This window comes from Anolis sagrei, chromosome 6 (genome assembly GCF_037176765.1).
Source record: "Anolis sagrei isolate rAnoSag1 chromosome 6, rAnoSag1.mat, whole genome shotgun sequence".
Taxonomy (NCBI): Eukaryota; Metazoa; Chordata; class Lepidosauria; order Squamata; family Dactyloidae; genus Anolis; species Anolis sagrei.
In genome coordinates this window covers 36,324,350-36,385,297 of record NC_090026.1, presented here as the reverse complement: position 1 = coordinate 36,385,297, position 60,948 = coordinate 36,324,350, and the positions used below count along the sequence as shown (strand labels likewise).

The following is a 60,948-nucleotide window of genomic DNA, read 5'->3' as shown; positions in this document are numbered from 1 at the left end:
GGTTGCCAAAGACCACCAGAAAACACAGTACATATTTTCCGTTAGTCGTGGGGGTTCTGTGTGGGAGGTTTGGCCCAATTCTATCGCGGGTGGGGTTCAGAATGCTCTTTGATTGTAGCTGAACTAAAAATCCCAGTAACTACAACTCCTAAATGTCGAGGTCTATTTTCCCCAAACTCCATCTGTGTTCACATTTGGGCATATGGAGTATTCGTGCCAAGTTTGGTCCAGATCCATCATTGTTTGAGTTCACAGTGCTCTCTGGATGGAGGTGAACTACAACTCCCAAACTCAAAGTCAATGCCCGCTTAAGTGGAAAAGGAATGGGCCTGAGGCTGTTAAGGAATTGTGGGAGTTGAAGTTCAAGCCACCTGGAGTACCCAAGTTTGTCCATGAGTGGTTCTCAACCTGTGGGTCCCCAGATGTTTTGGCATACAACTCCCAGAAATCTTAACAGCTGGTAAACAGAGTGAGATTTCTGGGAGTTGTAGGCCAAAACATCTGGGGACTCCAGGTTGAGAACCACTTCCCTGAGCCTCTTTTCCCCGCCTCCTCTTCCCTTGAGTGACATTACGATCATTGGATAGGAAAGGCGGAGCTACGGATTGCGTCACCACGATTGGAGCATAGAACAGCCTATCAGAAACGGGGAGGAAGTAGAGCAAATAGAACAGCGCCCAGAAGGCGGAGATGTCAGAGGAAGCGGAAGAAGCTGGAAAGGAGTGGAGGGCGGAAGTGGCGCTGCTGGAGATTGGGGGGAAGGCGAGCGAAGGGGCCGGAGGCGACGAGGGCTGCGGTCCCGCGGGCGGGAGCGGGTGAGTGGCGCTTGAGGGAGAAGGCCTTGGCCGGGAGGAGGGAGGGGGGCCTGTGGGGGTGGCTTGCAAGCAGAGAGAGAGAGAGCCATTGCCGGGAGGTGGGGCTTCTGAGCAAAATGGAGCCTCCAGGCATAGGGGCAGCATACCTTTCAGGGCCTGTGGCTTCATTCTCTGCTTCTCTGGAGGCATTTGGTGCACCTGCCTTGGAAAGATTAGGATGCTGGGTCAGAGGCACCTCCAACCCTGTGTTAGGTTTTGGGGTTTTATATTTATCACTGCATGCAATATATTTCCACCACTTGAGGCAGTTTGAGGGAAGAGCCTGCCAGGGAATTTTTAAAAACCATTTATACATTCTCATGCTCAAGATCCTGCAAGGAAGACTCCAGCAATACATGAAGAGAGAGTTGCCAGGTGTACAAGCTGGGTTTAGAAAAGGCAGAGGAACCAGAGACCAAATTGCCAATATCTGCTGGATAATGAAGAAAGACGGGGAGTTTCAGGAAAACATCTATTTCTGTTTTATTGACTATTCTAAAGCCTTTGACTGTGTGGACCATAATACATTGTGGCAACTTTGAGATCTTCCGGGGAGGCCCTGCTCTCGATCCCGCCTGCAACACAGGCACGGCTGGCGGGGACGAGAGACAGGGCCTTCTCGGTGGTGGCCCCTCGGCTGTGGAACGCCCTTCCCACGGTCATTAGATCGGCTCCCTCATTGATGGTATTTCGGAGAAAGTGAAAACCTGGTTATTTGAATAGGCAGTGCAATGAATTTTAGGAAATGGAACTACGGACGACGGGTTTGGATCATGATTCTAGTTATGAGACGCCAATGAATGTTTATTGTTGTTTAATTGGGCATACCAAATCACCTTATCTCTCTCCTGAGGAAACTGTATAAGGACCAAGTAGCAACAGTCAGAACTGACCATGGTTCAAGATTGGAAAAGGCGTGCGGCACGGTTGTATACTCTCACCCAACCTATTCAACTTGTATGCAGAACACATCATGCGATGTACGGGGCTTGATGAATGCAAAGCTGGGGTGAAAATTGCTGGAAGAAACATTAAAAACCTTAGATATGCAGATGACACCACTTTGATGACCAAAAGTGAGGAGGAGCTGAGGGGCCTTCTAATCAAGGTGAAAGAAAAAAGCACAAAAGCTGGGTTGCAGTTAAACATAAAAAAAACCAAGATTATGGCAACCAGACTGATTGATAACTGGCAAATAGAGGGAGAAAACGTGAAGGAAGTGCTTTGTATTTCTAGGTGCAAAGATTACTCCAGATGCACACTGCATCCAGGAAATCAGAAGACACTTACTTCTTGGGAGGAGAGCAATGACCAATCTGGATAAAATAGTGAAGAGTAGAGACATCACACTGGCAATGAAGATCCGCATAGTAAAAGCAATGGTATTCACCGTAATAACCTATGGATGTGAGAGCTGGATCATAGGGAAGACTGACTGAAAGCAGATAGATGTTTTTGAACCGTGGTGTTGGAGGAAAATTCTGAGAGTGCCTTGGACCACGAGAAGATCCACCCAGTCCATATTTCAGGAAATAAAGCCTGACTGCTCATTGGAGGGAAGGATATTAGAGGCAAAGATGAAATATTTTGGCCACATCATGAAAAGACAGGAAAGTTTAGAGAACACAATGATGCTAGGGAAAATGGAAGGAAAAGGAAGAGGGGCCGACCAAGGGCAAGATGGATGGATGGCATCCTTGAAGTGACTGGCATGACCCTGAAGGAGCTGGGGGTGGTGACGGCCAACAGGGAGCTCTGGCGTGTGATGGTCCATGAGGTCACGAAGAGTCGGAGACGACTGAACAAATGAGCAACAACAAGGGAAGAGCATACCAGGGATTTTTAAATAATCATTAATATATTAATATTGTCACCTTTTCAGTATTGAATCCACCCATGCTGGGAAATAGAAGGCTGCTGGGCCGAAGGCACCTCAGAGGCTGGATCTACACTGCCATATAATCCAGTTTTAAATCCAGATGATATGCTTTAAACTGGATTATATGAGTCTACTCCAGGCATGGGCAGACTTTGGCCCTCTAGGTATTTTGGACCTCAACTCCCACCATTCCTAACAGCCGTGGATGGATTTTGTTAATGTGGTTGTTGAGTATTATTATGCATCCCGCTCCCTCTCCTTTCAGGGAGAGGGAGCGGGATATAAATAAAGATGATTATTATTCTTATATGGAAGTGTAGATGGGTCCTGGGTTGCTCCAGCAGAAATCTCCACATGTTTGGGCTGTGACTATGCTTGCGCTTCTGAATCCAAAACGTGGACCTTCTACAGCCATCACACTCAACTCCTGGAATGATTTCATCAGTGCTTCCTCCGAAAAATCCTGCAAATCTCTTAGGAAGGAAGACAAGCAGACAAATGGCAGCATGCTGCAAGAAGCAGAGATCACCAGCATTGAAGTGATGGCCCTCCACTATCAACTTCACTGGCTACAGTCGGGAAGCCTGATCACCATTTCCCAAAGCAGTTACTCTACTCCAAACTCAAGAACGAAAAATGGAAGGCTAGTGGACAGGAAAAGAAATTTAAAGATGGGCTTAAAAGCAACCTGAAAACTTTGACATAGACACTGAGAACTGGGAAGCACTGGTCCTTGAGCACTCTAACTGGAGGTCAGCTGTGACCAACAGTGCTGTGAAATTCAAAGAGGCACAAATAGAGAGCGAAAGGGAGAAATGTGCTTCAAGCCAACCCTTACCAGGATCGCCTTCCACCTGGAAACCGGTGTCCTCCTTTTGGAAGAACATGCGTGTCAATAATACGTCTCTGTAGTCCTCTACGGACCCACCGCCAAGACCATATATTTGGAAGGCCATCCTACTCAGACACAAGTAATAGCTGATGATGATCCTTCTGAATCAAAATAAAGAGACTATTCTGCAATTTACATAAGTGATAAACAGTTGCACAACAATGCTTAAGTTAACTTAGGGTATTAGAAAGAGTGAAACCAAATCAACATACACTAGCATTTTGGAGAAGATAATAATCCTTAATATTATTATATGTCCTATGGGTGGTGGGTGCACGTAGAGATGACAAATTGTTTAACTGTTTTATTGTATGTTTTGTGCTAATGTTCATTGTGTGTGATTTGTATAATTTATTTATTATTTAAAAATGGTGGGGGGGGAGTGAATGCTCAGCCAATTAAATGTATCTGATTTCTGCTCTGCCCTCTCCCCACAGAGCTCAAATGGATACCACCTCTTGCTTTATTTAAATTTATATTAGTCTTGATACAACAGATAATTGCAAAAACAGAGCTTTAGAAAGGTAGAAAAATCATACTATTTTGAGGAGAGCTGTGCTGATAATCCTGAGCTGGATTTTTCTTGGTTTGGAGAATAAACTTTACAGTTCTGCTTATTAGCTCAATTTTAAAAATCGTGTATGCATTAGTTTCATTTATATTGCCACTTTTCCACCACTTCAGGTGATGTACAGTAGACTCTGGGTAAACTGGCCCCTGTGGGAATTGGTAGATCCTGGAGAAATGTTTCTTGTTGCTTATGAGTTACTATCAAAAATAGGCCTAACTAAGGCCTAACCTTTGCATAGATTTGATATTAATAATGAAACATAATAATTAAAAGGAAATTAAGAGAAACTTAACATGGCACTTTTTTGCTGTATTATAAAAACTAATTTTACTATATTATAAAAATGGATTTTAAAGTATTGTTTCTTCAATTTCTTGCCAGTTGCTTGAGAGTTTCATTGTTTGGGTTAGTTAACTTTTTATATAAGGTATTATACCAAAAAATATTCCACTAAATTGAGAGTTCTTGTTCCTTGAGTTGCAGTTAATGGGAAGTCTGCTGTATGTGGTTCTCCTTTCATTTATCCCTATAACAACAACAACCCTGTGAGGTGGGTCAGGCTGGGTGAGAGTGTCCCAAGAACAAGGAGTGATTTAAAGGAGACTGAATGGAGACTGAATCTCTCAAGTTACAATCTAGCACTCTAATCATTGCATTAAAACATTAATTAAATTAAATTAAATTAATTAAAGTATTAGAGGGAGCAAGCATAATAGAGTGGATGGGTAGGTGGGAGTTTAGACCAGACAGTTCTTTTTCTAAGGCCAGGAGTTGTTGCAACTTCTAATTGGGATTTGCTGTTAGTTCTGTTAAAATGTTTGTTTTGCTTTTAATAGCAGTGTCCATCCAAAAACAACAAGTACAGCATTTGTAAAGTGCAATAGGTTTGGAGATAGGAAGTCCTTTTTTTTAAGGGTCCAAAGGTTGGACTCCATATCTGTCTGGCTCTCAGACTCCAATAAACCCCAGCCTTATCCTAATCTGTTTTGAGCTTTGTGTATATATGGACCATCTTTTCTGGAGATGTTGACCGAGTTTTTTCATGTTTGTTGCAGACTGAAGTGGCATTAAATCATGATTGCCTCACTTTCCCAAATACCACAGAACTATAATAAAGTAGTCATCTTAAGAACCAATAACTGCTTAACTTTAGTGTGCCTTTCTCTTAACTTAGGCAAATGGTAATTTTTTATGACTAGTATCTCATTCTTGGAAGAATGCTGCTTCAGTGGTATAAGAACAAATCCTTAAGTGAAATCTTCTCTCTTTCATGAACCCACTGGGTTTTTTGAGAAGGAACTGTATCTCTGTTTAGTGTCTTCTTTCCCCACACTCTTTAGGAATAGCACTTTATTTTTCTACACTTAAGAATCTAAGTATAATGTGTACAAAGTGAACTAAGCACTGATGAAAACCCTGTATAAATAAGTCTTATGAACTGTTAAAGGGAGCAATCTTTCCTGTATAACAATTGTTCTATTATCTTTCTTGGACATTTTGTTCTTCCTTGAGCATTTGGTTTCTCGTTAACCCATCCCAACCATTTATTGTCATTACTTGGCAGCTGCCACCATCCCTCCTTCCTGAGTTGCTTTTCATATCAGTAGACTGCTCTAAACCTGTGGGGCAAGCTGTTTACTTCACTACCTAAGTTGCTTACACATCAGCGTTCAGTTTTAGAAGATTGTTTTTGCATCTCACAAGAGGAAGATGCTCTTGATTCAACATATCCAGTGCTTATTACACACGGACTCCAACATAGTTACATTAATAGATTTCTCAGAGGGAGATTCATGTTCTGCCTTTAGATTGTCTTTCACTCTTAATTCTGGTGTACTGATCCATATGAATTTAGGACCTACACAGAACATTTAATGTTCTGTCCTACTTTAGCGTAGAAATAGGGAAAGTGTGGTCCTCCAGATGTTGACATGTTGGTGTCTCACAAGTGAAATCATACTGGAGTAGCAAAGCTCAATAGTGGGAAAGTAATATTCCAGCAATATTTAGAGCAGAGCTTTCCAAACTGTGACACAGTTTGGAAAACTCTTCTCTAGGTTTTGTCTCATGAAAATCTTTCATTTATATTTCTAAACAGTGTCACAGTTGGGAAATATAAATGAAAAGTTTTCATGAAATACGTTGTGTCCCCATACATGATGTATGTGTGCAAATCTCTTACAAGAGGTTGGTTTAACGTTTGAGATGCTACTAGAATCAAATGACGATGCCACAAAATGATGCATGTATAAAAATAGTGTATTACCAATATGAAATGGTTGGGAATCTCTGACCTACAGGGCTACAGGTCCCCATCCCTGCTCTATGTAGTGTTCTCCAACCTGATAATCTTCGGATTCATTTGATTGAACATGTGTATCTTTCTCAGTGTGTTTGATGGGTAGTACAGGGTACTACTGCATTCCCAAAATGTCCTTAAAATGGACAAGCTCCTTTTTTCTACATATATGCTTGCTATGTTGTTGTGCACTGTGCTAGCTTTACACAAAAATTTTTTGTTGAAGTACATTGGTTAAAGAAACTGGTAGCATTTTATTATGGAAAATGTCTGGCCAATACTGAAATTAGATGTGATGCGTACTCTCTTCTGCATATACAGAATGGCATATGGTTGTAAGGTAGGATGGGGATTGCAATTCTATTCCATCCTAGCCGTGAAGCCAGTAGGCAAAAATTATAGAAGCTGCAGTGTGGGAAGCTACATTTGTAATAAAATCTACATTAGCAATAATGAGCTACCAACCCACAAGATAGCCTGGGAAAGTAAATTCATGCCCCCAGGCCTTTGATTTAATCATAGCTTCTGAGGTAAAAATGAAACAAGGGAGACTCTTCACTTAGGTCAAGTGGCTCAGTTGATGCTTCATTTTCCTCTTCCCTGATCTAGAAAAGGTTCGAGGTGATCAAGAAATCTGGGGCTCAGGGACAAAGTAAGTCTGCACCACAGTGAACATGGTTTTTCAATCTTGCATCTAAGCCAGTGGTTCGCAACCTTTTTTTTTTGACCAGGGACCACTTGACCAGGGGCCACTCTCCAAAATTAGCACCAAAAGGATTACAAATCAGTTTTTGTTCAACTTTAGATTCAGTTTGGGGTGCTGATTCAGAAAATTGCATTGGATAGACCGCATCAGCTCCAATTTCTGATACAGAACATATCCCATGGTCAGCGACAGGGAAGGAGGGGCAGGCAGCACGAAAGGAGCAGAAATTAAATAGGAAGGAGGCTTGTGGACCAGATTTTCGTCCTTGTGGCCCACTGGTTAAGAACCACTGATCTAAGTTGAGGCATGAACATATAACTCCTTGATTCTTATGACTGTTCTGTAACTATTGGGGGACAAGTTAAAAGGCCATTGTTTCCTTTTTCATTTTTATAGGGTGTGTAGGGTTATTTTTTTTAAAGAACCAAACTGACAGTCAAGATTTAGATTACAATGATATTTACGGTACCTATTTTTTAAAATAACAGCCAAGTCATCACATTACATTACACTTCTTTAGAGTTATTCTTTAAGATTTTGACATTTAGAAATTTAGACATTCCTGCATTATTTTCTGCCAGGAAGTAACATCCTTTAATAGCTGAACTCACAAATGCAGTAACTAAATCAGAGGATTGTTCCCAAATAGTCAAGTTTCTGTTTTGGAGGCGAATGATTAATGTGAAGTGTTTCTCTTTCACTTCTAAGCTGATGTTATGAAAACAAATGCTGTAAATCATCATATTCTCAATGTCTTGTCTAAAGGTCATCTAGTTATAACTGTACTTAGAATTTATATACCATCAAGCAACTTCAGACTTTTGAACAGAACTGTACCTGGTCATGATCTGTATTACAGCCCTGTAAGGTTGTCCAGTACTGTTAAATCTCCTGGAGATGTATGGCAGAAGGAGCCAGGCTTCAAGACTGCCTGGCTTAAAGTCCACCTGCTGAGATCTGAAGTTGAAACTTTCTGACTTATACCAAGGCATCATGAGCACTATCCAAAACCAGCTTTTAACCTGGTTGAACCAGTTGAATACTAAACAACAATCACACTTTTGTTTCTTGAAAAGGACTTCGCTGTATGTTTACCTTACCCAAGAGGATTGTTATAAAGGCAGTTTACTCATTTGAATAATGGGAGAACAACTTGCCTGAGACAAAGCTCGGGGGCAAAATTGTTTAGACTATAAATCCGAGATCCTTAATGGGATCCTAGAAGCTGTTATCTGGGAAGTAACTTTTACAGAATCTGCCCAAGCCTATTCAACAGGTGTTGGAGCCTCAATCCAATTTTTCAAGTGTTCAGTTTGTATCAGAAGTGGCTCCCTTGTACATAAAATGTCTCTTCTCTTTCAGTTGGCGATTAATTTGCCTCGCCTACAGTCCCGCCTTCTTGTCAGAGTCTGCCATCCTTATAAGGGGCCATGGCGGGCCGCGGTGGAGCTGCACGGCCAAATGGACCGGCTGTAGGGAATAAGATCTGTCAGTTTAAACTGGTGCTTCTGGGAGAGTCAGCTGTCGGGAAGTCCAGCCTTGTCTTGCGTTTTGTGAAAGGACAGTTTCATGAGTACCAGGAGAGCACCATTGGAGGTAAGCACTGCAGGGTGGGTGGTACTCCTCACAGTGCCTAGTTGTCTACACAATTCCTACTGCTATTAAACTTTTTTCTACATAAATGTGTGACAAATGATTCTGAAAAACTATTCCATGGTACGTATTTTGTTTCAAAGCACAAAGCTGTTGTGAGCAACTTTGGCCCTTCAGATTTTATTGGATTGTAATTACAATCAGCCTGTCCAGCATACCAAATCATGAATGATTATGGGAATTGAAGTCAAAAGCATCAAGAACAGTGGTTCTCAACCCGTAGGTCCCCAGATGTTTTGGCCTTCAACTCCCAGAATTTCTAACAGCTGGTAAACTGGCTGGGCTTTCTGGGAGTTGTAGGCCAAAACACCTGGGGACGCACAGGTTGAGAACCACTGTTGAGAACCACAGGTTGAGAACCACCACTGTGCTAAAAGACCAGCTGTCTTCTTTATGTAGGGCATTCTGCTTCTTATGTGTCCAGCAAGCTGTTATGATTGTAAATTATTGGAATGAAGTGGAAGAAGAATGCAAATTGTCTTGAATGGGAAGGAACATACCATCTTTCGATACTGTGCTGCAACTCACATCACTTCTAGCATAGCTAATAGTACAAAGTGATGGGAGTTGTGCTCCAGCAATTTCTAGCAGGCAACATGTTCTTCATTCCTACTCTAGAAATGTTTGTATGCTGCTACTGGTTCATATTTAGAAATTGTAAGAATCTTGCAAGTTTGGCCTATTTTGCAGAATATGTTTGAGAAGCCTTCTAATCAAGGTGAAAGAAGAAAGCACAAAAGCTGGGTTGCAGTTTAACATAAAAAAACCAAGATTATGGCAACATGAATGATTGACAACTGGGAAATAGAGGGAGAAAAGGTGGAGGCAGTGACAGACTTTGTATTTCTAGGTGCAAAGATTACTGCAGACGCAGATTTCAGCCAGGAAATCAGGAGACGCTTACTTCTTGAGAGGAGAGCAATGACCAATCTTGATAAAATAGTGAAGAGTAGAGACATCACACTGGCAACAAAGATCCGCATAATTAAAGCAGTGGTATTCCCCGTAACCACCTACGGATGTGAGAGCTGGACCATAGGGAAGGCTGAGCGAAGGAAGATAGATGCTTTTGAACTGTGGTGCTGGAGGAAAGTTCTGAGAGTGCCTTGGACTGCGAGAAGATCCAACCAGTCCATACTTCAAGAAATAAAGCCTGACTGCTCATTGGAGGGAAGAATAGTAGAAGCCAAGATAAAGTACTTTGGCCACATCATGAGAAAAAAGGAAAGCTTAGAGAAGACAATGATGCTGGGGAAAATGGAAGGAAAAAGGAAGCGGGGCCGACCAAGGGCAAAATGGATGGATGGTATCCTTGAAGTGACTGGATTGACCTTGAAGGAGCTGGGGGTGGTGACGGCCGACAGGGAGCTCTGGCGTGGACTGGTCCATGAAGTCACGAAGAGTCGGAAACGACTGAACGAATGAACAACAATAACAATGTTTGCCCTTAACACTGTTTTCTAATACAAATGACTTGTTAGAAAGCAAGGTTGAAGAGCCTATGCCATTCTAGGTGTTGGTTTACAGATCTCAGCATCCGTTATTGTTTGTTCCACTTGTTGGGGGCATTGGCTTAACCTAGAAGGCCACAAGCGCAACTCCTCAAACTAGGGGATGCTGATGCTTACTGGTTTTCAAAATTACCTTCTAGGCTTTTCAAAAACACATTGTCATTAAGATCCCTGACTCCACACTAACAAAAGCAACAAAGGGAAACAAAAATTGTGCGTGTGTGTAGCCACGAAAACATGTCAGTTCGGTGAAATTGTTTCTCTGCCTTGAGCAGACTGGCTGTCCAGATGCCGAAGGCTGCAGTAGTTCTTGCTTCACCACTTACAATTTCCACTCTGTCAAGTGTGAGGGACCAACACCAACCTTGGCAGGTTTTGGCCCATTCTGAGCCAAGTAAGCATATAAAGCGTGAGTTACTGCTCCATAAGCTGAAGTTGGCGTGACAGCAAACAACAACAACTGGTGTCAAATCCTGTTCAGTTTATTACATCTGGAGAATTTCTTGGGAGCAAAGGCTGCTTAAGGACTGACTAGCTCATGGCCTGGTTTATTGCAAAATTGCAGAAGAGGTGTCTGTACATTCAAGAATACGCTTTTTAAAGCCTTGGAAGTCAGACACTTTGAAGAGCAGCTCACATCAGCCCTACCCAGCATAGTAGTAAAATTTTTCCATTTTACTTAAATATCTTTCCTATATCATTTTTGCTTTACCCTTTTTCCAGGCATCTGCCAAAATGTTATCAGAATAAATCTATGGTGGGTTTTTTTTTTTGTCGTGTCAGGAGCGACTTGAGAAACTGCAAGTCGTTTTTGGTGTGATAGAATTGGCCGTCTGCAAGAACGTTGCCCAGGGGACGCCCGGATGATTTGATGGTTGCTCTCTGTGAAAAACAACAACCCCAGATTTCTCTCATCCTTGATGTAACTGTTCCTGACTTTTATTTTCCAGCTGCTTTCCTTACACAGACCATCTGCCTAGATGACACAACAGTCAAGTTTGAGATCTGGGATACAGCTGGTCAGGAACGGTACCACAGTCTGGCACCAATGTATTACCGGGGTGCTCAAGCAGCCATTGTTGTTTATGACATCACAAACATGGTAAGGATTTTTATATTAATATACTTTATTTATATTCTGCTCTATCTTGAGTAAGTCAAGTTGGCTTTTATCTAATTTAGTCTGCAGTACTACTTTTCTGGTTCCGATTCCATAAAAGGCATTCTGCCCCGAGAATTGATGAGTCTGTGCTTTGAATGAAGAATGTCATGCAGGACAACCATTGAGTTGGGTTGTGCCTTGAGTTTGGGCCTAATTCTAGTTCAGCTTAAATGTTTGCCTGAGCTGTGCCATTTCAAAGTGTGATGAAGTATTGCTTACAAAAAGAATCTCTGCACATAAAAAGGAGTATGTCAAGAAATAGATATGTTACACATGTATTACCTAAAATGTTTAGGTGAAATGCTATTTCCATATCTATTTAATTTCCTAGTTATCAGATTGTAAATAGGGCCTGATTCTAAGTTTGCATTTTGGAATATTGGTATTATATTGGATTTTAAGGGACTCTTCCAAAAGTAAAATTCTTGATATTGAGTGGGTTTGTATATGTGATTAGATTATGGTTTAGTGTCAGGAAAATGTGTAGTTTTCCATGCTGTTGGACTGCAATTTCCATCATTCTCTTCCTTGGCTGTTCTCGCCAGGGCTAATGGAACTCACAATCCAGCAACATAAGGATGGCAACCCATTTAATGGCCAGGTATTGCACACTAGACAAGAGAAAAATAAATCAAAATCTTCTATCTTTCTTCTTTCTTCTCTTGTAGAAGATATAAATCAAAATTCAACTTCACTTTAGGTCATTCTTTGTTTGTGATACCACATGAATCCTGGATTTGAATAAATTGGTCATTTGCTAAACCAGAATCAAACTGAATTGTAGAATAAACAGCTTGTAGAATAAACTGCAAATTATATAAGTCTGAAAAAGAAACCAATAAAACAATCTTTAACAACAGCCTTTGAAAAGTTTTGTATATCTTTAAAGCTTGGGTGTCACTGTGAACTTCAGACGTAGTAAGGGAGCAGTTTTTTTTTTTTGTCATGTTAGCTTTTAAAATCCTATTTGTTATACACCTTGCATTTCTGCAAACACACTTGATTTTGAATCACACATTTCAGTTTGTTGCCTTGCTGTCTATCCTGGACATGCAGGATGACCTTCATCCCTCTTTAACCATTAAACACCACAATCATGTAATTCCTATCTGTATCTTCCTATCTGTGGTGTGGGAAGGCCCCACAACTGGACATATGTGGTGCATAAGCTCTCGAGCGCTATGCGACCAGTTGAAATATGGCAGGGAAATATAGTGGTACTACAGCAGGCAAGAACTGGGATTTGTGAAATTGCAGTGGCACAACACTTTTTTTTTTGTTTTGTTTTTTGGTAGGACACCTTTGTGCGAGCCAAGAATTGGGTGAAGGAACTGCAACGTCAAGCCAGCTCAAACATAGTCATTGCCCTGGCAGGAAACAAGGCTGACTTGGGTAGCAAACGAGCAGTGGACTTCCAAGTAAGTGTGTGTGTGTGTTTTAATATTGGGAAGTTTACAAAGCATTCTATAATGGATGGTCCGAAGGTTTAGTCCTTTTTACTCTCACCAAATGAATGGAATTCCTTTCTGAGTTACTTTCTCAACATAAAGAGTGTTCAATAACAGTAGGGATTGCACAGCTCTCCAAATATTACCAAGTTATCTGTACTGGCTAGGACTGATGAAAGTTGCAGTCCCAACATCTGGAGGACCACATGTTTCCCACCCCTGATTTAACCTGATCGTGGAGTATAAGCCAGCAGCTTCCATGCTTCATTATTAGGACTGAACTTTAGATTAGGAAAACAATGGTATGGATTCCCCTCTGGTTTGTGTTTGCTTGGAATGTATTTTCAAAAATTCTTGGCACACTCCCTTTTGAGCACATCTCAAAGAGCACATCTTTAGGCTCGCTGGAATCGGGAAGGCACGATTCCAGCGAGCCTAAAACAGGCTATTATAAAGCCGCTGTTGAAGAAACCATCACTGGACCCCACTAAATTTGACAACTTTCGGCCTGTTTCCAATCTTCCCTTTTTGGGCAAAGTCATGGAAAGCGTGGTGGCCTCACAACTCCAGGTATTCTTGAGAGACACGGATTATCTGGATCCGGCGCAGTCTGGTTTCAGACCGGGACATGGTACCGAGACGGTCTTGGTCGCCTTAGTGGATGATCTCCGCCGGGAGCTAGACAGGGGGAGTGTGTCCCTGTTGGTGCTTCTGGACCTCTCAGCGGCCTTCGATACCGTCAACCACGGTATTCTTCTGGGACGCCTTGCAGAGATGGGCCTTGAGGGCACCGCTTTGCGGTGGCTCCAGTCATTTCTGGAGGGTCGTACCCAGAAGGTGTTATTGGGGGACTCCTGTTCAACACCACAGTCCTTGACCTGTGGTGTTCCTCAGGGCTCCATACTGTCCCCCATGCTGTTTAACATCTACATGAAGCCGCTGGGCGAGATCATCCGGAGTTTCGGGGTGCGGAGTCACCTGTACGCAGATGACGTCCAACTCTGTCACTCCTTCCCACCTGCTACTAAGGAGGCTGTCGAAGTCCTGAACCGGTGCCTGGCCGCTGTGACGGTCTGGATGAGGGCGAACAAACTGAAATTGAATCCAGACAAGACAGAGGTACTCCTGGTCAGTCGCAAGGCCGAACAGGGTATAGGGTTACAGCCTGTGCTGGACGGGGTCGCACTCCCCTTGAAGGCACAGGTTCGCAGCTTGGGTGTGACCCTGGACTCATCGCTGAGCCTGGATCCCCAGGTTTCAGCGGTGACCAGGGGAGCATTTGCACAGCTTCGGCTCGTGCGCCAGCTGCGCCCGTATCTTGGGAAGTCTGACTTGGCCACGGTGGTACACGCTTTGGTCACATCCCGCCTCGACTACTGCAACGCTCTCTACGTGGGGCTGCCCTTGAAGACGGCCCGGAAGCTCCAGCTAGTCCAGCGCGCGGCAGCCATGTTGTTAACCGGAGCGGGACGCAGGGAGCGCACAACGCCCTTGCTGTCCCAGCTCCATTGGCTGCCGATTAGCTACCGGGCCCAATTCAAGGTGCTGGTGCTAACCTACAAAGCCCTAAACGGTTCCGGCCCAAAATACCTTGAGTACCGCATCTCGGCCTACGAGCCCACGAGGACCTTGAGATCATCCGGGGAGGCCCTTCTCTCGGTCCCGCCTGCCTCACAGGCACGCTTGGCGGGGACTAGAGAGCGGGCCTTCTCGGTGGTGGCCCCCCGGCTCTGGAACTCCCTCCCCGCTGAAATTAGACAGGCGCCTTCCCTCCTGGCCTTCCGCAAGGGCCTGAAAACCTGGCTCTTTGAAAAGGCCTTCAATTAAGTGCTATGCTTTGGAACGACCACTGGAATGGACTATGACTACGAGACTGATTGTGACCCAAACAGGACGAAGCGGATTTTTAGCTTAATTAGCTGTGTGTTAGTTAGATGTGTGTTATGACCCTGAATTTATTGTAATTGTTGTCTTTATGTTCTATGTTTTGTACACCGCCACGAGTCGCCTTCGGGCTGAGAGTGGCGGTTAATAAATGCAAATAATAATAATAATAATAATAATAGTAGTAGAAATGGATCATATTGTTTTCATAATGACACTCTTATAAAGAGTTTCGCAAGAAATGAAAATAAACAATCTGAAAAGTGTTATCCTGCTCCTCTAGTTTCTAAGGTGAGAGGTACATGCTTCTTAAACTGCTCAGTTACCTTGGCCCCTTCACAACTCTGCACTATGGGGATAATACCTACCTATTTAACAAGGTTGTTATAATCCTTACAACAAGATTATGTTGCACATTCTTAAAGCTACATAAAACAGTTGGCTCAACTTGATCAATTTCCGTTTTGATTTTTAGCTTTATCTGCCATTCAAAACAGTTGTACAAAGAATACGCTGCACTGGTTCTGTGCAGCTTGGATAGGTGTGAAGTAGCTGCCAGCGGTTTCTTTGCAATATGTGGGTGGCAATACTTCCCTAACTTTGGAGAGTAGTTGTAAATATTATGCGAAATACATTATAAGCTTAGAGTAAGGTTGAGGACTATGTGGGCCTCCCAATGTTTCTGGCATTCAACTCTGATGATCCCTCTTTGGCTTTGCTGTCTAGGACTAATGGGTGCCGATCTCCAACAACATCTGTGTGGGAACAACACATATTTCCCAAACCTGATCTAGAAGGTTATAAATGCTAAGTAATTCTGAAAGAAAGCAAAATGCTTGGAATGGCTAATAAGGTTTTTTGATAAAATGACGATGAGCTTAGTCATTGTTGCTGTAACTTCTGTATTGTGTCTCATTCCCTCTGGATCTATGGTTATTAGATGGTGCAAACAAAATTTAATATTGGTGGGATGGATAGTCTGCCACGTGCCTTGTTTCCATTTTTGGTACATATGAGCTGTGACTATTTGGCCAATCAAGGTAGGCCCAATACTCCGATTATAATATTTGGGGTATGTATGATTTCAGGAAGCCCAGACATACGCAGATGATAACAGCTTGCTGTTCATGGAGACATCCGCAAAGACAGCAATGAATGTGAATGAAACCTTCATGGCAATAGGTAAGTGAAGTGTTTAGGTAAAGGCACATAGAGTGTGTCCTTCCCCCCCGCCCCTCCCCAAACGCACCCATGAGCTGAGAATCTATCATGGTGTATAAGAGTTGTAGGTTCTTGAATACGTCTTGTAGGGCTTGTTATCTTCCTTAAATGTATAAGGAAGCTATATGGTTTTGACAGCAGAGGTAGTAAAAGCTATTTACTGTGGAAGTTGAGAGGGAAAAGAACTTATGGTAGAGAAGTAGAAGAGAGGCACATAGCAACATTGCAGGATCTCAGGCTCTGGGCTTTTCAACTTTCTTCTGTCCAAAGCTGACCCTTTAGTCTTCCCAAGGCAGCCACACACTCCTCCATTATACTCCATGACTTCTCCTTTTACTCATTTTCCCCCTCAAATTCTAAAATAGCCCCTCCCAAGACAGACTTCAATAGCTTTAAGGTCACATATGCTGGTATTCTTGGTCCTGTTTTTTTGCCTTTGGTCCATTCACCCACGGAACTTAGCCCATGAATATCTCTGCTATTGAATTTGGCCCTTGAGTTGAGAAACATTCCCAGTCCTTGAAATGGGAGTAGGCTTGAGGCAGAGATTTTGGCCTACATCTCCCAGAAATCCCAGCCTCTTTACCAGCTGTTAGGATTTCTGGGAGTTGAAGGCCAAAACATCTGGGGACCCACAGGTTGAGAACCACTGAACTATAGGGATGTAATCCCACTTAGAGGTCTGAAGTTTGTCCATCCCCGAAATAAATTGGTTGCAACTGGAAAAGAAGAAAGGAGAGGATAGGAGAAGGCTTGTGTGTGAGGAGAATTAATGGGTCAGCAGCTATCTTTGGGTGTCGTAGAACAGACTGAAAAGGTTCATGAAGGATGGTGTATCTGTGTGTATGCACACATACATACACACACATGTACACATTCACACATACTGTTCAGATTAATCTTGGGTGCATATCAGCAGAAGTATTGGCTGGTCATTGTGAACAATGGAATGAGGTTACACTGAGCAAGTCTTTCTACTAGCGTGTGCATTATTTCCCATATAAAGTGGGTCTTAAGAACCAGTATGCTACGTAGGCTCCTGAATGTGTTGCCTTTTTGCCTTCAGCTAAGAAGCTCCCCAAAAATGAGCCACAGTGCGCAACGGGAGCAGCAGGCAGGAATCGAGGAGTCGACCTCCAGGAGAGTAGCCAACCCAGCAAGGGTCAGTGTTGCAGCAACTGAGAAGTCCCTGCGCGCTCCTCTGGGTGGCCCCAACTGGAACATGCCTGAACTGATCGCACTTACAGGAGAACAGCTGCCAGGATCCCCCTCTTCTTTCCTCTCCACCCCCTTTCTTTGCTGCTGTGATCCCTCCCCCTCTCTTTATTCTTCCAGTTTCTAGAATGGGCTGGGGGCACAAAAACAGCTGCTCCTCTTCTGTACCAATAATGAATTCCTATTTTTAAAAGTCTTAGTCACCTTTTTAAAAACACAAATGAACTGTGGCACTCCTCTACCATTTTTCATGGGTAGATGGTGATGTGATGTATGTTCTCAAAGCTTTGATCTCTCTTTTTTTTTCTCTCTGCCTTTTCCCAATGGGTTTTATGGCCTTGTATTTGCTCATAGCTGCTTGGAAGAAAGAAGCATTTGTCTTGTATGGGATGTGTGACTTATGATACATCTGTTTGATGATCCTAAGCCACTTTAGCTAGTAGAGCTTAATAACTGGTAGATATAGGCCGAAGAAGGTGGCAAGAGAACTATGAGCTTTGGAACACTTGTTCCCAGGGTTTTCTGGGTGGGAACCTGCTTTGATGTGGCATAGATTTGCCTTTTAAGAAAACAAGTCACAGAACATGCAGGCAACCACTAAATGAAATCATAGCATTAATGCTAGATTGAGAGAACCCTCTAGCCTTTAAGCCTTGTTTTGACCAAATCACAATTATGGATATTCTTGGGGGGAGAGGTGGGTACAGCTGATTTTCTTCTGTATTTTGTATTCTAGTTTTCAACATATAACCAATCAGTATCTCTTTAATTACATATACCAACTAGCCTTGCACCCATCTCAGTTTGCATTGGGTTTTGGATATACCAACAGCATTAATTTTCTTATTTACATTTTGGAGATAATGCACTAATTCCACTTGTTAAAGAAAACATGTTTCAAAATTATCTCTTGATGAACAATGCAATGTCATTTTTAACCACATAATACAATGCTGGTGGGTGTCTGGATGCATCAGGTGGGAGATAATGGGCAAGCAAACAGTGGGGAACAGTAATATGTATTCTCATACAGTCAAAATATGGGTAATTCCACTAAATGAAACTGCAGAAGGGAGGTCACAAATTTTGCTTCTCATCTAGTGCCTGAAGCATTTTTGTCTTACTCATATTGGTATTTAAGAAAAGGAGTATATGTCAGTCTCTTCAATGCAAAGCTCCAGTTGTGTATGATTTAAAAAAATAAATTTTTATAAATCAGATTTGACTTATTTTCTATCTGTATTAATCTATTTCATGACTGTCGTCTGTTATTGAACCTACCAAGAAATTAGTAAAATTTTAGTGAACGTTGTGCCAAATGGTGCTAATGAATTCAGAAGGTTAAATGTTCCATTTGAATTCCAAAATCATGGGATTAAATCTCTAAAATAGTTATTATATCCCTAAAAGACTTCCTGCTTTTCTGGAACAGGAAACCGATATTGAGTGGGTAGATGAGAAACAGCTATTGACTGCAGGTTCCTTTGTATTGTGGGCTGAACAGCTGTGATTTTATAGCAGTCTTCAATATCCTTACGGGTCAAGAAAACATACCAATGTTGACAGCGCCACTTCTGTTTGAAGGTAAAACCCACCCTGTCTAGCAGAGACTATGTAATGTGGAAGAACTGTGTGTTCTTGCAGTCAGTATGTGAAAGGAGATTAAAAAGCTGAAGGCGAAAAGGAAAACTGAAAGGAGGTAGAAAGCAGTTAAAAGATAAGTTGGTACAAGCAGAGACTCATGAGGGAGGGCCTTTGTACAAATTACAAAGACATAAACAGATGTTTGCACTGTTAAAGAAGTGAATAAAAGAACATGGGAAATTTGAACTCTTAACGTATTCCAGCTAGAAGTGATTTGGGGCAGAGGAAAACAGTTGGTAATCTTGAGCCAAGACAAATAAAACCTTTTGGATCTCAAAAGTACTTCAGGAGATGACGGCGTAAACATTTGCCTGTTAGTCCACTTGTTCCATCAATACAAACGCCTTTTAAAAATGTACTTTGCCAGTTTATACAATCACTCTTCAGGAGTTCATTAACATTATGTAATCATCATGTGTGAAGTAATCATCTGAGAGAAAATAGTGGGTTTGGAAGAAGAGTCGGAGGCATGACTGAGTATTGTTTACTCTGCTAAATTAAACTTGGGTTGACTGCAGAGTTTTAAAAGACAAAAAATGAGGTCTATGCTAATTAAACTGATTTGCAATTGGATCTGATTTGTTGCAGCATTTGTTTACATGCATAGAGTATCACTCCGATATTTAGCAAGACAATAATGTGGACTTAAATTCTCTTCCAAATAAAAAAAAGGTTGCTTCACATCAAACCTCGCTTTGAATATTTAATCCACATCTCCCATTACAAGGCCTGCAAGCATTGCTGAAAAAGGGCTTACTGGCACCCAGTATAGTGTGGTCTTAAGTAGAATCTGAGATCATATACCTTTCTAGAATAGTCTTGCCAAATGCCACCAATTTTACCCTTGCAACATTGCCGGAACTGAAAGTCAAAATCTGAGCCAATGTATTAAAGTCTCCCATTTCATCTCACTAGGGCAAACAAAGGTTCCAGGAAGTCAATGTGAATAATGTTCTATAGTTTTGGAACACTTTCTTGCTTGCGGTTTCATAATCAGTTTGGCTACTGTAGGAGAGTTTCTGCTACAAACGCCTTCTCAAGTCTATTTGGAAGACCCAAGAATGAATTATCCCTTGTGTGTATACATTGGGGAATACTGATATAATAGGGATTGTCAAACACCTATCAGTATTCCTTGCCTAAGAAAACATTGGGAAAGCCATAGGTGACTTGAAGACACAAATAGTACACTGGCCCCTTGGTATTAACTGGGGTTTAATTCCAGAACCCCTGTTGATTCCCAAAGCTATGGATGCTTAAATCCCATTATATGCAAAAGCATAGAAAATGATCCCCCCCTTTACAAAATTCCAAAATTATCCCCCTTTTTAAAGGTTTTTGGATAGGGAGGAGATATTTTTAGGCAATTGATGGTCAAATACATGGATATAGAGAACTAGCTTTAATTTCCATAATTCTACAGCTAGTGTATTAATTCAAGTATTGGCCTATGACTCTGGAAGACCATGATATGGATCCCTCTCAGCTACAGGATTACCTTGGACTAGTCACAATCTCTTAGAATGCATCCACACAGTAGAATTAATGCAGTTTGACACCACTTAGCAGTTTGGTGAAGCAACAGCACTCTGGCAACAAAGGAGACCTTGAAAGCTACATCTCTCATAATTCCATAGCATTGAGCACTGGCAGTTAAGGTGGCGTCTAACTGCACTAATGCTATGGTGTAGATCAAGCATGGGCAAACTTGGGCCCTCCAGGTATTTTGGACTTCTCACCATTCCTAACAGCTGGTATGGTGGGAGTTGAAGTCCAAAACACCTGGAGGACCCAAGTTTGCCCATGCCTGGTGTAAATGCACTCATCTGGTATAGATGAAGGCAATGGAAAATCACTTCTAAATAAACTATGGAGAAAACTCTAGTATAGGATCACTATCATTGGGAGTCGAAGGTCCATAACAACAGGAGAGACAAGCAACTTGTTTTTCCAGTATACTATAAAATATGCTCATATATTTCTCCCAATTATTACCTGCTGCTATAGCCTCATTAGCATGTAGGACAGGAGGATCTATTTCATCCCATCCAGAAAAAAGCACAAAGAATAATTATTTCAATATTCCAGATTTGCTTATGAGCTGTGAGCACACTGTTTGTGGGTATTTGCAATAAAACCATAAACACAACAAAATAAAATTAAACACAAATTGATGAGATGGTTTTATTACAGAAATAAGACAAAAACTATCAAATTCCAATCAAAACTAGATCCAGATTGATTACGATATTATTACAGTAATAGGATTATAAACACAATGAAATTCAAATCAGTACTAGATCCAAATTGGTAACACAATTTTATTACATTATTTATTATGTCAGAAGTGTATTGAGAAACACAGTTATAATGTATAATGCAATAATGTGATAATGTGGCATGTCTCATTAAGAGCCACATCCAGTTTTAATGTGGTGAGATGTATTCCACATTGGGCATATGTATTCAACACAGAGTACCAAAGCACAAGGGCAGATGTCTTTACTGTACCTGGATGTGATACCCAGGTTGCGCCAGCTTTCATATGATATTATTTCTAGCACCCATTTTTTGCTTGATAGTCAAGCAGTGCTTCTTGTAAGTCAGAGCACAGTCCAGAGTAATTCCCAGATATTGGTGTGCTGCAATGCTTCAGTGGAATTCTTTCCCAAATAATTCTCAGAACTTGAGATGCTTGTCTATTCTTAAGGTGAAAACCACACATTTGCATTTTAGATGGATTACAGGAATGCAATCAAACGGTTTGTCACAACCCCCAATGGGGCTGTAGAGTTTTAATCATTTTTGGTACTAAATTGAATACACATTCTCATTTGGTTTCCAAACAGAAATCATTTCATTGGTCTAAACTAGTTAAAGGAGTCCCCAGTGGCGCAATGGGTTAAACTGCTGAGCTGCTGAACTTGCTAACCGAAAGGTTGCAGGTTCGAATCCGGGGTGCGGCGTGAGCTCCCGCTGTTAGCCCAGCTTCTGCCAACCTAGCAGTTCGAAAACAAGCAAATGTGAGTAGATCAATAAGTACTGCTCCGGCGGGAAGGCAATGGCGCTCCATGGTCATGCTGGCCACGTGATCTTGGAGGTGTCTCTGGACAACACCGGCTCTTCGGCTTGGAAATGGAGATGAGCACCAACCCCCAGAGTCGGACACAACTGGACTTAACCTTTAACTTTACCTACGCTAGTTATTCAAATTGTTATTGGTTCTTTATTATTTTGATTGACATAACAGCACATGTAGGACCCTAATAATAGCACATCTATAGTCGATTGTTCTCTGACCATGACTGTCCCAATGAATGAATCTTGAGTTGCAAACATAACTCCAAAGCGACAGGAAATCTTGGGAATTATAGCACTAGCTAGCCAGTTTTGTCTGAATGTACTGTTATCCTTGAAAAGTAATTTCCTCTCCACAGCAACGTTTTCTCAAATCATCAGCCTTTTTTGTAAACAAAGGCCCTTTGCAGAAACAGGCCAATATGGCAGTAAAGAAAAGGACAAATGTCAATGTGCTGGAAGAAGCAAAGACCACCAGCATTGAAGTGATGGTCCTCCACCATCAACTCCGCTGAACCTGCCACATTGTCCGGATGCCCGACCACCATATCCCAAAGCAATTGCTGTACTCCGAACTCAAGAACAGAAACCAGAATGTTGGTGGGCAGGAAAAGAGATTTAAAGACGGGCTCAAAGCCAACCTTAAAAACCCCGGTATAGACACTGAGAACTGGGAAACTCTGACTCTTGAGCGCTGCAGCTGGAGGTCAGCTGTGACCAGCAGTGCTGTAGAATTTGAAGAGGTACGAATGGAGGGCGAAAGAGAGAAACGTGCCAAGAGGAAGGCGCATCAAGCCAACCCCGACCGGGACCTCCTTCCACCTGGAAACCAATGCCCTCACTGCAGGAGAACATGCAGATCAAGAATAGGGTTCCACAGTCACCTACGGACCCACCGCCAGTACACTGATCTTGGAAAACAATCCTACTCGGACAACGAGGGATTGCGTAAGACAGGGGTCCTCAAACTTTTTAAATGGAGGGCCAGGTCACAGTCCCTCAAACTGTTGGAGGGCAGGATTATAATTTGAAAAAAACGAATAAATTCCTATGTACACTCCAATATCTTATTTGTAGTGCAAAAAAATAAATAAAAATAAAAACCAAACAGTAACTAAAATGAAGAACATTTTTAACAAATATAAACTTATTAGTATTTCAATGGGAAGTGTGGGCCTGTTGTTGTTGTGTGCTTTCAAGTCATTTCAGACTTAGGTTGACCCTGAGCGAGGGGCCAGGTAAATGACCTTGGAGGGCTGTATCCAGCCCCCAGGCCTTAGTTTGAGGACCCCTGGCCTAAGAAGTAAGAAAGAAAAAGATATGTGGACATTGGGAGCATCTCTGAAAATTCCCTTTTTAAACTACATCTCCCTCAAGACTATAAACACAATAAAAATCAAATCAGTTTCTTGATCCAAATGGATTAAGTAATTTTTTTAAAAAAAACCACTAAATAATAATAATAATAATAATAATAAAACTTTATTTGTACCTCGCTACCATCTCCCCAAGGGACTTGGTGCGGCTTACATGAGGCCAAGACCACAGCACATCAATAAACAAAAGCGATAACAGTAATCAATACAAAACAGTTAAAATAAACTGCCAGGGAATCAAATGCTAATCACGGTGGTCAGTTGAAATGTTCACACCTAGCTCCAGGAGACAAGAGTCCTTTGTCTCACCCTGGTCATTCCACAGATATATAAACCCCTTTTTCCTAGTTCCAACAGACCTCACTACCTCTGAGGTTGCTTGCTAAAGATGCAGGCAAAACGTCAGGAGAAATGCCTCTAGAACATGGCCATATAGCCCAAAAAAACCTACAACAACCCAGTGATTCCGGCCATGAAAGCCTTCGACAATAGTTAAAATAAAACTCAAAAACAAAAAATACACAATAAGCAATAAACAATAACAATAACATACAGCATTTAAAAACCTATGTCCGGGCCAAATGTAATAATTTAAAATTTAAAATGCTGGGCATGAACAAGGTAGGGTGAACTAGGATAGGGTTTTTAAAGAAAGATGAGGGCACACAGACAATCCTAAATCAATATTAAAGTGCATTTGATGACATATTGCTAAGAGTTTTCCTTATTCTGGGAAGGCACACTGGAACAACCACGTTTTTAGGCTCCTCCTAAAGACTGCCATCATTGGGGCATGCCTGATGTCCTTAGGGAGTGAATTCCAGAGTTGAGGGGCCACCACCGAGAAGGCCCTCTCCCTCGTCCCCACCAATCGCGCTTGCGAAGGAGGTGGGGGCGCAAGTAGGGCCTCTCCAGATGATCAAAGAGACACAGGAAAATTCAAATCAAAACAAAACCCAAATCAATCAAATAACTGTATTAGAGAAATAGTATTGTGGCATCTTCAGGATGAATAAACTGCCACCAATAAAAGTTTAGGCCAAGTAAGATTTAGTTTTGAAGCTGCATCAGGGCTGAATGTATTTTACATCTTTTACATGACGTTGATTGACAGCTCCTTTCTCTTCTGGTCTGCTATATGAACAACAGGACTCATCACTTAAGCCTTGGATTTCACCTTAAACGGCCCCTACTTGTGGGACTACATTCTCCGGCATGCAACTGGTTACAGCGAGCATGCGCAGTGGCGCTCCAGCCACAGGCCTAGGAGCCTCCGCCTGGCTTCTGAGCATGCGCAGTGGCATCCATGCGCCCACGCCGCCTCGGAGGGTCCTGGACATCATGGCGGAGCCGGAGGTTTCCTTACAGACTAGTGCCCGGACCCCGCAGGCTGCCGCATCCTCCGCCGCCACCGCTTCTTCGGCCACAGCGCCGCCTGCTTCCTCTGGAGGCGGGTCCGGAGGAAGCAGCAGTAGCAGCAGCAGCGATCCGGTTCGCCCGGGATTAAGCCAGCAACAGCGCGCGAGTCAGCGTAAAGCGCATGCGCGGAGCTTCCCGCGGGCAAAAAAGCTCGAGAAGCTGGGGGTATTTTCAGCGTGCAAGGTACGAAGCCCCGTAGGGGACAAAAATGTGCGGAAATAATGCCTCCGACTTTGTGGTCCAGCCATAGCTGCATCCTTTATGGATGTAGCAAGGCATTGATTAGGGTTTTTGGTCGCCTTGTTCTCCGACGCTGAGCGCAAACAGCACTTAGATTTGACATTCTGAATATATGCAGCCAATTGTTTCAGGGACTGGTAAAGAAGTTGATGTGGCTATCAGAAATTATGGGAAAACATTGAAAAGCAAATGTCCATCTCTCCAATTAGTTCATATGTATAATTTCTGTCAGATGTGTTGGCCTACATTCTTGTCAATGGGTGTCACGTTGCCAGGGCTCTGCCTTTACAGAGGCAGAGATGAACCAAACAAAAACCCAGTCTGTATAATAATAATAATAATAATAATAATCTTTATTTATACTCTGCCACCATCTCCCCAATAGGGACTCGGAGCGGCTTACATGGAGCCAAGCCCGGACAACATATTACATCAAAATAAAACCAAAACATAAACAACAAGCAACATTATCAAAATTACATTAAAAAAAACAAAACAAAAAACATATGAATATAGTAACAAAATAACATTACAATAAACACATTCGCAGTAACAGTGGGCGGGCCACATGTACAGGATAAAATGTTCAAAAACTCTAATGAGATAAAAATAGGAGCAAGTTATTTGCAGGGAGCTCATAAAGACACACAGGGTTGTGAAACTAAACTTCCCATTTGGGGAGCGTGTACTCCAGTGGCAGAAGCATTGAGGGGAGCAATAGTGTCATGTTGTGCACCTACTCGCCAAAGGCGCAGCAGAAGAGCCAAGTTTTAAGGTTCTTTTTAAATGTTTCTAGTGTAAAACAATTTAATTAAAACAGCACTTACTTTCAGGCTGTTTTAATAGTCCAAAATATAAAACATAAAGATAGCACTCAGCCACAGAATAAACAAAAACAGCAAACACTGTTCCAGGTTCAAGCTAACTCTGTAGTCAAAGGTCCAGTCCAGTGGTTAAACGCCGAGAATTCAATAAACAAAGTCCAGGGATCAAAAGTCTACCGTAGTCAACAGCCAGTCCAAAGATTCAAGGTTCCAGGATTCTAAGAGTTAAGGAGACAGGTCGGGATACCGAAAATCCAGAGACCTGGTGGAAAATCAGCAGCATCCACCACCAAAATATGACAATTACTTTGCTCTCGAAGATCAGTCCCAAGGCTAGCTCCTTATATCCAGAAACACCCAGCTGCAACGCATCCCTTGCATACCTCCACCCTCACTTGCTTTCACCCATGAACTCTTACTTACAGATTACTCAACCCTTTAGAAATAAGACTTACATTAATCCTTCCATCACCAACTGCTAGGCCTACCACCACCAACCACCATCAACTGCAGAACATGATACATGACATTGGGTCATGTTTACTTGTGTAATTACATTATTTATATTCCGCCCTTCTCACCCTACAGGGGACTCAGGGTGGATTACAATGCACATATACATGGCAAACATTCAATGCCATATAAACATACAACATGTATAAACAGACACAGAGACATTTAACATTCCAGCTTTTCCAGCTTTATGAGGGTATGCTCGATTCCGGCCACAGGGGGAGCTGCCGCTTCATCGTCTACTTGTGACACCGAGTCCTTTGATGGAGTACTTCGTTATTCTTCTGCACACTGCTGGAAGGTTTTATGTCATCATAAATTAATTTAGCCTCCTCACATAAAGCAGTACCCAAATTTCCTACTTGACAGATGCAACTGTCTTTCAGGCTGCATAGGTCGACAGCAGGCTAGACTATTTTTTAAAGAATAATTTTTATTAAAGGACTTTTTGATAGATGCAATAAAAAAGGAAAGAAAAGGGGGGGAAGGGAAGATGGATTGAAAAAGAGAAAGACAAAAAAAGTATAGAGAGAGAAAGAGAGAGAGAGGAGAAAATATAAACGGGAAAAAAGAAAAAGTTGATATAAAAATAAAATATTGAGTGTTCTGTAGACTATTAATGGTTGGGAGTTTACTCCGACCCGGGCTGGCTTTGAACTCATGACCTCACAGTCAGTAGTGATTTAATGCAACTGGCTACTAACTAGTTGCCTCCCAGCCTGGTCTTGCACCACAGCCTGATATTCACATTTACTATTACTACTACTACCATTATATTGATTTATATGCAGGTTTTTGTCTCTCTTAACAAGACTCGGAGCCACAAACAATGCTAAAAACAGTAACATATACAATTAAAACCCAAAGACTTTAAACCAGGCATGGGCAAGCTTCAGCCCGCCAGGTGTTTTGGACTTCAATTCCCACAATTCCTAAGTTTCCCCATGCCTGCTATATAAAAAAAGAGAATTAAACCTAGAGCTATCAAAAAAATGAATGAGTACAACACAAATGGAAGACCCCAAGTTTATATATTTATATAAGCAAATTGAGGATATTTATTTATTATTTAGAACTTTTATATCCCGTTCTTCTCTACCTCCGTGGAGGAACTCAGAACGGCTAACAACAAGAATTATAATGTATTAAAAAAAACCACAAACAAAACTTGGCATTCTATTAAATTTCCTTTGACCAGAAGCTGGCCACTTCAAGTGCCTCGGGTATTGCTCTAAGAAGATCCTCCATGTGCATGTGGTAGGGCTCAAACTGCATCATAGTAAGTGGTCTGTGGTTTGTTCTTTCTTCTGCACACTGACATGTTGTGGACTCCACTTTGTAGCCCCATTTCTTAAGGTTAGCTTTGCATCTTATGGTACCAGAGCGCATTCTGTTTAGTACCTTCCAAGTCACCCAGTCTTCTGTGTGCCCTCAAGGGAGTTTTTCATCTAGTATCAGCCACTGATTGAGGATCTGGGTTTTTCAGCTTTCATCTTTTAGCAGCTGTGCGTCGTCAAAGGATTTTTGCTGCCTATTTTTGCAGCAAGGGATAGTGGGAAAGGTGGTAGTAGTAGTGTTGATATGTAACATCTACTTCATGGCTTTGGGATAACAAAATTTGAAAAAAATACTTTTTTGGGCTACCACTCTCAGAATCCCACTACCATCATGACTAGGGGTCACCCCACTGTGAGATAATTGGAGTAATAAATCAAAACAGTAGAAAAAGTAATCTGAAAGAACAATTGCTGTAGATAAATGGTTGTGTATGGGAAGATTTTCCCTCTGGGTGTTTTTTTGCATCCTTTGAAGACATTTCCGCGACTCTTTTCAAAAATATTCAGGAGTAAATTGTTCAGGATAGCTTTCCTTCATAAGGTAATTTTGTGTATAACATATAAAATAGTCCCTGGTGTTTCTCAGGGAAATATTTGTTCTAGTTTCTCCATTTCACTGATAGGGAAACTGTGTGCCTCCACATGGTAGACGGCAGTCTCCAGCCTTTGCCCCATTAGCTGTTGATGATGTGGGCTGGAAACCACTATCATGTAAAGGACTACTGTTTCACCACAGCTGCTTTACAAAATATTGAACAATGCACTCCCAGTCTCTGAGTCTCTTTTTCTCCTCATCTCTCCAGGCTAATGACTCTTGCAAATGCAATGGCTGGAAGAACCCAAATCCTCCCACAGCCCCCCGAATGGATCTGCAGCAGACAGTCACCAACCTCAGTGAGCCATGCCGTAGCTGTGGGCATGCTCTAGGTAAATGGACAAGGCATCTTTCTTCCTTCATAATTCCTTCCCCCTCCCATCCCCTACTGGGAGAAGCAATACAGTTGTCATTAGTGGCAAAAAGGCTCTTAATGAAGTCTCTCATCATCAAAAGTGATGTGCTAATTTCCAGTAGTTTGCAGGTAGGACAGCAAAATATTTAAATAAAACTAGTTGGGAAATATAAAGCCCCTCTGTTGTTGACTGCGATGCTCATCATCCCTAGCCATCATAATCATGGGGAGGAATCATGAGCATTGTAGTCCAACGACATGTGGAGAACTAAACATTCTCAATCCCTATTATAAAGGTATTGTTTTTCCCCCTCTGCTTAATCATTTTCCACTTTATTTTCCTACCCCTTGGAAATAGGGCTTCCAGAATAAGAACTATCTGTTATTATATTTAGCAGCCTCTCTGATGTTTTCGAAACTGATCCTTTGCATACCATTTGTAAATGGTGACATTACTTGAAAATGTATTGTGGGATTTCTTAGCATCAGGTATTACGCTTGAATGCGCTGCTGTACAAAGGGATAACTTAGGCAAACTTATCAGACCACCTGATATTTTGCTGTCTAGGACAGAACATCAAATAGTGCTCCTCACAAACCCATGTCAAAGTGTATATTATCTAGCCAATTTATTTTACTCCGCAACCAGGAAATTGAAAAGCCTCTCTCTTGATCACTGTTAAGTAAAATAGACTAATAGCAAAGTAATCAAGTCACAATTTGCTGTCTTTTCATGACATTTGTAGTCTGCTCTCCCATGGTCCTATCATATTGCTTAATTTATTTACTTCTCTACATTCACTGGAGTTAGGAACACCTGACCACTGAAACCACTGTAGTTAGGGACACCTGACCACTGTGAAACCACTGGAGTTAGGGACACCTGACTGTCAGGAACCGGTTTCCAGGCCTTGAGTCTTGGCGCAAAAAACCAGAATCCTGACATGGAGTGCTGATAAGAATGTGCAGCTGGTGGCCTTGGGGGGAAGCAGTTGGCATTTGGCGGGGAATATTGCGCGGGATTCTCGGCCGGCGGGAAAGGGGAATTCAATTGTGAGGGAGGGTATATAAGGGTTAAACTGCGGCTGCAGGCCAATCCTGGCTTTCTTCGTGTATGAATGTCCAGCAGTAAAAGTTCCTGATTGATTACGGATTGGCGTCCTGTGTCGTTATTGGGAGCAGCTGCTGTGAGCTTACACCTGACCACTGTGAAACCTAACCTTTCTTACCTGCCACAGCTGACCATGTGTCTCACCTGGAGAATGTGTCTGAGGACGAGATCAATCGGCTTCTTGGGATGGTTGTGGATGTGGAGAACCTTTTCATGTCTGTGCACAAGGAAGAGGACACTGACACCAAGCAGGTTTATTTCTACCTGTTCAAGGTGGGTTCAGAGAATGAGAGAAAATGCTGCAGCTTATTTATGGGGGATTTTGGAGTAGATGCCGAGATTGCCAGACGGAGGTGCTCAAGATGTCTAAGAAGAGTTGGGAAATATCCTTTATTGTGCTGTGACACCTAGAATCCTTTTACCGGTATGGCTATTGTCCATGCTGGCGGAAGGATTTTAGTAGTTCTGGTTGAAAAAAATAGCTTCAATACTGTTATTAACAACACATTGCACAACCCATCAAACAAAGCGGGGTGTTAGATTTGTACTGGGGGCACATTTGGAGGACAGGGTTATGTTTTCTGTCCTGCATCCCTCAGGTCAGATGGAAGATGCTACCCCAACACCAGGATGGAAGTAAACCTCTAGATGGCTTCTGTGGTTAAAATGGAGAGAATACTATCTTCTCCCCAGCCAATAAAATGTTTTGTTTACTTCAGAGTTTTGTCACACCTTCTTTGAGTAATGCCATTTTATTGTTGTTCCAGTGCTGCGTCTCTTGACTGCAGTGATAAAAACTAAAAGTAATTTCAAAGTACAGTAAACAGCACAAAAATACAACATGCTGATGGAATAGAATAAAATAAAATAGAATAGAATAGAAGGAAGAGAGAACAGAGTGCAATAACTGGGCCCCTTTCACACAGCTGAATAAAATCCCACATTTTCCGCTTTGAACTGGAATATATGGCAGTGTGGACTCAGATAACCCCAGTTCAAAGCAAATATTGTGGGATTTTCTGCCTTGATATTCTGGGTTATGTGGCCCTTGGATGTTCCAGATTATTCTTCAGAAAGTATAAAAGGGGGCCCAGAGCATAATGGCTCTTATTTGTTTGTTTATTTATTTACTACATTTAAATCACCCTAACTGGTTTTTTCCCTCAAAAGGTTTAGATACGCTCCTAAGATGTTTATGTGAGCTTTTTATTAAGTAACATTTTACATTTGTTCAAAATTTTGTATCACATTGCAACTCAAAAGATTTTACCTTATTGGACTACAATTTCCAATAGTCCAGTAAAGAAACTTTTCCAACCTTTGTCCTCTTGCTCTCTTCCCCTGTTGTTCTTTAGTCCACCTTTTCCATTGTAATTCTCTTTCTGCTGCTTTTTTATGGGAGTTGGTCTATTTAAACCAATCAAGAGCTGATTCAGAAACACCAAGATAAGAGATAGTTGGAGACTTCTTTTTGTGTATTGTATGATTGAGAGAGAGGGTTTGTCTTTCTTCTGACAGCTTTTTGAGTCCTGACTTGGAGCATCCTAAATTTTCTGAATGACATTCATGTCATTGTGGGAAATGGTGCACAATCTGGTTCTAAGCTGTTCCACAAGACCTTTGAAAGATTTGGTTGAATCCATTTAATGCAAGCACAAGAGAAATAGAATTTATTTGTTTATTTGTTTACTTTATTTATACCCTGCCCTTCTCATCCCAAGGGGGACTCAGAGTGGCAACAATTCAATGCCGCATATACAGACATAGAGTAAAAATATAAACATGTGCATTTAAAACCATAAAGTTAAAACATTAAAACCAAATATTACAAGAATTACACTCTTTCTTCCTGTAGCTTCTGAGGAAATGCATTCTGCAGATGAGCCGCCCAGTTGTTGAGGGATCTCTTGGGAGTCCTCCGTTTGAGAAACCCAATATTGAACAGGTAAGAGGCCGTGTTTTCTTGTATTTATTTCAAATAAATTTAGGGTTGCTCCTTGAGGTGATATTAAAAAGAAAACAGTAAAAAAGTGTGTGGTGTGAATTTATGTATATGTGCCTTCAAGTCATCTGTTGCCTTTGGGAACTCATGAATTTCATAGGATTTTCTTAGGCAAGTACTCAAGTAGTTTTGCTGCTCCTTCCTCTGTAATACAGAGGAAGAGCCTTCTTCTTAAACTGTAGATCCTTACCTCAAATGGGGTCCCCTTAGCACAGTGTTGGAGTGTTGAAAAAATTAGCAGCAGTAAAAGGTTTCTGAATGGCACCCATTTACTCAAATCTGTCAGCAACAACCATGCAGTGTTTACAGTGGCCTCTGCAGAAAATGCTTCAGCTGTACTTCGTAAAAAGTAAATCAGTCTGTTTAGCAAGCCTCACAAATACTGATCTATTATCAGTAAATCTTTGATTTTATACCTATTTTATATACCAGTACCTATATAAAGTTTAACAAGCCCTGGTTTAGAACACCTAGTATTCATTGTCAACATTCCCTCATAAGTACTAACCAGGACTGACCCTGCTTGGTTTCCAAGATCAGATGGATATCATGTCTAGCTACATAGACTCTAAAAAGAAGAACATAAAGGTGCTTGATAAAACCATGAATTAACACTAAAATCAAGGAGTGATTTGTAGTACTGCTTAGAACAGTCTCTAGAACTTTTTTACAGTCATAAAAGGAATTGGAGAAATTACTTCCATAAAGTATCCAATAGGATTTAGGGGTAACACCTGCCTTTGTCATCTGTCATCAGAAGGCTTGCAGCGGAACTCTCTTCCTTGCCCGATGCCAAGGGAAAAGAATGCATAAACAGAAAGCTAAATGAGTAACTGAAGAGCAGAAAGGCAAGGATATTATCAGCAATGAGTATGCCAGCTCACAGATGGAATAGAAGGCAAATCTGGATGCAGGCAGAATAGATTATGCTCCCATTAATTTGAGTAACTGGATTAAGTTCCAATATCATATTTTTTTCTCCCTCAGTCCCATACCTTGTGTCTACCATCTTTCAGAGTGTAAGCCTGTTGGCAGGGAGTGAGCGCTGGTTTTTGTAAACTACTGTGTGAACCTTTGGAGTGAGGGGTATCAGTGAAATAAATAAAGTTTTTCCGATCTGTTGGCTTGTATAGCTAGTATTGCAAGTATGACTACAACACAAGCCTAACGCTAACAGATGAACTCCACAGCTGAGGAGAAAATTAATTTCCTTGCAAAGTGGTAAGAACTGATAGATATTATTTAACTTGTTTACTTTTACGCTTTTATCTACCATTTTTCAGAAAAGCAATTTACAAAATAGTAAAGTTAATTATGATTTAAAGCGTTTCTCTGTCTTGCTCACAATCACTAAATTTTGTATGTAATCTAATGGGCTGAAAACCAAGATTGTAGTAAGAGTTTGGATCCAGTCTGCAAACTATTTTGGGCACCAAACACTTCACAGATTTCTAGGATGTACATTTTGATTTAGTTTTGACAAAAGTTGGTATTTATATTTAAGTCGATATGCTGAACATTTTCGTGTAAGTTCAGGAAACCTTGGCCATGTTTAGATTTTTGATAAAACTACTGGTTGTAATACCATTTTCCAGAATAATTTCTGTGAAACTGTCTGATTAGAATTGTCGGCTTCTGGAAGGTCTGATATTCCCAACCCTTATTTAAAAGCTTGATAAATCTATCAATAAACTAAACATTCTGTACAATCAATGGGAATTTTACATGGTCAAGAATGCAGATGAATTTCCAGTTAAGACATGCCAGAGGAGGTACACCATAACCTTAAAGGACCCTCTGTCCTCAAGTCACATCTGAAGATGCAACAAGCAATTCATTCAATTTAGAAGGATTATATAAAGGATATTAATAAAGATGCTGAAATCTGAGCACCAGCTTGCCTATGATTTGAACTCCCAATAGAGAGAGCTGAAAAACCAGATGGTTTTGGGCTGCTGTTTATGAATTCTTTCTGTTCAAGCTTGTCTTTAAAAACAGTAATGAAACATCAAAAATTATAGTGTTCTTTCCCTTTGTGACATGTTGCTTAGATTGAAATATGACATTCAGGGACTTTCTTGGTAAATTTCAAAACAATTGCCCCAATTGCAAAGCAGTATATTTCATGATAGCGATGTTACAGTTACACAAACAGTTATAATGAGTTATAAAGTTTTACTAATGTTTTAAAGTTAGGAACAAATCTAAAAAATAACCATGCAGATGCAGAATACTTCATTCGGCCTTATGTTGTGGGGTCGGACATCTTGCAATTGACTAAGGTTAGAGGTTGTTTGTGTGCTTGGATAGGCATTTAGTTGAAATCATCTGAAACTTTATGCCTCACCCCTTCAAGGGGTAAAAGATTCATTCATGAGTGGTTCATGGTTGTAGATATGTAGTGACCTCAAATCTGGTCCAACTTTTTGACCACCCATCCAATGCTAATGTTGCCAAAATGCATATATTTGTGTTTATGACTGAACAGGCCAACACACATTTTGGTACCTCAAATGTTAGACCTGTTTCTGGGTATATTTGATTTGCTGATTCCAAAAAATGGCACCAGTCTTCCTCTGTCAGCTCTAGTTTTTGAATTACAGAGCATATACCATATATCTTCATCGACCTGCTCATAAGAAATCAGGATAACCATATCCGAGAAACGAGATGAGGTCTATCCAGTGCCATTTTCTGACTCTGCACCCCAAATAACCCCAGGAACAGTCCTGAACACCAAGACACCAAGATTATTTTATTAAGATGTGTTTTTAATAGTCCACAACAATTGGGAGAGTTTCATGGATAGTAACCCAATTGGTTGGAAGTTTGGAGTAATGTATGGTGAGGGTTCTTTGGATATCCTTCAGCTGTTCTCTTCTCTCCTGTTTAGGGTGTTTTAAACTTTGTGCAGTACAAGTTCAGCCACCTGCCTCCTAAGGAGCGGCAGACCATGTTTGAGCTCTCCAAGATGTTTCTCTTGTGCCTAAATTATTGGAAGCTGGAAACGCCATCCCAGTTCCGCCAGCGCTCACAAAATGACGACGTGGCAACTTACAAAGTCAATTATACCCGGTGAGTTGGGGACAGAGGGGCATGGGACAAAGGGAAATACGGTCAAGATTTATGACTTATAAAGCCCTGTGTGATGGATCCAAGTTGTCTAAAGAAGTTTACCACCTCTAAGCTTAGCTTTGGAGGTGGATCTTCTTTTGGTCCCACTTTCTTCCCAAACAAGTTTGTTGGGAACATTGGGCAGGGCGTCTCATTACCTCTCTTATTCTTTGGAACTTTTCCTTTGGGAAAATAGAATGGCTTTCTCCTTATTTCCTTTTTGTTGGAAAATAAACATTTATTTGTTCAATCAGACTTTTAGAAACTGACTACAAGAGCTTTTAAGCATTTTGTTTGGCCCACTTACAGGGTTATTTTTTCTTGTAATGGATTTATTGTAAGCAGTTTTAACTTTATATAGAAAGCTTAATTGCACTTTAATATTTACTCTTTTCATGTTTATAAAATATGCTTTATGTGTTCTTTTATTGGTAATGGTTTTAGTTTTTGGAAGGTATCTTGAGTCCTACTTCTGGGGGAGAGGCAGGGCATAAGTACATTATTTTATTTGACATTGATGATACCAGGGTATCTGCTTTGCCTTAGAACACTGGTTCTCAACCTGTGAGTCCCCAGGCATTTACCTAACGGCTGATAAACTGCCTGAGGTTTCTGGGAGTTGTAGGCCAAAACACCCGAGGACCCACATGTTGAGAACCACTGTCCTAGAATGTGCTGACAGGGCTGAAGACTTAATATCTTTGTGCTGGCAGAGTGTACATTTCCCACTCTCCTGTATATTCACTGATTATTGAAAAGCTCAGCTTTTTGAACACGGCAGCCTACCTCTTGGATTGTATAAAGTTCTCTAAAGGAGGCTCATCTTGTTGGAAACAGAGTTGCTTCTAACTTTGCAAAAATGAGGGTCAAGCTGCTGTGCCAGGGACAGATAACTGCCACATTCCAAGGTGTTTTGGAGTCCCACCATCCTTGCTTAGTATCTCCTGGTCAAGGCTTCTGGGAGTTCCAGTCCAAAGCCCTTGTAGGGTTTCAGATTGTGTATTCTTGTGCTATGGCACCAGTGGTTCTCAACCTTCCGAATGCCGCGACCCCTTAATACAGTTCCTCGTGTTATGATGACCCCCAACCATAAACTTACTTTTGTTGTTACTTCATAACTGTCATTTTGCTATTGTTATGAATCGTAATGTAAATATCTGATATGCAGGGTGTATTTTCACTCACTGGACCAAATTGGGCACAAATACCCAATATGCCCAAATCTCAATACTAGTGGAGTTGGGGGGGGGGGGATTGATTTTGTCATTTGGGAGTTGTAATTGCTGGGATTTATAATTCACCTACAATCAAAGAGCATCCTGAACTCCACCAATGATGGAATTGAACCAAACTTGGCACACAGGACTCCCGTGACCAACAGAAAATACTGGAAGGATTTGGTGGGCATTGACCTTGAGTTTTGGAGTTGTAGTTCACCTACATCCAGAGATCACAGTGGATTCAAACAATGCTAGATCTGGACCAAACTTGGCATGAATACTCAATATGCCCAAATGTGAACACTAGTGAAGTTAGGGGAAAATAGACCTTGACCTTTGGGAGTTGTAGTTACTGGATTTATAGTTCACCTACAATCAAAGAGTATTCTGAACTCCACTAACAATAAAATTGGGCACACAGAACCCCCATGACCACAAGAAAATACTGTGTTTTCTGATGGTCTTTGATGACCCCTCTGATGCCCCCTCACGACCCCTCCAGGGGTCCCGACTCCCAGGTTGAGAAACGCTGTGCTATGCTATTCAAAAACATTAGCTCCCTCTGTTTGGTATTCAATAATAAGAATAATAATAAACTTTATTTGTACCCCGCTCCATCTCCCTGATGGGGACTCGGTGCGGCTTACATGAGGCCAAGCCCAAAACCACAATTACATGAAATAAAACAAAACGGCAGATGCAAATAATAAACAATAATAATGCAATTACATGAAACAAAAGACAACATAGCAATATAAAATTACAATAAACACAATAAATTCAATTTTGTACTTGCATCACAATTCATCAGTTTTCTCCTCTCTCCCCTTCCAACCTATTCTCCTTTTTTTCAAATGTGCATTTGTTTTGCAATCGATGCCTTATTGGGATGGAAGCTGAAGCCTACAACATTTTGAGATTATAAACATTGATGTGTCTCTTCCCTTCCATGCCTCCATTCCTCAGGTGGCTGTGCTACTGCCATGTCCCCCAGAGCTGTGACAGCCTTCCTCGATATGAAACCACCCAGGTCTTTGGGCGCAACCTGCTCAAGTCCACCTTCACAGTGACTCGTCGGCAGCTACTGGAGAAATTCAGAGTGGAAAAAGACAAGTTGGTGCCAGAGAAACGGACTCTCATCCTCACCCATTTCCCCAAGTAAGATCAGTTCCGTGAAACATTGATCATATGCAACAGTGTACATGCGTGTGTGTACACATACACTTGTGCAAATATAATGAGTGCAGGTAGCTTTTCCCATGACATTGAGTCTTAGTCCTTCTCACGGGGTTTCAACTGTGTCTGTGCCTTCTGGTGACACTATGAATTTCATAGGATTTTCTCAAGCAGTGAAAATTAATTTACGAGTTTCTTTTCTCTGAAATGAAACCTGTAGCACCTGGTATTAAATTGACAGTCTTCCATCAAAGTAGTAACTAGCGCTGACCCTGCCTAGCTTCCAAGATTCGTAGTTCATTGTAATTTAAGAAGCAGAATATTAGGATTGTTCCCCACTCCACCCCGATATTTTCCATATTGATTCTTCTCCATTCTTCTTTATTCAGATTTCTGTCAATGTTGGAGGAAGAAATCTATGGGGAGAGTTCACCAATCTGGGAGGCTGACTTTACTATGCCTGCAGCAGAAGGAGCCCCCCTTGTTCCCCGTCCAGGTATGTTGTACCTTTTGGAATCTTACTTGAATCCATTTGTACTCACTACTTGTTCAAATAACTACCAAGGGTATTATTCCATCCGAGTGTTTTACATAGAATCAAGCATCTGGTTCCAAGAACTAGCTTTGTAAAGTTTTACTGTGTTTCCAAATCTTGAGTAGAGATCCTTTCTAGCCTGGCAGTCTGAATTCCTTTAACTTTGAGTGCTGATAATCGAATCTAGATTCTTTGCGTGCCAAAAGGGCACAATCTCGGTGAACTACAGCTTTACCTTGTGTTGAATAATGGTCAGGGTAAAGCATTGAGTCAACAAATGCATATTTTGCCTGTGGCTACTGTGCAGCCAGATAGTTGTGTTAGAAAAACACTTAAATATTTATTTCGGGAATCCAGCTTTCACATCTTCTTGTGGAAGAATACAAAAAATATGTACCTTATTCATTTATTTATTTATTTACAACATTTCTACCCCGCTCTTCCCAACCCCTGAGAGGGGACTCAGAGCGGCTAACACTGGCAACAATTCAATGCCCAATATCACAATATAACAACAATATAAAACCATAAATACACAGTAGATTAAAAACAACAATAATTATATACTTGAGAATAATTCGACCTGAATATAGGCCGAGGCAACTAATTTTACCACAAAAAACTGGGAAAACTTATTGACTCCAGTATAAGCCGAGGGTGCGAAATGCAGCAGCTACTGGTAAATTTCGAAATAAAAATAGATACCAATAAAATTACCTTAACTGAGGCATCAGTAGGTTAAATGTTTCTGAATATTTATATAAAACGGTAATTTAATATAAGACAGTCTAACCCTGATTAAACCATTATTCTAACCTTTTTTCAATGTAAATTTGCTTAAATATCATTCCAATAATAATAAAGAGATTAAAATAAGTGTAATAATAATAATATTAATAATAATAATAATATTAATAATAATAATAGAGTAAAATAGTGGCAATGTAATAACAGCAATAATAGAGTAAAATAATGAATGTAATAATAATAAATAGAGTAAAATAATAAATAGAGTAAAATAGTAAATGTAATAATGATGATGATGATAGAGTAAAATAATAAATGTAGTAATAATAATAATAGAGTAAAATAGTAAATGTAATAATGATGATTATGATAGAGTAAAATAATAAATGTAGTCATAATAACAGAGTAAAATTAATTTAATAAAATAATAAGCATAACAGTAAAATAATAAATAACTTTAACTCGAGTGTAAGCCGAAGGGGACATTGTCAACCTAAAAAAGGGCTGAAAAATACGGCTTATACTCGAGTATATACAGTATTTGAAAAGGTATATATGCAGGCAAGCAAACCACTCCACTTTCAGCAGGAAGAGATGCTTCCCCCACTCATACACAATCAAACAAAACTAGGTTGAACCATCTTGAATTTAAAAACCATGGCAATTTTATTATAATGGTTCATTGCCTTCTCCAAGCTGGTTACCTCAAAAAAAGGTTTTTTGAACTACAAATCACATTATTTCTGATCACTAACTGTGGTTGGTGGATGAGAGGGATGGCCGTCCAAAACCAGTTGTAGGGTTTAGGTTGATGAATGAAGAGACAAGACAATTTTTGTGTTAAACCTCATGCAAAAAAAACTAGATTGAGGGCTTAGTATGATCTCACAGCTTTATCTATTTCATGTGAGAATTAAAGTAGGAGAAGCATCTGCATAATTCTCTGAGGGTCTATCTACATTACCATATAATACAGTGTAGATTTGATCCAAGTTTCTTGAAGGAAAGGTGGCACAGAAGTGAGAGAAAACATCACAGCTTGTCCTGTTGCAAGCTGTGGAAGCAGCTCCTGCATCTGAATTTGATCTCCATTCTCTGTTGACAGTTCTTAATGTTCTAACCTATTACTGCCATTTTTCTGTGCAGCTATCAGCACTGTACCTGCAGCCAGCACACCACTTTTTAGCAAATCTTTGAGTTGCAGCTCATCTTTGGCATCCATGAACCTTGATGGCAGCTCATTGGATTCTGTGCCAGGTAGGTTCACAATGTTTAAAGAAATGAAGGACCAAGAAGGAAACTTTCAGAAGGAATTGTCTGTTTTGTAACCATTTAAAATGTGTGACCTTACAGAGTTAATCATGGGTTTTGTGATACTTGGAAGCTTGCACAATGAACTGTAAATGTTTGCTTAGTCCTCCACAATCTGAGAACCTCCAGATATTTTGGCCTGCAGCATCTATCCTTACTAATAAGCCCTGGTTTTACTTGCCGAGTATTTTAGTCACAACAGTAGGAGGAATCCAGATTGGGAAAGGTACTGAGTGACCTATTGCAATCAGAAGGGTTCAAGTTAGTCCCATTGGTTTCATGAGGTTTTCTCTCACAATGAGTAAACTCAAATTTGTTTCATAATTTATCTGACTCTTAAAACAGTGTTTATCTGTGTATTTAATAAGAGCCAGTGTGGTGAAGTTGTTTCAATTGTGGCTAATATTCCAGGAGACCGATAATGCATCTCCACTCCTCTTTGGAGATCCATTTGTGACCTTGGGCAAGTCATGCCCTCTCAGTCTTAGACTAAAACAATAGCAGTCTTAGACTAAAACAATAACCTCTGAATAAATCTTGCTAAGAGAATCCTAGGATGGAGTCTCTATAGAGTTGATTTGCAGCCAGAACAAAATGTAACCAAAACAAAACAATCTATTGCCTTGAAGTCTAGTCCAGAATCATAGGAAATGCATTGTAAATGCCAATACTGTGGAACATGACTTCTGGCAGTGACATGAATCATGTTCAGTTCCATACATTTAATCCTTATTTCTCATTTCTTTTTTGCTGTCCTCGTAGGTGAAAAGAGAAAACTTCCTGAGAGCTTGACTTTGGAGGATGCCAAACGGATCCGTGTGTTAGGTGACATCCCAATGGAACTTGTCAACGAAGTGATGTTGACGATCACAGATCCAGCCGCCATGTTAGGGCCTGAGGTACATTAAACTTGATGCTGAGTATAAAGGAGTGGGCCTTTACCATATTTAGTTGTGCAGAAAACAGCAAAAATATTATTATTTGAAACATAACAAGATTAGTAAACAGCAAACAAGATCACTGTGCTGGCTGTTGTATTGGATCACACATTGGACACTTCCCAAGTATTATTATTATTATTATTATTATTATTACCCCACTTTATCTCTCCAAAGGGGACTCAAAGTGGCTATGTTTGCCCTAATTACTGTCTGCATATATTTTACAAAATATATGTTGCTTTTGGAGGTCTGACAAGCAGTGCAATCAGTAATAAAATACTTCTCATTGCCAAATATGTTTTTTGGGTGGTGGCTCTCAAAAGAGTGTATCTGTGTCCCACCTCTTTTCATTGAATTAAGAAATGGAGGTGGATGGAGAAGAGGCTTTGGCAAATAAATGGCCCTTTCTTGTATCAAATGAAAGTTTGCTGAGATGTTCTGGTTAAATATCTCAAAATATAAGTACGTGTGAGGCCCTGTCCACTTTCAGTTTTGGCCCTCACTAATGTCATAATGACCTTCCTTCTTGTTATTTTGTAGTCCCTGATTAGGGTATGTGGCCATGAAAGAAAGATTGGTTCCCTACCCTTACTTTGTAGTTTATTATCGAAAAGATACTCCTCCTGACACATTTCATTAAAAATATTTTCTGATGTTTTGCATATTTTTCTCAGTCAAGTTATTTCATTAAGCAACACTGTATGATTATGTTGGTTATAAGGTTGAAAACCTTTGTCTGTTCCTTTTTTCTGGATATGGAGCTTGAAAGGAGGAATTAGAAGCAAAGGATTCTGGGAGTCAAGTGAGATTAACTCAGGAGTGAGTCACTGTGGCCCCTAGATGTTTTTGTCCTGCAGCTCCCATCAATTCTAATCACAATAGCCAATGGTGAGACATTATATGAGTTGCATACTAAAAGAATAAAAAATAATCTGGAGCATCTCACATCCCTCAACCCTGATTGAGCTGTGTTTCAGAAAAACAAATCACCACTCCCATCTACACCACATTTCAAATCCATTTGTACAAATATGTTTGAACTTCCTGCTTGTATTTTTTCTTTAGACGAGTCTGCTGTCAGCAAACGCAGCCCGGGATGAGACAGCCCGGCTTGAGGAGCGTCGTGGCATAATTGAATTTCATGTCATCGGCAACTCGCTCTCTCAGAAATCAAACAAGAAGATTCTCATGTGGCTGGTTGGCTTGCAGAATGTTTTTTCACACCAGCTGCCTCGAATGCCCAAGGAATACATCACCCGCCTGGTTTTTGACCCGTACGTTTGGGAGTGATTCTGTGGTCTTTCTTGAATGATAAGGGATGTCAGTTGTAATAGTTGAGAGATTGGAAACATTAATGAGGACTACAGTTCCGAGAATTCTCTAGCTGATATGTCAGTCCCAGCTGTCTAGGAGTTACTATAAAATTGTGGCTGTGTTTGTGCTATGTATACGACATAAAACAAGTCCTTGGGATTTACAAAGTTAAAGTGATGCATATTTTGCAGGAAGACTGGGTTTGAATCATGTACATAGCATAAGCACAACAACAATTTTATAGTACATCAATTGAACTGGCTATATTCATTGGCGAATTCTGAGAACTGTAGTCCTCGAAATGCATGGATATGAATGAAAGAATTTGATTTGCCAACAGAATAACAGGAGATCCACAGGCAAATCAACTATTCATAAAACTTAGTTTATGGCAGCGAGAGCTTAACTTAAATTGTGCAGCCATTTTCACCTCCAACCTCTACTGATTTTCTTCCCTTCCTGAAGAACCTCTCTGCAATTGAATCTGGGTTTTGTGTTGACAAAGGTTCTCCTGCCTTACAAGAATTATGTGAAATCTTTTGTAACTGGGTTGAGCATTTGAGAACGTTCTTTGGCATTACATAACTGAGTTAATGGCTATTGGTGGAAGCAGCAGGTAATGTTGTGATGCCTTTCTGCCTACCACATCTGTGTGTTCTAATCAAGGCAGATAGGGTATATCCACAGCATCATCTTAGCTGGTTTAATTATGATTTCATTAGGACTTGCATTTTAAAAATGAGGCAGAGCAAGGAGTTCCTGACCACCTCACAAAAATACTTTGCTGTTCCCAGCATTATAGGTATGAAACTATGAAAACTAAAAGAGCTATAGAGCAGTTTATATTTGTAATACAGATGCAGAAGACATCTCCGTAATCCTAAAATCTCACCTTTACTAAATTCAATAAAGGTGAAAAGATAAAACAAACAATATTATGCTCAGTTTTCCTTTCTTGACTGCCCAGTCCAAGCCTATACACTTTTTTTTTGTTTCTTGCCAGTAAGCACAAGACTTTGGCTCTGATCAAGGATGGCCGAGTGATTGGCGGCATCTGCTTCCGGATGTTTCCTACACAGGGGTTCACAGAAATTGTCTTCTGTGCAGTGACATCCAATGAGCAAGTCAAGGTAGGGTTAAAGAGGGGTATTTGTTTCCTTATTTCTATTAGGATCCATTGGTTGTGAACTAACTAAGTTGTGCTTTTTGAAAGGTCATTACCAGCCTTCTAAACTGTTGTGGAACACTTGTTGGGGAAAAAATGGGATATAAATAAAATAAGTAAATAATTATCAAGTAGAATTCACCTACACATCTGAATAGATTTAAGAATCACACATTGTTTTAGTGGGGGTCATGTTGTCCCTCCTAGCAATGCAGGTATCATGCATGTAGAACAGTGGTTCTCAACCTGTGGGTCCCCAGGTGTTGTGACCTACAGCTTCCAGAAATCCCAGCCAGTTTACCAACTGTTAGGATTTCTGGGAGTTGAAGGCCAGAATATCTGGGGACCCACAGGTTGAGAACCACTAATGTAGATGAAAAAGCAAAGAATGTAGGGAATGGCTAGGAGTTGATTATATTAGAAGTTCTGTTACACCAAGTGTGTGATTCTGCAGATGACGTTGGACTGTAAATCCTGTTATCTCTTACCAGTGATTATGCAGGCTAGGACTGATGGAAGCTGCAGCCGAACTAAAATCTGGAGGATACCAAATTCCCTGTATACACAGAGAATATGTTCATTTGGTTTAAAAGAGAAAATAACTCTAAAAGACAGATGTAGAGAAACTGTTCCCACTCGGAGCTGTTGAGCTCCATTTCCCATCATTCATTCATCTCCTAGCCACCTTACTTCCATAATGATTAGCAATAACAATAATGGAACTGTATTTAAAAAGTAAAACTTTGTGCTTTATTCATTTGCTTATTAAGAAATAATGTTGTTAGCCTCTGATTCTAGAGGAAAGTAACAAGTAATTATGTTATCTTTGTAATAATACTATTACTACTAATAAAAATAATAATACCTTATTTATAACCTGCCCAGTCTCTCCGAGGGGACTCAGGGCGGTTTCCAATAAAAAATAGCAAACATTAAATGCCATAATATAATAACAACAAACAAACCAAATCAAAAGCAATGAGTAAACCAACGTCAAATGAACATATAACGACTAACCCAAAATAAGTATCTAAATAAACTTAGAATTATCTCTCCAACACATTTAGAACATAATAAAATCTACACAACTAAAATACCTTAAAATGCATCATAGTTTACATCTGTATAGTTGTAAATGTGTTATCTCCAAGCTTTGGCTTTTACCACATGCAACTTCCTTTTCCTCTTGAAGGGTTATGGGACCCACCTGATGAATCACTTAAAAGAGTACCACATCAAGCACAGCATTCTCTACTTCCTCACCTATGCGGATGAGTATGCCATTGGCTACTTCAAGAAGCAGGTACTGTAGTAGTTCCTTTGGAGATTGTTTAGAAACAGCTTTGTGTTTAGGTATATGTCATTCTATAAACGAGGAGAGACAAAATGAGGTTTCTAAATTCTTTGCCTGGGATTCAGGAAGAACTTGGTTCCATTCACTCTCCTACTTTGACTGATTTCACAGTGTTGTTTGTTATGAGTATGTGTATGTATGTATGTATGTATATATATATGAATTTTTATAACTTTACAAGGATAATAGTGGGATGGAGAGCCATGTACACTATCCTGAACTTGTAAGAAGAAAGGCCAAATAATAAATAAATTAGTATCAAAATACAAGAGGGATTGGCTCTCCTCCCAGAGCTTGGAAATGGATGTTCTCTATGGACACATTCAAACATTCATACCAAAACAGAATTTAGTGGGCCATGCCAAAGCAAACTTCATTAATCCTTTGGTTCACATGTTCCTAATACATAGAAAGGTGCAGGTGTCATTGCTGTTGTTATTTATTATTCCCATCTTCTCCTGTATAACTTGGAAGAAGAGCTTTTTGCTTTCATCTTTGGTGGCTAATGTTAAATAGGGTTGGTTTAAGGCAAGCCAACCTTATACCATGCATTATGAAGCTGGTTGGTTCGGATCAATCAGTCAAGGTGAAAAACATTTCTAGGCCCAAATGAACCATCAACTATGGTGAAGGAGAGATTATACTTTTGAACTCTATCAACTCATTCAAGGAAGAAATGGGTGGCAGGAAGAGAGCTAGAGAATATAAACTACTGTTATATGTCTTAGAGTAAAGCAAAAATTGGGAACTGTGATCCTCTAAATATTTTTGGAGTCATTTTGGTTTCATTTTGACACCTCTCAAATTTCAGATTTCCAGATAGGAATGCTTAGTATATATGACTTGTTCATGCTGGAAGGTGAACAAGATGTTTCTTCTCTGACCTCCAGGGCTTCTCCAAAGACATCAAGGTCCCCAAGACCCGCTACGTTGGCTATATCAAGGACTATGAGGGAGCAACTTTGATGGAGTGTGAACTGAATCCCCGGATTCCTTATACAGAGCTCTCACATATCATAAAGAAACAGAAGGAGGTGAGGCATTAGGCTTGAAGAGGAAGGAAGATGGAATTGTCCTTGCCTCTTACTGTCTCTTTAGTCAGTTACATGTGCCATAGCATAGTACTTAATAATATACAGTTACCATTTAGAAAGGTGCAGGTGTCATTGCTGTTGTTATTTATTATTGAGTCTGACCCCTTCACCATTTATGCGAAGGGGTCAGACTCAAACAGTGGAAAATAGAGAAGTTAAAATTATAGGTTTAGCATGCAGACTCCAATCCAGCACTCTCTAGATGTGTCCTGCTGCAGCCTCTTAGAATAAATGCTGAAAAGATGGTCTCTTTTATTGGTAGAGAAACTGTTGATAGCAACAAATAGACCATATTGCAAGCAAGGATGCCCCCCAGTTTTTATTTTTTATACTACAACTTTCACCATTTTATCCCTACTGGCTGTAAGTGGTGATAGGTGTAGTTAAACATGTCTAGAGACCTCTGAGTTGGTAAATGATGAGAGCTGTAGTTAAATACATCTGGAGAACTCTGAAATGGGAAATTGTGTTTTAGTCTTTTTTTACTCTGGTTCAGTGGGTGGTGGAATCCTTAAATTTTGCCCGCATTTGTGCCACATTTATGGAAACAGTGTTGGGCAAGTGGGTTTATTAAAAAAAGATCCTCCCCATGAATGTATAGCAGAGTAACTTATTAGCAGCAGCATGACCCAGCACCAGTAGTCAGAAGTGATAAAAAGATCAAAAACACACAGAGCAATGCCATATCTTCCATAGGAGACTTTTCTTCATAGCAAAATAATATGGTTGCACTATTTACAAGAACAAGGTTTCTATAAGATGAACAAAGTTCTTTATACTTCCTTATTTGCTTCCACGCTGGGCTTCTTTCTCATGGAGATAGAATATTTCGCTCTCACAGAACTCTCTCTCGCACCGAACTTACACAGCAGCTTCCCACAGTAACTTTTTATATACAGCAGCCTTCACATGCGATAGCCTTCAACCTGGGTTTTCTCTCATCAGTTTCTCACATACCAGGCTTACTAACACTGAGGCCTACTAACACACTGAAGCCCTTCTCCCACAGAGACCTGTCACAGACTGAGAACTACTAAGCTGCAGGAACACCTTCTTATATTGAACTGCAGCTTTTGCTGAGTCATTGCATCCATTTAACCTTTTCAGTGCTTCACTTACAGTACATTTTTATAATTAAAAATACCTAGTTGAATTTTAGTATTTCTGACAAACAGTTCATCTTTGCAGATATGATTAGACTCTACTTTTTGCTGCAGCCAGTTTTGTCCAGCTGTCAGTCATGGGAGTAGATTCTAAACAGTCACAGATTCTCCACCCTTGCTATAAGCAATGAAGCACTTATGATCCCTTACACTAGCCTCATCCCTTGTGACTGCCAGCATTTTGCCCTTTCTTTGGCTGCACTTTGTTAAACGGCTTTGATACTAATCTTGGGGCCGCGACACAATTACAAGCAGTCCTCAAGTTATGAACAAGAGAGGTTCTGTATGTGTGTCTGTAAGTTGAATTTGTTTATAAATCGGAACACATATATATTTTAAGTGTAACTAGTCAATAATTTTTATAATTAGCTTTGGATGGCATAGGAACGGGTTAATTTATTTATTTATTTATTTATTTATTTGATGCATTTATTAACCGCCATTCTCAGCCCATTAGGGCGACTCATGGCGGTGTACAATACATATAAAGACAATTTACAAAGAGGGAGCAGTTAACACCCCTTTGTTTTGCTGTCTGTGCCCCTGTTCAGAAGATTTCACCTCACTTTCTATCCCTATGATAATTTGATTTTTAATAATTTGGCTTGTTTTAGAAACAAGGGTTGAGGAAAAAGCTTCAGTGGAGACTCCGTTTCCCTATTTCACTTCTGAGGGTCAGGTTTCTCTCACTTACTGATGCCTCATCCCCGTTCTTAACTATGAGTCATCTGTAAGTCGGATGTTTTTAACTCGGGGACTGCCTGTATAGCACTGTAATCTCACTTTCACTGTCATGGCTGCATCCTGTGGAATCCTGGGCTTTGTATTTTGGTGAGGTACTGGAGTCCTCTGGCTGAGAATCATAATTACCTATCCCTTCCTCAATTATAAATCTCAGGATTCCAGAGAATGTTGCCATGACAGTTAAATGAGAATCAGAGTGCAATGATTGTATAATGTGAAAGGACCCCTTATTTAGCAACCTAACTATGCATCCACCTCATCCCTCAATTATCTTTGCCTTGCTCCCTCTTCTTCCGCAGGGCTTGATGGGTGCTCTGAGGTTTCCTGGCAATCCAAAGTGTGACAGTTACTCCTTTCTTTCCACAGATCATCAAAAAGTTGATTGAGAGGAAGCAGGCTCAGATCCGCAAAGTCTACCCAGGCCTCACTTGCTTCAAAGAAGGTGTACGCCATATCCCCATCGAAAGCATTCCAGGCATCCGTGAGTCTAGCAGAGTTTGTTACTGGTTAGCCTTTGGGGGGGGGGGTATGTTTAGCATAGAGGGAATCATATTTCGTGTAATGCTGAGTCTTCTCTTTTTTACCCTCCACCCCCTTCATTTTTCTTAGAGATCAGGGATGGCCATAGCTGCACATTCACAAGACGAGGCTAACCTTTTAATATAAATGTTTTGTGAGATCACAGAAGTGTCCTGTTTGGCCCAGTGTCTTCTTCTCACCCGATGCATCAGTGACCAATAGAGCATGAACACAACAAACCACACATTCCCCACAACTGAAATACCTAATCATATTGTCTCCGATACCAAGTGTATTACAAGAGGAAACAGTCCATCTCCTTCTTCTTTTTTCACTGTCCTGATCTTGGTCCTTCACTGTTCCCTGGTGTCTACAAAAAAATAATAATACAAAAGCAGGTATAAACTCCAATATCTCTGTCCCTACTACCAGATAGAATCAGCATTATGTGACCATCTCTTCTCTTATTGACCACTGGTTTATTTTGAAATTATATGCTCTCTTTCTCTTTTTTGCAGGGGAAACAGGATGGAAGCCCCTGGGAAAGGAGAAAGGGTAAGCAGCATGACATCTTAGCTACTTCTGCCCCCTTCCTTGAAAACCCTTTTCTCTACTTGCAGAAAGCTTCTGATCTTCTTTGTTGTGTTGTTCTGAGAATTACAGATTTAATGTATGTAGAGAAAACTATTTTTGAAACCTTGCTTGTTGGCTGGCAATCATATACCTTTCTATTCTTCTGTGTTGACCTCAAAGGTCCAGCTGTAGGCCTACTGCTTTTCAGAAGATTTCAGATTTCTTTCAGTCATAGAATCATAGTTGGAAGAGACTACAAGGACCTCCCACTCTTAACTATATTTTGCCATGGAGGAATACACCATCAAAACACTCGTGACAGATGGCCATCCAGAGACACCACGGGATTCCTAGGCAACCTATTCCACTGTTACACAACTCTTACCATCAGGATATTTTTCCTAATGTTCCCCTTCTTGCTTTTACCCAAAGGGATGCAATAGTTTTGGAGCCATCTGTGCCAATAAGCTGCGCCAGGGATGGTAGACTACAGATGTTTGATGGAGTTCACTTTGGCCAGAATAATCAATAGTCAGGGATTTCTGTTATTTTCAGTCTAACAATGTCTAGAATGTCACATATTCTCCATTCCCGAACTATGCTGTAGATAAAAATTATGTTTTAATTGAACATGTTGAGCCCAAATGTTTCATAGGGTATTGATAATTCAAACTTTGATTTTTATTTTTCAGGAAAGAGCTCAAGGATCCAGATCAGTTGTATACCACCTTAAAAAACCTCCTTGCACAAATCAAGGTGATTTGATTAATAATAATAATAATAATAATAATAATAATAATAATAATATACTGAGGGCGGGGGGAGAGCTGTGACTACATCTTCCATGCTGAAGGGCTCTGTGTCCTTATAGGCTCTCCCGATCAAATCGCCAGCATGTCTGCATAGGCGCCTTTTATTCCCTCCCTACCAAAGCAGTACCTATTTATCTACTCACATTGCTGTTTTCGAACTGCTGGGTGAGCAGAAGCTGTTCTGGTAGTTGGGAGCTCACCCCAACCTGGGCTTGAACTGTTGACCTTTCGATCTGCAAGATACTCTGCAGCTGGCAGTTTAACCCGTTGTGCTAAAGCCTGGCCCATTAATATTTTCCTTCCCCAGGGATAAGCAGTGTGATTTTGCCAGGTGGAAGGGTAGACTGTAGGTCACAATAGGGACTGCCCAAACTTGATCCAGTAAACAAGGGAGACTCATCCCAACCCATCTTCAGAATGATATATTTTGTCCATCCTGTCAAATGTATCCTGATTTATGAACAAAGAGGAACCAACTTTCCTCTTTGGCTAGCTCACCAAAGACTGACTTTTCTAATTGTGCTCACCTCCAGTGGCAGTTTGCTCCGCCCCTTTTGCTTTTGCCTGGAGGCCTACGTCGCTATGGAAACGCAGCCAAACCAACGGCTACATTTCAAACCAACCTGCCTGCACTATATATTACTCAATAAAACCTGTTTTCTTAAAAACTCCAATAAATTAAGTAATTTGTTACAGAGGCTTTTCTTAGTAGTAAAATAATATGGTTGCTCTATTTACAACAGCAAGGTTTCCATAACATGAATAAACAAATACACAGTAGCTATACACACAGCAGCCTTCACACCAGAGCTTTCTCACATGAGGCTTCTCTCGCACTGAGACCTACTAGCACTAAGAGACTTCGACCTACAATAAGAGACTTCGACCTACTCACTCTCCTCAGGGTGACACTTGCTTTGGCCCACTGACTAACAGGCTTCAGCCTAGTAACTCTTTCAGTACTTGACTCACACTTTTGTCACCAAAAATACCCAGTTCATTTTTAATATTTCTGACAGACTGCAACTCCCATCCCCTTCGGCAAGTGGAGACAATGGAAAAGAGTAGTTGTCCAAATTTTCTGGAAGATCACAAGTTCCTCTGCTTGCTTTACATATAAGCTTTTTTGGCAACACAGCTGTCCTTTTTAGAGCAGTGACACTTAATAGATAGGCACTGAGGTGAAATTCTTAAAAGAAAAGAAAGAAGTAGCTTTCTTTCCTAACGTATCTCCTTCTACGTCCCACCTCGGAGTTTAAGATCTTCTGGGGAGGCCTTGCTCTCGGCCCTGCCTCTGTCTCAAACACGCTTGGCGGGGACGAGGGACAGGGCCTTCACGTCATCCCTTCTCACCTTTAGAAAGAAGGTAAAAACGTGGACGTGGGACCAGGCCTTCGGGTAATTAGGCGGAAATAACAATTGACAATGGCTTGGCAATGGATTATGGATAAGTTAAATGGAGTACTCAGTCATAGCATACGGCTAGATAATGGCCACCAGAGTGGTAATAGTTCGGTAGACTCTGAGTATATTGTTTTAATGTTTTTATGCTTTTAACTATTGTAATTATTGGTGACTTGTATTTTATTACGTGGCATCGAATTATTGGAGTCCCCCCCAGAGGTTGAGAAGGGCAAGGTAAAAGTGTTTGAAATAAAATAAATAGCTTCATGAGAACCAAGTGAGATTGATAATGTTTAAACAGGCTATTCACTATACAGAATACTTCAGCAAATTGGAAGCTAAAACAAAAGGGGTTTAAAAAATCTGGTTGGGAACCTGTTCCCTGCACACATATCCAGTCAGAAGAAGCCTGCCTCCAGGTGATGCTGAATTGCAGATCCCCTGAGCCACAGCCAGCATGGAGCTGCATTTCAGCAAGTTCTGGAGAGTGGCACTTTTTTTCTTTGCTTTTTTTCTGTGCTGATGTGTTCTCTTTCTCTCGCCTCACAGACCCACCCCAGCGCTTGGCCTTTCATGGAACCAGTGAAGAAATCTGAGGCTCCAGACTACTATGAAATCATCCGTTTTCCAATTGGTATGTAGCTAGATTTGGCCCTTACTTTTCTGAGTGAGGAAAAAAGTAAGATGCAAATAAATTTTCTTGAATTTTGTTAGAGGTGCCTGAATCCAAACAGGAGTTCAGCTCTAGAAAGCACAGAGCAGCTGCTTTCAATATGTGGTCCCATAAACTTCTGCCAACACGGCAGTGATAAGATACATTCCCAACTGTCATGCAGAAGACATGGGGGAAAGAAAACCCTTCGTCCATTCGAAACTAACTAACTGTTCCTCATTGAGGACTTGAGACTTGGGCAGTGTGGGATTGAATCCCAATAATGAGCACCAGCCATTCCTCATCTGCAGTCTCTTGGGTACGTCAAACTACATGACCTATATGCTGGTTGCTGTTGATGTGAGTTGTAGTCCAACAGATTCCAAAGGCATTAAGTTGGGGGAATACACTGTTGAAAAGGTTATAATGATGCACAAACAGCCAGAAGGGTGTGCTCCACTTTTCAAACCACTCTATTCAACTGAACTTTGGTCTTTCCTCCATCCTCCTGCAGACCTCAAGACGATGACCGAGCGGCTTAAGAACCGCTACTACGTCACCAAGAAGCTGTTCATTGCTGACTTGCAGCGCATCATCACCAACTGCCGTGAATACAATCCGCCCGAGAGCGATTACTGCAAGTGTGCCAATACCCTTGAGAAGTTCTTCTACTTCAAGCTCAAGGAAGGGGGACTCATCGACAAGTAGGATGTAGCAGCCAACAGTGACTTTTCACTTCCATCTCTTCCAGCTGGACATCCCACTGGCTGCCTTTTGCCGCATCTCACGCACAAATCAGATGCACTTGGCCTCCTCTTAGGTGATGGAAGCAGGGGCAAGAAGACGTGGGGAGTTTTGTCTGTGCTTGACACGTCTCTCTCCAACAGACCGGGATCTGCAATCCGCTCTCTTGGTTTCTGAGCCTTATCCCTCCGTCCATTGTGTCTTCCTTTCCAGAGGGAAGTAACAGGGAGTCCTCTAAAAGACTGTTGTTCTCTTTCTTTCCAGAAGAGATTATGAAAGATTGCAAAAGCATCAGAGATCCTACAGCTTGAGGGATTTGCTGATAAGGGACTGTACAATAGCTTCTCCGCTCCTCTCGCATTCTTTCCCATTTTTGTCTGTGGGTTTTTTGTGTAGGTCCATGCTTGCCGGGCTCTGGGAGTTTTGCTTGCTTGCACTCCCATCGTTGCTTAAGGGCTCAGCCATTTCTTGACATATGAATGTAGACAAGGGGAGCAGTGAAGGAAAGGAGCAGGAGAATGGTGACATAAACTGATATAAGTGACATGGAGTTTTACCTCATTCTCTTTTCCATCAAGAGCCTTTGAGGAGACCTTCTCCACAACCTTGCCTTTATTTTTAAGCCAGCATATGACTGTCTGCTTAGTCCGTCACTTGTTCGATGTTTCTACTCTTGAGAAGAAAATGGACCTTTGGTTAAAGTGTATCTGGCTACAAAAGGCTGACGGACAAGCCTCGGGGTGGATGAATGGATGGAAGGAAGGAAAGGAAAATAGTTTCCTTCCCCTTTTTAGCAGTATTGCCCTACTCATAGGGACTTGTTTCCAGTCACTGGTTTAAGCTGTCAGAAAATCCACCCAAAGCCTGCTGTTATATCGAAGCATCACTTTTTTCCTGGAGCAGGCCTGAGAAATCTGGCTCTCCAGATGATTTTGACTGCGGCTCTCACAGTCTCATTCCATTTGCCCTGCTGGTGGCATCTGGGGTGAGTTTTGAGCCAAAACATCTGAAAGTAGTGGTAATAAATAGACATTTACTCACACCATTTCAGATCCCAGCAGTTAGATCTTCCTCCATCTTCCTGCCCAGAACACTCCTGCTTTACTGTCCTTTTCTCTTGTCCTTGACCACATCATTTTTGAACCATTCCTGGTTACTTTTTCACCAGCAATTATCTGGCGCCACACTTTTCCTTTGTCAACTCTAGCATGGTGCAGTGGTCTCCATCCCGGGATTCTAGTCCATTTGTACCAAAACTGTCAGGACTCTTGGAATTGGTGATTGTGTAAGTTGCATTGGTTTTAGTCCTTTTGCACCAGCCCTTTTCGTTCCTGACATGCACTTTGCTAAACATAGCATCTCCCATATTGGACCTCTCTCATGTCTTGTTTAAGTTGTATGTGTTTTGGGGAGTTTGAGAGGGTTTTTAATGCCTGTATGGGTAGCCATCTTCACTTTAAATTACTTCAGTGAAACTTCTTGAATTATGATTGCTCTTCTGTTATGCATGAACATAACAATAACCTTTCCTGAAATGCCTGTCACATCGAGGGTGGGTCAAAAAGTAATATTTCTTTGTATTGTCGAAGGCTTTCATAGCTGGAATCACTAGTTTCTTGTGGGATTTTTCAGGCTATATGGCCATGTTCTAGAGGCATTTTCTCCTGACGTTTCGCCTGCATCTATGGCAAGCATCCTCACTACCTCTGAGGATGCTTGCCATAGATGCAGGCGAAACGTCAGGAGACAATGCCTCTAGAACATGACCATATAGCCCGAAAAAAACCACATGAACCTAATATTTCTTTCACAGCTACTGGAGTATCTGTGCACGGTATGACAGAGGTAACCTTACTGTGCTGATACAGTCTTTTCTTTTTCTAATTGACTAATTAGATCCATGAATCTGAATTTAAAAGAAAGAGTTGTCATTGAATTTCTAGCAAGGAATGTTGTGCACCCAAGGAAATCCATAATTGCTTGATGAATGTTTATAATTTGCCCCCTTCTGACTTTTAACTGTTTGGACCTCTGAAAGATAACCTACGTCGTTTCAAATTCATTGACTTGAATGATGTTAAAACAGCTTTAAATCATGGGTCATGAAACAAAATCCTGATTTTTTCCAAAATGATTTTGATGCCTGGGTTAAATGATGCCGCAAATGTGTTCAAATTGATGGTGACTATGTGGAACAGTAGTTTTGTGTAGAAGATAGTTCAGGCTATGATCTGTAGCAACTTCTGCTGTTATATGTTCATTCATAACGGTTTTATGGCACAGGGGGCAAAACTTTTTGACCCACCCTCATAAATGTGAAATGAGTTTTAAAAAAACACAGTGAAACAAGGGGTTAAAACACCAGTTGTCATTCCGTTGAAAAAAGCAACAGAGCCATTCAGTATTCGTGGAAGGGAGGGATGGGGAAAAGTGGTTGATAAGTCACGAAGACAAGTGGCACTTATTCCGTTGCCAACCATTCGGCTCCCTGCAGGGATTTTGTTGGGGTTTTACTAGTTGCTGTAAGATTGACAATGTAGGATGCATCCACATTGTACAATTCATGCAGTTTGCCACCACTTTAGCTGCCATGATTCAATTCTATGTAAACATGGGAGTTGTAGTTTTACAAGCTCTTTAGCCTTCTCTGCCAAAGAGTGCTGGTGCCACGCCAACCTACAACCCCAGGGTTGTTTAGCATTGCGCGGCGGCAGTTTAAGTGGTGTCAATTATTAAATTATTAATTATACAGTGTAGATTTACCCATATACAGAACTACATCTATTTGATTAACCTCACATTAGAGATACAACATAAAACATAACAGCCACCTGTCAGCATCCTATTAATACATTTTCCTGAGTTACAGAGTAAGGAAGGTGTATCGTGGGAACCAGTTCAAACATTTGTTGTTAACTCATTCCATTTTCTTTCCCCAACTTTTTGTGCACACCTGCTTTCCCTTCCTCTTATTATAGGAGAGTTGTTTGCCCTTTTTGTCCTACAGAACCTTATGGGAGTAGAGAGAGGGAGGGAAACATTTGAATGATGATCCATCTGCCTTCTCTGAAGCGATTGTTGCCTTCTGTCCACTACATTTGTATGTTTAACTTGTACAGTTACAGAGCATAAAATCTACCATTCTGGGCCTTTCTGTATTGTTGTCATTCCATTTTTTTAAATACATCAAAGAAAATAAAATAAAGAGTATGTCAGAAAAAGAAAAGTGCTTCTCTTTTGTCAATCTTGTGAAATTATATTAAATTGTGGCTTGGTACAGATGAGGGTTGTCTGGACAGTAAGGTTACAAGATTTTTTAAAAATACAAATCTATATAAATAAAAATGTAATGTTCTTTGTGGGATTAACATAACTCAAAAACCACTGGACAAATTGACACCAAATTTGGACACAATACACCTATCAGGCCAACAAGTGACCATCACTCATAAAAACACAGCGGAAGGGACTTACAAAGCCCCAAAAGCAAAAAGACGCAACAGCACATGCGCAAAAATGACTCCCCCTGTAATACACTACCTAAATGCTAAGGGCATGAATCACAGTGGTGTTTATGCCCTTAGCATTTAGGTAGTGTATTACAGCGCAAACTTCGCAATTGGAGGGAAACAGAATGAGGACACTAATCTCTAACCTTCACCATAATGCCAGTCAATGAGCTACTGATGACTGGCACTGCTCATTCACTTCCACTGGCTTCTTGCTACATGTCAGTGATACCAACTTCCCATAAGAAAATTCCCTGCGAGAGCTATGTGTCTTTTAACCTAACTTTCCGGATAACCCTCGTAGTTCTGACTCTTGGGTAACAGAAATTGTTAATTGCATAAATGATTTAACTCATCATTTCTATTGGACTACAACTCCCATCCCCTTCAGCCAGCAGAGACAATGGAAAAGAGCAGTTGTCCAACAATATCTGGAAGATCACAATTTCCTCTACCTGCTTTACATATAAGCTTTTTTTGGCAACACACATACATGTATGGATGCCCTTTTTAGACAGGAATATGACAACAGCTTCTCTGTTTATTGCTCATCTATACTAGGTGTGGAAAAGCTTCAGATTGCAAGATGTGCTCTCGTTTGTTTTATTAGATTCTGTTGGAAAACCAGGGATCTCCATAGCCTTTCGGAAGCGTGTCCCTTTTAGAGATTAATTGGCATTCACACTATTTGGAATAATCATAACCTTTTGGAAAGTACAATCTTCCGAAGAAGAGTTAAATTCTCATTTGAGTGAAACTTCTCCTTAGTGGTAAATATCCACTAGTATTCATGCAAAGCAAATTAGGCTTCTCAGTTGTTAGACTGATATACCTGGTTATCTCTCTGAACTGTTAGGAACAAAGATATGCCAATGCACAAAATATATAGCAGATCTTCCGAAGTGTTATTTCAGTTGCCCAAAAATTAAAATATAAAATATATTGGTTTTTAAATCATGCCCTTAAGAGACAAACAATAAGCACTTTTCATTAAAAGTAACATAGTTGATTTACTTACAGACTTCATGTATTCAGCATACAGGTACATTTCTTATCGGTTGACAGTTTAAACCAGGGGTCCTCAAACTAAGACCCGGGGATTGGATACGGCCCTCGCTAAGTCTGAAACTACTTGAAAGCACACAACAACAACAATTCTTTCTCATCAACCAAAAGCAGGCCCACACTTCCAATTGAAATACTAATAAGTTTATATTTGTTAAAATTGTTCTTCATTTTAATTATTGTATTGTTTTTTGCACTACAAATAAGATATGTGCAGTGCGCATAGGAATTCGTTCATGTTTTTTACAAATTATAATCCAGCCCTCCAACAGTTTGAGGGATTGTGACCTGGACCTCTGTTTAAAAAGTTTGAGGACCCCTGGTTTAAACAGTAAGTTGTCTAAAGCATTCTGTTTTTGTCTCTTCTTTGTTGCATACAGACTAACACTCTCTTCAGTCTAATGCATTACTGAACATTGACTCAATACAGAATGACTACTCACTGCAGCATACTGACACTACCAAATCCATACTGTACTGACTGACTTCTAAAATTGAGTCTCAGTTTGAATAGTCCCAGATCTGGTCACATGATCTGCAGTCTCACCCACAACCTCAAACAACATAGAGTTAAGGGAAAACTACATATCAATCTATATCTATATAAATAAAAATGTAATGTTAGTTCGTGCTACCATCAAAACTCAAAAACCACTGGGGGAATTGACACCAAATTTGGACACAAGACAACTAACAGTCCAATTTATGTCCTCCACTCAAAAAATTGATTTTGTCATTTGGGAATTGTCGTTGCTGGGATTTATAGTTTACCTACAATCAAAGAGCATTCTGAACTCCACCAATGATGGAATTGGGCCAAACTTAGCACACAGGTCTCCCATGACCAACAGAAAATACTGGAAGGATTTGGTGGGCATTGACCTTGAGTTTTGAAGTTGTAGTTCACCTACATCCAGAGAGCACTGTGGACTCAAACAATGATGGATCTGGACCAAACTTGGCACGAATATTCCATATGCCCAAATATGAACACAGCTGGAGTTTAAGGGAAATAGACCTTGACATTTGGGAGTTGTAGTTGCTGGGATTTATAGTTCACCTACAATCAAAGAGCATTCTGAACTCCACCAATGATGGAATTTAACCAAACATGGCATACAGGACTTCCATGACCAACAGAACACACTGGAAGGGTTTGGTGGGCATTGACCTTGAGTTTGGGAGTTGTAGTTCACCTACATCCAGAGACCACTGTGTACTCAAACAATGATGGATCTGGACCAAACTTGACACAAAAATTCCATATGCCCAAATATGAACACAGATGGAGTTTGGAGGAAATAGACCTTGACATTTGGGATTTGTAGTTACTGGGATTTATAGTTCACTACAATTAAAAAGCATTCTGAAACCCACAAACGACCGAAATGGGGCTAACTTCCCACACAGAACCCCCATGACCAACAGAAAATACCTCCTGACAAAGAGCCATCCAGTCATAAATATAGATAGATAGATATGTTTCTCTCTCACACACACAGATATAGTATCACAGATTTGAAAGAGACCCTTAAAGAAGGACTATGATATGTTGCATATTCCAGAGTAGGCAAACCAGACACTCTCCACATCAACACTGACAAAGAAACAACAAGAAATACTGTTTATTCACAAGCATAAAGGAATTACATATATTAGAAACCAACACTTTCTCGTTACTTTCTTTTCCAGATCATCAAACTGGGCCACAGCAACACGTGGCAGGGGACAGCTAGTACATACATACAATATAGTAAGCAATCACAATTATATACATAACAACTAGTATAGGAGGCTTGTAGAAGGTTGCTATTTCCAACAGATTCTGAAAACCAACTGGAATCAAGTGTGATTTAGGAGCTCAGCACGCATGGCCAATCATAAGGGACAATGGGATTTGCAGTTCAAAACATCTGGATATCAAAGATTTGATGATTTTTTGATTTCCCACAACATCGGATCTGTCAGGATGACAGTTTTCCACTTTTGCTCCTTCAAGCCTTCAGAAGCCACCACGGCCTTTTAAGGAAAGTTACTAGTTATGTCTGGTTTCTCAGCTATCACCAAGCAGAAGAGCAGCGTATAAGCAATGAAAGGGAAGAAAACCTGGAATCTGCTTACAGTGAAATAAAAACAAAAGGAAATCAAATCCACCGTGGCTTGCTGCATATTACAATTTTATGGCCATATCCTCCTATGAGCAGAGGAAAAAGTCAAGCGGCTGCTCTTACTGGTCCCTCCCATCATATGAGCAATGTTTCCCATTTCCTCAATGGTCAGCTGCCAGTGATTACATTCCAAGGGCATTATTTGCTCACAGATCTCATGATGAAAAACTGCTTTGAGAATGATTATATTTGGGTATGCAAGACAAGACACAATAAAAATGTCGGCTCGACTCTGAACTTCACTCTTTTCAATCTACATCTTGAACTGTAAATATTCAAGCCATTGCAAAGAAAACCCCATATAGACATCTATATGAGGGTTTCTTGGCCTTATATAGGTCAAGAATAGTTGGAGCTCTGTAGTTTCCCAAAAAAGGTGCTTGATTTAAGCTCAGGACTATTTATTTATTGTGTCAGAAGCGAATTGAGAATACAGTTACAATGTATAGAAAAACCATAAACAAAGTTAACTTGGCATTATACTACATTTCCTTTGAACAGAAGCTGGCCACTTCGAGTGCCTCTGGTGTTGCTGTAAGAAGGTCCTCCATTGTACATGTGGCAGGGCTCAGACTGCATTGTAGTAGGTGGTCTGTGGCTTCCTCTTCTCCACACTCACATGCCGTGGACTCCACTTTGTAGCCCCGTTTCTTAAAATTGGCTGTGCATCCCGTGGTGCCAGAGCGCAGTCTGTTCAGTGCTTTTCAAGTTGCCCAGTCTTCTGTGTGCCCAGGAAGGAGTTTCTCATCCAGTACCAGGCACTGATTGAGGCTCTGGGTTTTAACCTGCCACTTTTGGACTCTTGCTTGCTGAGGTGTACCTGAGTGTATCTCTGTAGATCTTAAGAAGCTGTTTCCTGATTTAAGGCATTTGCATGCGGTCTGATAGCCTAACAGAAGATGGGTCAGAGATATCAATGCCTTGGTCCTTTCATTACTGGCTGCTACTTCCTGACAGATAACAAAACGAAAGTTGCAGACTGTTATCCACACCCTGTTGTGTTATCATTAGCTATGTTAATCTGTTTACAGTTGCAAATAAGTCACAAGAAAATAACAGTCTGCGTATTCAGCAGCAAAGTAGCAAAGCATAAGGGCAGATGTCTGTGGACTCAGATAATCCAGTTCAAAGCAGGTACTGTAGGATTTTCTGCCTTGATATACTGGGATATAGGGTTGTGTGACATCACACTGGCAACAAAGATCCGCATCGTTAAAGCAATGGTATTCCCCATAGTCACCTACAGATGTGAGAGCTGGACCATAGGGAAGGCTGAGCTTTTTGATTGTTGCTTTTGAACTTTGGTGTTGGAGGAAAGTGCCGAGAGTGCCTTGGACTGCGAGAAGATCCAACCAGTCCATACTTCAAGAAATAAAGCTTGACTGCTCATTGGAGGGAAGGATAGTAGAGGCCAAGATGAAGTACTTTGGCCACATCATGAGAAGAAAGGAAAGTTTAGAGAAGAGTATGATGCTGGGGAAAATGGAAGGAAAAAGGAAGAGGGGCCGACCAAGGGCAAGATGGATGGACGGTATCCTTGAAGTGACTGGATTGACCTTGAAGGAGCTGGGGGTGGTGACGACCAACAGGGAGCTCTGGCGTGGACTGGTCCATGAAGTCACAAAGAGTCAAAAACGACTGAACTAATGAAAAACAACAACAACAGGGTTGTGTGGATGGGCCCTAAGAGTCTACTGTATTTTGAATTATATATATATGGAGACACCAAATACTTTTAGGTGCTAGGGCCTTTAAATGTCTCCGCCCCCATCCACACTGCCATGTCCTGTAGTTTGAATCATCATGATATGGTCAGTGTAGACCAGGCATGGGTG

General features: G+C 40.8%; 2 protein-coding genes across 2 annotated transcripts; both read left to right on the top strand.

Moving 5' to 3' along the window:
• Positions 1 to 686: 686 nt before the first annotated feature.
• On the top strand, positions 687 to 18,513 carry RAB5C (RAB5C, member RAS oncogene family). The gene is made up of 6 exons (XM_060780954.2): positions 687 to 815; positions 8,564 to 8,797; positions 11,316 to 11,467; positions 12,823 to 12,945; positions 15,948 to 16,041; positions 17,147 to 18,513. The coding sequence occupies exons 2-6, from the start codon at positions 8,632 to 8,634 to the stop codon at positions 17,260 to 17,262; spliced, it is 651 nt and encodes a 216-aa protein (XP_060636937.1). The 5' UTR covers positions 687 to 815; positions 8,564 to 8,631; the 3' UTR covers positions 17,263 to 18,513.
• A 6,170-nt stretch (positions 18,514 to 24,683) lies between these two features.
• KAT2A (lysine acetyltransferase 2A) lies at positions 24,684 to 55,597 on the top strand. The gene is made up of 18 exons (XM_060780953.2): positions 24,684 to 24,995; positions 28,530 to 28,653; positions 29,915 to 30,060; positions 31,643 to 31,732; positions 34,683 to 34,864; positions 37,090 to 37,281; positions 37,689 to 37,795; positions 39,728 to 39,838; positions 40,655 to 40,791; positions 41,899 to 42,107; positions 43,151 to 43,277; positions 44,505 to 44,615; positions 45,557 to 45,700; positions 48,034 to 48,148; positions 48,705 to 48,741; positions 49,452 to 49,515; positions 51,525 to 51,609; positions 52,142 to 55,597. The coding sequence occupies exons 1-18, from the start codon at positions 24,684 to 24,686 to the stop codon at positions 52,333 to 52,335; spliced, it is 2,487 nt and encodes an 828-aa protein (XP_060636936.2). The 3' UTR covers positions 52,336 to 55,597.
• The last annotated feature ends 5,351 nt before the right edge of the window (positions 55,598 to 60,948 follow it).

Excerpts from the sequence above, each read along its gene's own strand:
- RAB5C (XM_060780954.2), top strand. The coding sequence starts at position 8,632 with ATGGCGGGCCGCGGTGGAGCTGCACGGCCAAATGGACCGGCTGTAGGG. Across the intron at positions 8,798-11,315 it reads CCAGGAGAGCACCATTGGAG|CTGCTTTCCTTACACAGACC; the intron begins GTAAGCACTGCA and ends TTTATTTTCCAG. Across the intron at positions 11,468-12,822 it reads TTTATGACATCACAAACATG|GACACCTTTGTGCGAGCCAA; the intron begins GTAAGGATTTTT and ends GTTTTTTGGTAG.
- KAT2A (XM_060780953.2), top strand. The coding sequence starts at position 24,684 with ATGCGCAGTGGCATCCATGCGCCCACGCCGCCTCGGAGGGTCCTGGAC. Across the intron at positions 43,278-44,504 it reads CATCCAATGAGCAAGTCAAG|GGTTATGGGACCCACCTGAT; the intron begins GTAGGGTTAAAG and ends TTCCTCTTGAAG. Across the intron at positions 48,742-49,451 it reads CCCCTGGGAAAGGAGAAAGG|GAAAGAGCTCAAGGATCCAG; the intron begins GTAAGCAGCATG and ends TTTATTTTTCAG.